This window comes from Protopterus annectens, chromosome 1.part2 (genome assembly GCF_019279795.1).
Source record: "Protopterus annectens isolate FY-2018-M chromosome 1.part2, PAN1.0, whole genome shotgun sequence".
Lineage (NCBI taxonomy): Eukaryota > Metazoa > Chordata > Ceratodontiformes > Protopteridae > Protopterus > Protopterus annectens.
The window spans coordinates 959,844,097-959,916,185 of NC_056727.1; positions in this window are offsets into that span (position 1 = coordinate 959,844,097).

A 72,089-nucleotide genomic window follows, 5' to 3' on the forward strand; every position below is an offset into this window, starting at 1 on the left:
AAAGTATATAGATTTTCTTTGGTCGAAATATTACTAAAAGTAATAGTGTCTATAAGATTAAAATCTGAGATAAGTTCCTCTAGGGCTATAGAAGCTTGGAAGTTATAAGAGGAGGAGTTGCTGGTGCGGTCTAGGCTAGGATCTATTACAGCATTCCAGTCCCCACCTACTATGAATAAGTAATTTGGAAATGAGTTTAGTATATTATAAATTTCTAAAATAAAAGTTTGTTGTTGAGAGCATGGACCATATAGATTCAAGAAAAGAATTGGTTTGGAGGAGTCTGGGAGCGTAGAGATGAAGTAACACCATCTGCCGTTTATATCAGATTTATATTCGTTAATAGCTTCCTGGAATTGTTTCTTAATTATAATGGCCACACCCTTCGAATTTGTGCTATCACCAGCACTTATTATAGACCTAATCCATTTTCTATTTTTTACATTCTCCCACTCATCTTTAGATAGGTGTGTTTCCTGGAGAAAACAGATACTAGCCTGGGATTTAAAAACAAGGTGGAGTAGCAGTTTTTTTTTAGCAGTATTTTGTAAGCCTTTGATATTCCAAGAGTCAACAGACCAACTCATGTATGTTAATACTAAACAGGGTATAAGGAAACATTATATATTTGGAATCTTAATATTAGATATGAATAGATTAATGTGTGTTGAAAAGAGTCTGCATTATACTTGCAATAGACAAAAAAGGAGATGGAGAACCACGTCTGATCTGTGCCAGCAGAAAGTTTGAATGTAGAGGAGAAAGTAGCAAAATACTCCTTCTGACATACCCCGGTGCCTACCCACCCGAACCCCTTAGGTGAAGAAGTACATAAACAAACAAAAAAAAAACCTAACAATTCTATACATATATACAAAGAAAATCTCATCCAAAAGATTATCAAACTAGATCCCTACTACAGTGCACATACAGCATCCATGTATAAATAATACACCTACTAGTATGTCAAATAACTATGGCCTATTGTAAATAAACATACATATGTAAGCCTGATCGCTTAAACTTAATGCATGTGAGAAATGAAGATCTATGAATTCCATATAAAACAGACTTAGTACTAGTAGTAACAATTCTTATGGAATCACAAACATAACAGGTACACTGTAGAATTGGCACACCACTAAAGCTTTATTAAGCTTATCGTATACAAGAACATGTTACTAGTGACTATAACAGTATAATAGAAGTTGTAGATGGTTAAGGAGCTGAACAGTATAAATATTTGTGATATTGTTTGGGCAAAAAGGTATTTACATTGAACAGACTCTGATAATAACAAAACTAATTTAAAACTAAGAGTCTTGTTGTGTTATTGTACCCCTCCCTCCCTCTGTGTTTACCATTTACCAGATTTAAGCACTTCTGATTGAAGTTTAAATGGTCTTTAAAACCCCTTCTTATCTATTTACTGCCTGTTTAGTTAAATCATTAAATTAGTTTTACAGCCTTATGTCTAACTCTGTGGCCACCTTGCCCCTGTTGGCAATTTACACATAAATCTTTCTTTATTTCCCAACTCTGCATATATATTTATATATCTGTAGACTACAGCCAGTTCAATAAAACAGGAAGACAGTGTAGAAATATATGTAAATTCTATCACATAGGTTTCTTTAGAAGTATGTGTCCAAATACTGATTATTTCATATGAACAGGGTTTGCTATATTTATGATTTTATCTAGTTAATTTTACTGTAACATCCTGCTGCAGTTAAACTAAATATCACTTCCTGACATCTGTTATGTTGCTAGGTGGATTGTGTATGCTTAGCGTGTGTTAGTGTAATTATTTATGCATTTACAATACATGCTTTATGCAACATGGGGCAAGGGAAGTCAAACAGACCATAATAGTCCCTGCTTAGCGTAACTAAAGTGCCCCTGAAGTAAAAACAGTTTTTTAAGCTAAACTATGTACGTAGGATCCATAAAAAGTATGCAGGAACATTTTATTACATACAGCGCTGTAAGCGCGATTGATGGAGGTCGAACCTAATGAGCGTGCACTCCAAAGAGTCCCCAGCAATAGATAACCTACTGGAAACCTCGAGTAGAAGATACGTTCCTCGCTTGACACATGGATCTGCCTTAGAAAGGGAAAAAAGACGTTTTAAGCATTTTAAACAGTCTTAAACCTGCTAAGCGAACTTTGTTGAAGCTGGATTAGTGAGCGACGATGTCACTGAAGCCTCCGGTGAGTAAATTGAGCTTATGAGGGGTAAATCTGCTGAAACGCTTGTATTAGAAGTTTATGAGTTTATAAAGGTTCAGGAACCTTGTTAAATACTTTAAGGAAGGTCTCTCTTGCTTCATTTTGGGAGGTTGCAGTATATTTAATGTCATTTTGAAAGAAGATCAATGTGTTTGGAAAACGCATTTGAAATCTGATGTTCCTTTTGATAAGGTCTGAACAAAACGGAGCTAGTTTTTGTCTGTTCTCCTTAATAGAAATGGGTAGATCTTGTGAGAAGGTTAATTTGTGGTTGTTCCACAAGAAGTTTTTATTTTTTTTTGCTGCATATAAAATCTGTTGAGCAGTCTGGAAATTAAGTAGTTTTGTGTATATTTGGCGAGGAGCTAAGGCATCTTGTCTTTTATGAAGCGCACGATGGGCTCTCTCAATTATGACATTTTTTTCACCTTCTGAGTGGAGAAGTGATTCAAATATTTGCTTTGTTATAACAAGTAAGCCTTGACTGTCATAGTTCTCTGGGAGACCTCTTATTAATATATTATTACGTCTGCTTCTAGCTTCTAGATCTGTAAGTTTTGTCTGTAAATCTGATATAAAGGCTGTTTTGGCACGCAAATCATCCGATAAGGACTGTATTTGAAACTCATTAGATTGTACTTTTTGTTCAAGTGTGTCTACTCTGTCCACAATTTGATTGATGGATTTTCCTAAGGTTGAAAGTTGTTCCGAGAAACTTTGTATAGCAGAATGAATGGGCTGAAGGGCCTGTTTCAGCTCATCCATGTGAAAGCTAGAATCTTCTTTGGTGTTAGTATCACTTTTGATAGGCTCCACATTTTGTTTATTTGTTCTCTGTCTTTTTGAAAGAACCTCTTTTTCAGGTGAAAAAATTGCTGAGGATTTGGCTTTTGTTGTTTGTATATCCATTGTAGTAGAGTCATTTGTCGTTTTTATCTGTTTAGCCATGTGGAGTTAGAAGTATTTCAAGTAGAAGCAGGCCTCCCTGGATTTCTTGTGGAAATAACACTGTGGAAGAGACAGAAATGATGAAAGGCTGTTTTGAATTTTGCCCACTGCCAAAGTAATGCAAGTTCCGAAGAGATGGAGGTAAAGTTGCTCTTTTCGAGGTATGTAGAATCCTAGAAAATGTAATTGAGGTGAGGAGCTCTGTGCATAAGCTGTTCACTAGTCGACCACCATTTTGGAATCCACCGGGACATCATCTATTTATAGCATGTAAGATCATGATTCATCCATTTTCTGCACTGTCATGTCAATTTTCTCATTTTTTGTCCCTTGCAGGTTTAAGGACACCAGTTCACCTGGTTGGAAGACAGAGTTTGGCTAGAATTCACTGCAGTGTGAAAGGGCAGCTGTTCTGGGTATATTGTGTTAGGGAGCATGATCAGCACGTGCCAATGCAATGACACAATAGTAGAATACTGGCATTCAGAAATGACTGAAGAGCTTAGTGTGTGTCAATTTAACAGTAGCAAGCCACTTCTTATATTTGTAGCTACAGTTTCAGAGCACAAGAACTTTGTTGATTTTTGTTTTTAGTCTGTAACTTCTCAACTTCAAATTGAGGAAGGGTTCTTTTGAAGGAACGGTACAGGGTGCAACAAAACCCAGTCATGTTTCTAGGTGGAATATCTCCTGTCATACATTCTTTATAGTAATAGCGTTTAACCTCGGTTTGGATTCTAACGTAGATATATTAGCCCTGATTTGTCTACCAAGCATCAGCTGTGTGGGGCTCACTCCACTAACACTCTGCAGCGTAACATGAAAACACATAACAGCTTTTTCAAGATCAGCTTGGTAAAAAATTATTTTGGAAAGATGAACTGCACTTTCAGCAACTGTTTTGGTCTGGGCTAGTGAGAACTGGATGTATTATGGATGAAGCCATAATCCTCAGCAGTTGTTGAACTCTTTGGACTTGGGCAGAGCCTGTAATTGGTCATTATTGATCAGTGCACTAACCCAGTAAAAAAGAAAACTATGCACCATTATGTGTGATTAGGTCAAATGTTAGCTGTTCTGAACCAGACAATAATTTGCTGGCTAGTCATTTTTGTCAGTGCAGAATTTCTATATAGGTTCATAGGTAGGTACTAGGCTATCTGCCCTAGGGCATTTATAAGCCTAGCCAGAATGTGCTGGCTTTCGCCTCCTATTTAGATTTGATTAGATTCCTGAGCCTCTGTCCAGCAGGGCCATAGACGTGATCCCCGGAGTAAATTTACGATTTCCCATCCACTCATTAAGATTTCTCTTGAAGAGGGTCAGTGAGGGGCTCTGCCTAACATGGATTGGGATTTTATTCCAGAGTGAGGGAAGCCTCTGGGATATGAATCTATCCCTCCAGCTCATCCTATTTATTGTTGTGCTGAGGTTTAAATCCCTGGAACGTGTAGCTTTAAGGGATTTGGTTTTCTTGAGGTGGAGCATGTCCATTAGTTCTGAGTTAGACATGGCCCTGTACGTCAGGCAGAGATCACCTCTGAGTAGGCGGTAAGCAACTGAGTAGAGCTGGAGTTTCTTTAGTTGAGCTGCATAGGGCATCTGTTTGAGGCCCATGATCCTCTTGGTGAGGTACTTCTGGGGTCTTTCCAGCTGTTGCAGGTGTCGGGTAAGGTACATCCCAAATGGGGCATTGTACTCTATTATGGGCCTGATAAGGGATGAGTAGAGGGGCACAATGACCTCTCTTGATCTAGATGTGAACCCTTTCCTGATTAGGTGGGCTATATAGAAGGTTTTTCTAACCACTTTGGCAATGTAATTATCAAAGGAGAGGTTGCTGTCTACTTGGGTCCCCAGATCCCTAATTACATCTTCCATACTTAGTGGATTACCACCTATGTGGTAGTTCGTGGGCACTTTCTTTTTCCCAAAGGGGATGACTATGCACTTTTTTGGCATTTAGCTTGAGGCCATGGTTCTGATACCAGGTATAAGTCTCCGTAAGACCCTTCTGGAGGATGTCTGTGTCAGCTGGAGAGTTGATTATGGCTCCCAGTTTGCAATTATCTGCGAACTTGGTCAGCCATAGTCCTCCCATGCTTGTCTGTACCTCAGAAACATATATACCGAACAAGAGGGGTCCCAGGACTGAGCCCTGTGGGACGCCACTTGTAACTGGTTTGGAGTCGGACATGGCACCTGCAACTCTGACCATGTGAGTTCTATCCATGAGCCAGTTTACAACCCATCTCGTGACATAGGGGTTAATGTTCGAGCTGGTGAGCTTATCTATAACGCCAGAGTGGGGTATTGTGTTGAAGGCCTTTGCGAGGTCTAGGTAGGCTGTGTGGACTACCTTTCCCTCGTCTATGGCCTTGGTAACTGTTTCAAAGAAGTCTACTAGGTTTAAGAGGCAAGATCTGCCTTTAAATAAGCCAAATTGGGTAGGGTCCAGTGTCTGGAGGTTCCCAATGTCTTTGTTTATGAGATCCATGATGATGCGCTCCATAGCCTTGCAGACCAGCCTAATCAGGCTTATAGGGTGATAGTTCCCGGGATCCGTTGTGGCGCCACCTTTGTGGAGTGGGATAACTGTTGCTGTACGCCATTCTTTGGGTACATATCCTGTAGTAAGGCTGAGTTTGAATAGTGAATTTATGTGAGGGTTTAGTTCTTTTTGGAGCTCGTGTAAGACGCAGCCTGGGATACCATCCGATCCCATTGATGCTGTGTTTTTGGCTTTGGAGAGGGCTGTTTTCACCTGTGTGTCTGTGATGTCTGGGGTCTACATTCTTCTGGGATGGACGCAGGCCCTTTTGGGGTGAGGGGGGGGGAGTTTGCACTGAACCAGTCAGCCAGGATGTTGGCAATGCCAGTGGGTTCAGTGTATTTTCTGCCATTTTGCACCAGCTCAGAGCAGATCTGAGAGTTGCCACCTAGATTCTTGACATAGCTAAAGAAGGCTTTATGATTATCTTTAGTGTCTTTGGTGATTTTTCTTTCGAAGCTGGCCTTGGATGATTTTATGAGGGATCATAGTTTCTTGCTAATACTGATCAGAGATGCCTTCCCTTTTTGGGATTTTGCTCTATCATGTAGCAGTTTCCTCCTTCTGTTGTATAGCTTATTTATGGCTGGGGTCCACCAGACTGGTCTCCTCTTTTTGGAGCAGTGACTCTTGGTTTTTCTTGGAATGGCTCGATCCATGCATTCCTGAAGGTACTCATAGAATGCATTTGTAAAGGATACGGTGGTTTGGGTAGCATTTTCCATTAGCCTGAGGGCTTTGAAGCATTCCACCTCTGTCTTGAGAAGTGTGAAGTTTGCTTTTGAGAAATTTTTCACAGTGGTTTCCTTAGCTGGGGGTGGGGTCTGGATGTGAATGTCCAATGTGATTAGTTTATGGTCTGATCTTACCGAGGGGTTTACTTCATGTTGGTGCTGACCAGGTCCAATATGTTGTCACCTCTTGTGGGAGTGGTGACCAGTTGTTCCAGGGCATTAGAGTTTATAAATTCCAGGAAACGTTGGGCAAGAGGAGTTGGGACTTGAGTAGTTTTACCAGTCAATGTTTGGGTAGTTGAAATCACCCAATATCATGTTGTTTGGTGAGACCTTCATATTCTCCAATGTTCTCATGAATGCCAAGAAAGAAGTCCTGAGACAAGGTGGGTGATCTGTAGCAAGCTACAAACTGAAAAGCAGTTTTGCCTACTGTTAGTTGCACATGGATGGTCTCCAAGGCCTCGTGCAGAGCCACTAACCTGGAGGTGTTTGTATCCTTGATGAAGATGGATACACCCCCGCCTTTTGTATTTCGGTCAGGGTTCTGGGGTCGAAAGGTATGGTAGGAGTTATAGCCTGGTAGTGCTGGGGTGCTCTCTGGAGCCTTGAACCAGGTTTCTGTTACTACACAGATATCGATTTTCTCCATACTGAGGAATGCCTCGAGTGTGTGCATTTTGAGGTTTAGACTTCTGACATTGAGTAGCATTGCCCTCAGTTTTTTGTTTCTTGTGTTGTCTATGGAGGTGGGTTTGTCTTTTAAGCCTTGCCTAAAAAAGGCACTATGGGAGTGGCAAGAGCCTTAGCCAGTATTTGAAAGCCCAGGGGTGACGGGTGCAAGCCATCTCTAGCGAAGCAACGTGGCTTGTCAAGCATGTCATCCCAGGCTGATAGACACTGGATCCCCTTTGAATGCCACCAATAGTTTAGCCAATTGTTAAAATTGGTCATTTTGTCTTTATACTGTGGCATCATTCTTGGTGAGGGCAAGATGCTACTCACGGTCAGGGTCTTACCGGCCTAGGCTACATGATCAGAGAGCTCCTCTATGTCTCTTTTCATGTAGTCCAGGGAGGTACGTCTCAGGTCATTCACACCAACATGGACAATGACAGAGTCATATTTGTACTTGCTTTGGAGTGACCTGAGTGCTTGTGTTATGTGGCAGATCCTGGCACCCGACAGGCAGCTTACAGTGACCTTCTCCTTGTTCAGTCTGGTGAGTGGGACGTCAGTGTGCCTGACAATAGAGTCTCCTATTACTAGTGTATTTTGTGTGTATTTAGCCTTAATGGCTGTGATTGTGTGGCACACAGACTTTGTGAAGTATGTGATACGTGAATATTGTTTTGGGGTAGCGATTGCTTGGATGTCTGCTTAGGAGGTCTCTGCTGCTTTGACAGGTTCTTATTTAGAGCGTCTGAGTATGTCTTTGTGTGTTTATGTGTCCTGTTTGTTGGTGCAGATACGATTGGTCTATGTGAGACTGGTTGTGTGGTGCGAGTGTTCCCCTCTCCTCCTGACTGGCTGTTCCAGTTTTGGGTTGAGGGAGCTTGCCCTCCAGTTTGGCTGTATAGTTGCATCTCTCACATATATTTGAGTTTGTTGGAAGGAGGAGAGGGTTGTCTGTGTACATAAGGCAATTGTAACATTGCCACAGGATTCCCAGATTCACAAGCTGGACTGGAGTGTAGACCTGAAACTGCCCTTTGGACATGCCTGAATAGTTTAATGAACTGTTGAATTGATTGTCCGGATGAGACAAATAGGGAGCTTTTTACTTCTATATAGTATAAGGGGGATGTAGTGCTAGCGTTTGTTAGTGCTTTACTGTGAAATTTGAGCAAGTGCTGGGCTATAAAAGGAAGGGTGAGTGCTTAATTTGAGAGTTTGACTAGTTCTAAGGGAAAAATTGAAGAGCAGACTTTGTGGAGCCGGGAATAGTTTAAACCTGCATAACCGATGCTGCGTGATGCTGCGCGGTGCGCAAAACCACGCAAATGTGAGTTTTAAAGCAGGGAGCTTGAAAGAGATAGGAATTGGCCCAAAACAGCCAATAAGCTACTAGTTGCTGGGCTGAGACCATTCCTCCAGGGACAGATAAGCTGCTCAAAGCTCCCCACTCTCACTGGTGAACAGAGAAGCTTCCTCCTATCCAAGTAAAGATATGGGCAACTCAGGAACTGTAAAATAGCCCAGAATTCAGCAAAACCTGAAATCTGGACTAATCTAGCTTAGAAAAGACGGGAAACAAGAATTTTTTTTTGTTTTTTGTTTTTGTTTTTTACAGAACCAACAGTAATTTACACAAAAACACTTTAAATGCTAAAAACAGGCTAGCACACTTGAGTGTGTAGCCTACAACAGTTAAACAACACAAAAACGACTAAAAATTACTTTTGGCAGTGCAAACGGTTAGAAAATAGTAAGGTAATCAAAAATATAGCTTTTTTAAATCACAGGTAAGCTAGAAACTCGCTTTTCGATGAGAAAATGCAGTTGCAGGAAGAAATGCAGAAAAAAATACTTAATCAGTTAAAGTCTCTCTTTTTGTCTCTCTGCTGCTTGCAGCACTCTGCAGGACACTGTGAGGAGCTGTGCTGAGTTGTATACAGGTGCAAAACCATGCAAATGTGGGTTTTAAAGCAGGGAGCTTAAAAGAGATAGGAATTGGCCCAAAACGGCCAATAAGCTACCAGTTGCTGGGCTGAGACCACTCCTCCAGGAACAGATAGGCTGCTCAAAGCTCCCCACTCTCACTGGTGAACAGAGAAGCTTCCTCCTATCCAAGTAAGGATATGGACAACTCAGGAACTGTACCACAGCCCAGAATTCTGCAAAACCTGAAATCTGGACTAATCTAGTTTAGAAAAGACGGGAAACAAGAATTTTTATTTTTTGTTTTTTTACAGAACCAACAGTAATTTACACAAAAACACTGTAAATGCTATAAACAGACTAGTGCACTTGAGTGTGTAGCCTACAACAGCTAAATAACACAAAATGTCTAAAAATGACTTTTGGAAGTGCAAACTGTTAGAAAATAGTAAGATAATCAAAAATATAGCTTTTTTAAATCACAGGTAAGCTAGAAACTTGCTTTTCGGTGAGAAAATGCAGTCACAGGAAGAAATGCAGAAAAAACTACTTAATCAGTTAAAGTCTGTCTTTTCGTCTCTCTGCTGCTTGCAACACTCTGCAGGACACCACGAGAAGTTGTGCTGAGTTGCATACAGGCACAAAACTGTGCAAATGCGGGTTTTAAAGCAGGGAGCTTGAAAGAGATAGGAATTGGCCCAAAACGGCCAATAAGCTACTAGTTGCTGGGGTGAGACCACTCCCCCAGGGACAGATAGGCTACTCAAAGCTCCCCACTTTCACTGGTGAACAGAAAAGCTTCCTCCTATACAAGTAAGGATATGGGCAACTCAGGAACTGTACCTTGAGAATACTAGCCCAGTACTACAAGGAAGCTATTTCCTTTGAACTCATGTAGATTTTCATTTATTCTCTGTAGAGACCTTCTGGTAACAGAGTTGGTAGCAGTAGCACTCTCCTCTGGGATGGTTTATGTATTATGCAAAACTGTCAGGATGACATAAGCATTGCAATGGCCATGTTGATATTGGGCCATCATATAGACATCTTTGCTCTTTCACAGCAGTTAGTCAGGCATCACCTTTTGTGTACTTGTTTCAGCACTTCAACATGTTATGAAGAAGTACAGTCATTGTGTCACTGTGTTTAGACAATTGTGCTTTGATGGTAAACTATTTCTACATCAGATGCTTTGTCTGTGTTCAGTGGTAGTTACTGGTTGATTTGCTATGATGCTCTACATATAAACAATAATGTCTTCTTTGATATCAGATAATGTCTGGTCAGGTATTGGGTTTCATAACAACATGTCAGCCACAATCCATTGCTTTCCAGGTATGTGGATTGCTCTGGCATTGAAACATCTCAGTCTGATAAGCAACATCTGTCATCACAGTGGTACTTTGTCCAAATCATTGAAGTAAATTAGTGGAATCAGTGGTTTGCAATCAGTCAGGAGATGGAAGCTGTCTAGCCCTAATAAGTATCCTGAGAACTTCTCACATGCCCAAAACTCACAAGCCATTCTTTATTTGTGAATGTCTTTATTCAATATAAATTAGTATTCCAGAGCAGTAGGTGATAGGTCTTACAACATGCCCATCCATCTGGAGTAAAGCAGCAGCTAGACCATAACTATTAGCATCAGCACTCATAACTGTCGGTTTGGTAACATCATAGAAGATGAGTGCTGGAACAGAATTCAGCATTTGTTTAACTTGCTGAAAGTTTGGGTTTGAACATTTTCCTATGACCAAGGCACAACTTCCTTTAGTAAATCTGTCAGTGGATGTAACACTCTAGACAGAACTGGTATAAACTTGGCCAAAAAATTTATTGTTTAATGTTTGGCATAGCTCAGTGGCATATGTGGTCCTTCTAGCCAAGAATAAGGTTTTGACAATGATAGAATCCACCCTGATTCTTTTAGCACTTATGTTATGACTGAAATAGTATATGCCAGGTTTTCCAACACTACATTTGTCTCTATTAAATTTCAAACCTGAATTTTTAATGATCTGGCACACAGCCTCCATCCTTCTATCTTTTGTCTCTATCTGGACCAAAAACTACCACATCAGCTATGAAAATAACACGCTCATGCCCTTTCAGTTGTTTACTCATTTCACTCTGATTCTGGTGCTGAAATTATACCAGATGGCAGTCTTCTGAAGCAAAACCTTTCAATCAGAGTAATACAATTTGTACAAATGTAGCAAACAGTTGTTACAGTTTATGACCTGCATACATGGAGCACTGCAGTGCTCAGGTTTTAGTTAACAAAGAAAAAAAGATGAAATTTTCTTTTTTTTTGCTTTAAAAATGTAGCAAAATGCTCTCTACATTGTAGCAAGCAGTTGCTACAGTTTACACCACACAGAGTGCTCAGCAGTTATATTTGACCGCCAATGCAATATTGGCTTTTAAAAGCCAGTATTGCATAAAACAGAGATCTAGAACAGCTGATCACCCCCAACACTTTGTGCCCAGGGCAGTTGCCCTTCTTGCCCTGCCCTAGATATGCTACTGATATATAAATACACAAATACACACACACACACACACACACACACACACACACACACACACACACACACACACACACACATCACATAGACAAACACCAACAAATCCAACACTCACACTCATAATTACACCTCCCTACCCTTACCCACGCATACAACATACAAAAACACACACATACACTCACTCACCTTCAATTCCAGGCACCATACCAGCCAAAGACTTCATGTAACGTACCAGAAATGCATAAGTGTGGATTCGAGATATTCGAATTCGCTCTTATGGACTTTTGGTATTCTGAAGTTTCAGCTTCATAGTCTCGAAATGCTGAAATTCAAGATTTCAGCAATTCGAGATTATGAAGTGAAACTATACATATATATATATATATATATATATATATATATATATATATATATATATATATATATATATATATACAAACACATACATACACACACACACATATATATATATACATACATATATACTTTTTTATTTAGCCTTTTAAATAGCATGGACATGGACAGAAGGAACAAGGGTAATATCAACCATGACCTTAAAAAAATATAGCTGTTTGAATGGCATTACCTCAGCTCAGATATGAAAGGTTTACACCATCCTTTAAAAAGAGTATCACAGATACAGTTTATTGAAACAGAAGATACAAACAGAAAGAAAACAAAAGTACTGAGCCCATACATGTCTAGTGTTACATTCATTATTTTACTGTAAAGTATTAATCAAATAAGAAATGATTTTATTCTCTTCAGGAATTCTTCATACTCATATACCAAACATCAAACATGAAAAATGCAAGTCAGTAAGCTGGAAATGCATGACCGGCCTGGTAAGGAATATACAGCATTCACTTCTTCAGATGCAATTGCTCATGCCTGGGTTGACAGCCTATCAGCGCATGTGGAAAAGTGACTTATCAGAGTGGATCAGCGGCTTCAGAATGTCAGTTGCTATGATGACCAAGAAGGCCTAAATTCATGCTTTTGTCCAATCAGAAGCAAAAAAAAAAAAAGAAAAAAAAGTGTACACTTATCCTCAGAATTGCTCTTGAGTATATCAAGAGTCATGCATTCTACAATACTTGGACTTTTGATAGGAGTAATGTCAGCCAGTCTGTAGAACTACAATAAAATCAGGTTAGGATTATTAAATGAAAAGGTGAGGTGTTAAGTCAAAGATGGTAGCTTAATGGATAGAAATATGTAGCCATGGTTAAGCTTTAACAGCAGTGTGTTATTGTAATGGATAAGGGTCTTACCTATGTAAATCACAGACTCTCCTTATCAGTGGTAAAGGTACCAGCTCACAAAAGGACCTGTGGTCTGATAATGAAAACAGGATATGTATGCACGCATGTGTGTGTGTGTGTGTGTGTGTGTGTGTGTGTGTGTGTGTGTGTGTGTGTGCGCATGTGCGCATGTGAGTTTATGTGTGTATACTGGATTATACTGACAGACAGGGGAAATATTGAGGTGAGGGAAGCAACACAGAAGGGAGTATTGCTCCAGGATGATGAAATGACCATGGATTTGAGTACTTACATACCTCTGAATTCTTCAAAATTCAGTTGTGCAGAATTTTGAAGAATGTCCAGATTTTTGCCTCATATTTTTGGCCTGTTTCTCATAAAATGTGTGTTTTTTTTGTCAAATCATTGAGGATTGAAGTCACTAAATAATGAGTTTCAGACTTTTCCTTCTTAAAACGCATGTTAATGCAGAACCAGTTATTTTATCAACATTTTGTTACTTCATAAGAGCAATATTTAAAATCTGTTCCATTTTTGGGCCTTTTTCCCTCCATTAGTTTTGGCTTTGTTCAGATTTATTGCTCTTAGAAGTTGAGAAGTATTGCCAAAAGAGATAAGTTGTACTGGGTGAAGTGTTCTAAACAAGAAAGGTTATTTCAACTTTGGTATTTGAATACTGAAAATGTAAAAACTACAAGGATGACTTAAGGATACATAAATATGTACATGTAAACACTGCTTTTTTCTAAGCTGTCACAAAAATTTTAGCATACTCCTTTTAGGAGTTTATCTTTAACTTCTGTCAGCATATTATTTTTGACAGAATTTAAGTAATGATATAATGATAATAATAATATTAATCATTGACACTATAACCGTTCTGCTAAAAATGTGAAACCAAAAATACTTATATATATTCAAATTAGTGTGCTATAATGCTATAGTCATTCTTATTATTGTAGTGCATGGAGCAACATGATTATACTACCAAATTGGGAAAACGATAATAGAGAGCTATGACTGGTACTCAGATTCTAACTGGATTATTATGTGCTTGAGACTTGGTTGCCAAGAAATGCATTTCAAGAGCAAAGTTCCATGTAAAGAGCACATAACACAGGGTTTTGTTAAGAGACTAACGGTGCTTTATCTGTTCCACCAGTTGGAGAAAAAAAAGAAAAAGTGTAGTGCTTTACTGGCTCCAAAAGCCAGTAAAGCACTTACTGAGGACTATCGCACAGACAGCAGTTCACATATTATGTTATTTTATTAAGAATTCTGGAGGGGGGCAAAGTAAGAAAATCAGGGACAGTTTCTAATTATTGTTCTAATTCACTTAAAAAGATAAAGGGACAACAGATTTTGCCTCATTGTGCATTTTCTGATCAATAAGAAGGATAAAACTTTAATCCTGGTATTTATAACTGACTGTACTCTTCGGATATTTAACAGAATATAAAAAACAAACAAAAAACTTATGAGGGACAGAGCAAAAATATGAGAAAAAAATACTCATGGACAGTTGAGAGGCAAGGAAAGTCTCTAGAGTGAGAACCAATTGTGACAGTGAATGGGGCTGTTACACCCACTAAGAGCTATTACAATCTGGTCTCATGCTAGGGAGGTACTTAACAAGGTTACCTTTTTTCTGATATTGGAATGTAATCAAGACACTCCATGAATTACAAGCATGTTAAGCATTTCCCTAGCATGAGACACATTCTTAACAGCACTTAGGGGTGCTTAACATAGAGGATTATGATTGGGTCCCTGATTACAATCACATTATATTGTGGTTGAGCTATGCATGCCAATAAACTTACCAAGTATGTGAAGCTCAATAGGCAAATCTTAGCATCCATGTTGAGAACACGTAATGGAGGGTTACAATCAGAGACCCGGTCATAATTCTTTGCAGTGCATGAAGCTTTATTCTGTGTACTACCGGTTACAGAAAAAAGAAGCACAAAGTGTTTTATTGGTTTTGAAAGCCAGTAAGGCCCTTAGCAAGTGGTGACCTCACTTAATGCCTCATGCCACACCCAGTATTAACAATGTTAAGCACCTTTCAAAGCTCTGTTAATATCTGGTCTCACACCAGAATAACTCTGAACTAGTCTGTTTTTTTTTCCCTGAAACTGCAGTGTAATCACAGCCTTCTATGTACTAGAAAAGTTTATTATCATACCATAAGTGCTGTTTTAAGATCAGGCCTCAAGGTCTGGAGAATGGAGCTAGCAAACAACAGTGGCAAAAAGTAAAACTGCTTTTAAAACTGTTAGAACTTCTTAATGCTACACTTGCAAACAGAAAGTATAGCAGAATAAAGTGTCAGATATTAAAACATGTTTTACTTGAGAAGTTACAAGAAGCACTTCATTTCTGCCTGCTCCACCTCTCATCTGTCCCTGATTTTGCATAACACCCCTCATTTTGTCTCATTTTAGTCCTGTTTCTCATAAATTTTTGATTTTCTGGTAATTCTCTGAGAATTACAGTCCATCAATCATGCCAGACATTGGACATTCATACTTCTTATTGCTTAGAAAACGGATGTTGATATTTATTTATTTATCTATTACATTTGTTAACCGGGTAGTGTCCGACTGGGCCAGGAGTCCATTTTCAGTGGCGACCCAGGGAGAAAAGCTCCACTATTTAAAACACTAAACAATTCAGTAATGCAGCTTATTACAGGTAAATACAGGCATAGCTAGGAAGCTAGTATACATTTTATTTGTTATATACATTTAAGCATATGATTTTATGTAACAGAAAGACAGCTGCTGTCTTGAGGAGCCAGAGAAGTGACAACAGCCAGTGTTTCATAAAACTTTTATTTTAACTTTATAAGTGAGTTAAAGTTATATATAAAAACTGTCCCTAAGTTTGATCCATTGTCCTGCCATTATTATTGGAGTTGTCCATAATTCTTAAGCAAAGAATTTGATAGCTGTACTGATGTCTTCTGACTTGTTAAGTGTTTTACCAGCTTTCAAAGCTACTATACATTTTTTAAACAAGAAACATCTTTATTGAATTATCACTTATGACACAGGCAGTCATATATTTATATCAATGAAAACAAACCATATTGACATATTTTCAGTTGCAAACATTATACATCAGATATAATCTTCTATACAATCATTGTCAATTGAACATTACATAGCTCATTCAATTCCTGCCTTCCTTTAGATCTCATTCCTCCTCCAAAACATTATTCTGCATGTAAAATTCCCACTATTTCCATTTTTTCTATGTAATTTGCTCCTACCATTTTCTAAAGATCCAACTTCCAATTCTTTTATCTCTGTTACTATATTCGCTACTTCTAGTGTGGTTAGTTTAGACTTTGATTTCCATTTTCTAGTAATCGCTTTTTTGGCAGCCAACAGAATTAAACTCAGCAAGGCCTTACTGTGTCTAGGCAATTCCTATTCTATATCATCATCCTAACCATTTCCTTAGTTACAGCAATTTTCTCACCCGGTATTTCTAATACAGTAGTCTGCAGGGAATTTTTTAAAGTTTCTCAATTCATTACACTCCAAAAATATGTTTCTAATTATCTCTTTCTTCCCCACCACACCTCCAACATTTGCAATCTCCCAGATGAAAAATACTTTGGAGTCTGTTTGGAGTATAAAAATACCTATGCAGACACTTTCAATCAAAAATACTAAATCTTCCAGACTTTGTTGCATATTTAGGAGCCATACATATATCCTTCCATTGTTTCTTTGTGAATTGTTTATCCAGTCTCTGTTCCCAATATGTTCTAATCTTGTCTGAGCGATTCCTACATGCAATATTTTATATGCCTTACTAATTATCCCTTATTAACAGCATTCTATATTCTACTAAAACTCCATCAGTGTTGGTCTTTCACGTAGGATCCCTCTATTCCTTTTTCTTTGCCTATACTCTGATATCAATCCTTGATAGGCAAGACAATCTCTAGAATGCAGTCAAATGGATTCTTGGTCTCTTCCCATTCTATTACCTTTCCCTCTCTAATTATTTGCTTCTAATAACTTGGTTCTTTTGCCAGTTTTCTCCAGTAAATTCCAGTCTCCTCTTGCCTATTCTCAGTACCCCTAATTGCAGTCACCCTATTGGCAGAATCTCCTTTCTCCATTCCTGTGTTGGCTTAGTTCTTACTTAGAATACTTTCTGCATCCAAAATCCCAGTTTCTCCTTATTCCTTGAGCTTCATCCCTATTTCGTCATCATCATAATCATCCCTTTCCACTTTGAATATAGATTTCTGTTTGTGCTATATATATGAGTTTTAACTGTGCAGCTTTGAAATGCCCTTTCAAATCAGGTAATCCCAAACCACCCTTTTCTAATGGTAGGAACAAGTTATCCCACTTGACTGACTCTTGCCCTTTTCCGTTACCATATAAAATTCTTCATCTCTTTATTAATTGCTATCCACAGCTTCTCCTCTGGTTGATAAAAGTATGCCTGACCTGTGCATAGACTAAAAATATTTTCACTGCATGCATCCTGCTATCCATATCCATAAAACAGAGCTTCCAGTTTCTCAGTTTTGTATTATCTTTTGTTTAGTCTTTTCCTGCATACCTTTAGTTGCCATAACATAATCCTTTTTACCCTATACTCCTAAGTACTTCATTTTATCATGCCCCATAAAAACAGTATTGTTGCAGCAATTTGTGTCTTGGTACATAGTTTACAGCTATTGCCTTTGGTTTATCTTCATTCGTTTTATATCTCAAAAAGGGTCTATGTTATATTATCGCAAGCTTGCAAAAGCGAATGATAATTAATCGACCCCATATAAGCGAAAGCTTACAACGTCGAAAACCAAAATAAAAAAAAAACTTTAAAACATTACAAAATGAGGGGGACGAAGCCCCCCACACCCCCCTACTTAAATATACCAACTCGGAGATCGCACTACAGTGCCATAAATGGCAAAGAAATGAAAGCAGCCAAGTGAATTCTTTCCCAGGGAAAGAATTTGCTCAAAAGCCATTTCGCTATTTTGCCGTTTCATTCTTTTAGGTTCGATCAAGACGCATTCGACAAAATGCATCTACGATCACACAATAGAAACCCCTCAAAAAAGACTTGAAACTGTCTCAGAATGTTCCATAACACTGAAATGTACTTTTCTGGTTTTATCAGTTACAAAATATCATCATCTGCATATAAGGCCAATTTTCTTGATTACCAAACCAATTATATCCTTGAATTTCTGAGTCCCTTATTTTCTTTGTCAGTGATTTTAACCCAAATAATAAAGGGGAAAGAGGGCACCCATGCTTGGTTTCTCTGTTCAAACAGAACTTATCAGAGAAGACCCCCTACTTTAGTTTTCTCTTCTAATTTCTCATATATCTGTGTAATTAACCTTATTACTGTGTCAGAGAATGCAAATACTTCTATTGTCCTACTCATAAAATCCCAGCTTACTCTGTCAAATGCTTTTTCTGCATCAAGACCCACTAACAGCACTGGTATTTTCATACATTCTGCTTCCCCCTGGATCATCATCGTTTTATTAATGTTGTCAAATATTTGCCTCCCCTTCACAAAACCACACTGGTCCATATGTAGCAATTTTGGCATCGCCTTTGTCATTCTTTTAGGTGTTATAGATATAAACACTTCATAATCATGGTTTAGAATTGAAATGAGCCTATACAAAGCTGGATCTGATGGATATCTTTAGGTATTACAGCCACTGCAGCTTTCTTCCAGAATGTTAGTGCTTCTTCTTCTTTTAAAATACTGTTAAACAAAACCTTCCAGATATTTATCATTTTTTCCTTCCTAGCTTCCAAACTTCTACAGGAATATCATCTAATCCTGGAGGCTTTCCTGTATATTAGCCAAACAGGAACCACTTATGAATATCCTTGGAATTTATTCAACCAAAAGCAGACAAGCGAAAACCAAATCACAAGGTACAAGGTATTTTTTATTATTTTTACGATAATATTCTGCTGTAAAAGGTTTTAAATGCTGTGATTTGAACTTAATTGCTGTAATTGATTTTAATTATCCAATTTAATAAGGTATAAAAGGACTGGGTAGGCAGAGACTTTTATCTGATGAAGTGCATCTGGTAAACGAAAACGCAGTGGTTTAAGAGCGTTAATGCAGCTTTTCCTGGCGTGTACCTTGTGATTTGGTTTTCGCTTGTCTGCTTTTGGTTGAATAAATTCCAAGGATATTCATAAGTGGTTCCTGTTTGGCTCCTATATTTGAAGATTTATTGGTTTCATTTACTTTTCAATTTTGTTACCTGTATATTAGTTATACGCCACCATTTTTATCTCTTCTCCTCCTATCCTAACTGTTAATAATTAAGCCTCATCTACCTCTAAACTTGACACATTTTGTTTTTCCATAAACATTTCCATTTGTTCTTTTTCTTGGTTTCCACATTTCTCTGCTTTCTAATACCTCTACAGCATCTCTGATTATTTTCCTAGTTGTAGGCTCCCAAAGCTTGGCAACAACACTTTCTACTTTCTGTTGCATGAATCATTGTGCTAAAAGCTTTTGTGCTCTGGAGTTATTTATCAAAAGACAGTTCTTTAACAGCTGTCTTTCTAAACGCATGCATATTATCCGGGTAGTCCCTTATTTTCTGTTTAGTACTCTGCAGTTGCCTCTCTTCTTGCTCTGTGAGGTTTGACGTATTCTGCAATACTTTAACCTTTGTTAGTCCCTCTAAATAATTATTGTTACTTCTTAACCAGATTTCCTTTTCTTTTACTTCTACCATATTTTTAAACCCACTTTCATTTTATCTCACTCTGGCAATATTTCCTAAAAAAATTCTATTCTGCCCAATAATCCCAAATAATTTCTACTACATATTCCTTAAATTCCTCTCTGTTTAACAGATAGGTGGGGAAGTGCCAGTGTCCCATTTGTATTTCATTACTCTGCATTTTTATTTTAGTTATTATCAGTGTATCATCTGAAACAATTATTGGATGCATATCAAAACTTTCAATTAAATGTACATGTTTTTATAAAATATAATTTCTGTCTACTCTAGCCACTTTTTGTACCTTGGGGAGTAATAGGTAAATTCTCTCTGAGCTCCTACTTCTGAAGTCACATCTTCCATACCAAATATTTTCATAAATTTCTGCAAAACCTTCCCTCTTTTGTTATATTTTCCCTTTTAGCCCCCCAGATACACTCTCACTGTTGTGAATCAAATTCCAGTCTCCTGCTATAAGTAATATTCCCTGATGAAAGCTGATAATTTCTCACAGAATTTTGTTAAGCTCCATTATAGCAATTTTAGGTGGAATATAAATAATGCCAGTGTAATCCTCCTCCCTTGCTAGTAGCCCCTTACTACAATAAATCTACTGTTATTATATTTTTCCTCTTCTATCACTATTGGAGCTCCTCTACCAATTAATATAAATACTTTTGTTTCCTTTGTCCCAGATATTCTACTGAATAACCATCCTGAAATCCTTTCTTTATCAAATTCAGATGCTCAGTTTTCTCCAAATGTATCTCTGTAACATAGCTATTTGCACTTCACATTTCTTAATATTGGCCATTACTCCTTTTTTGTACATACCTGTGAGACCATTCACATTCAAAGATAATATGAAAAGTGGTGCCATTATGATAAGAAGTTATTATTACCACCTGTTACATATAACAGCTTTTTGTTTTTAAATCTAGTTTCAGATTTTGTGTTACATGCATACACTGTTTGGTAGGTTGATATTTTATACAGTTGTTTCTTGTGATATCCTTTTGAGCCTATGTCACATCTTATAAGACATTTTGTTTTAATGAAAACCCTCAAAAAATAAATAAAAAAACAAACACCACCCCAGAACACACCAGAACCTATTAACTTAAAAACACACAAAAATATAAACATCTTCAAACAATGAAATTTAACCCTTCTAATAGAAGCAATTACCCTTGACTGACAGCTACACTCACAGGATTTAATTGACCTATAATGAAGATTATCCATGCTAAGACACATGGTACAGCCCGAGCTTCTACTCACACTACGTGCTGTCTGCTTTTATCTTATCTTTATTCTTCTCCTGATGTAGACAACAGCTTGAATGCATTCAGAAAACATTGACCGGGATTCACTAATCCTCCGTGTAAGACTAGATAAGTCTTACTCGGAAACTGCAGTCTAAGAGGATGATGTCAGCGTGGCATGCATATTCATGAGGGCATGCTGACTCAACTCTAAGGCTAACATGAAGCATGCACGAGTGCAGGGGGCGTGTCAGACTGCTGAGCAGTCCAAAAATCCACACCCCTGCAAGTCCCTCAATCTGCAAATGTCAACTGAAATGAGCGAGTCCGCTCAAATGTGTACATACCCAACACTACACTCCCCCACATTCTAAATCTCTGTACAATTCTAAAATGTAAAACTTTCCTTTTTTTTATTATTCCCGATATAGCTACCTGTATTTGCTCGTGTTTGCGCGAGTTTGCCCATTGCTTAGCTACAGGTAGCAGGTTAGACATCGAAGAGGATAATAACAAACTTATATGCAAATTAAGCCAAATAGCAATAGCGCAGTGATAGAGCCTTCGCACAAAGAGGAGGCATTTCCGGTTCAAGTCCCACCACTCCCCTTTCTATTTTCTGTAGGAAACCGGTATAGAAAAATAATTCCTGACATTTATCTTTTATATTTTAGTAAAAGGCATTGAAATGGCCTATGTAGTAGTGAACGATATTTTATATATATATATAAGAAGGTGAATTGGTTATGCATACTGATGAATGCATAAGTAACATATCCTAAGCAATGTGAAGCACTGCTAAGCAAAGTTTACCAGTATTAAGCACATTTAAGTATAAATGCTCATAGCTTAGCACTGCTTTAACTAGTGCAATGGCTTTGTGTGGAGCTGCACATTGCACCAACTAGCGCAAACAAAACATGTTTGCGCATAGCTGCACGCTACACTAACTAGAGCAACGTTGGGCAATGTCGAGCAACGTTTAGCAACGTCGAGCAACATAGAGTAACGTAGAGCAATATTGGGCAAAGTTGAGCAAAGTCAGCTAAACACAGCCACACCCCCTAGCCGGTCTGGCCAGTAGTAAAATAAAAAGCAATAACAGGCCTCGAACCCGGGATACTGTGCACCATAATCACAGTACTGAACCACTAAGCCATGACTGCTTTTGCTATTCATGCACTGTCAACACACATATACATATTAATGAAAGTTTACCCAGTGCTAAGCAGGTGTGCTTTCAGCTGAGAATTTTCAAAACCGGCCAATCACAAATAAGTGTGGGAAATGAGGCATATTTAAGCTCCATAGGTGAGAATACTTGCCATAACTGGTTGTAGCTCCCATCTACAGGCAGCATGGCTAGTGTTGGAGAGGGCTCTCACTTCCGAGCGCAATTGTGGGGCATTGAGGAGTCAAAAGTGATGGTTTGGCTCCTCATCCATAATCATGATGCCAGACAACTGCAGGGCCAGTTCCAGGGCACTGAATACAAAGCAGAAGCCTGGAACCATCTTGCACATGATCTCCCCAGTGCCACAGGCATCCCTCGGACTGGTGAGCAGGTCAGACTCCACTACTCAGACCTGAAGAGACGCAAGGAGGACCAACTGAACCAGTGGATACAGGAGGCCCATGGGATGGAAAATGCCCCACTACTGAGTAGGTAGCCATGGAATTAATTATGTAAGAATTGCTATCGTAGTCCATATTATGGATGGATATGTCTCAATATCACTTCATTTACTTCACAGCTGCAGGTGTCCATGCTGTGAATCAGCAAGCTTATGCAGATAGGCTGCTAAGGCTGTGCCACCAGGCAGGTTAGTAATTATTCTGCATGTATTGTTATATAAAATAAGAGAGAACCTGAAAAAAAGTGTTGTAGCTCAATAATAAAGGTATAATAAGTCTTGAATAACATCTCTGCATGTACTGTTATATAAAATAAGTGAGAGAGCCTGAAAAAGAGTGTTGTAATCCATTAATAAATGTATAATACATCTTGAATGAGTCTTCTGCATGCATTGATATATCAAATAAATGAGAGAGCCTCTAGAAATGTGTGTAATGTAATTAATAAAGGTATAATTCCTGGAGTGTGTCCATGTCACTTACTTCGAAATGTTGTTGCATTCTTGCATTATAGAAATAGTACTGTTGTATTAAGTGCTGTCAACCCACACTTGGGTAGGCCCACAGAAAGTGGATGAAGGGAGTGCCAGTAGCTGTTAAGCATATATACAGTCCTCAACTGTTGGTTCATGGCTGGCATGTATAGGTAAATCTGGCACATGAGTAGCTTGTTATTGTGTTCCCCAGAAATGTCAGTGTGCTGCTAGAAATGTAGGGGGCTGTTAAAATATAACTGATAATGTCACCTGAACACATCCAGATATGTAGATATATAAATATAAATAAAATATATAAATATGTAACAGTAACATCTGCATCCTGGACAGTTTGTATGATAGATACAGATCAGGTATATAAGCAACTAGAAAAACCCATTTCAAAATTTAACGGACATTGCCTAGTGTAATAAGACATGTAGGGGTTATATACCTGCAGTCAATAGGAATGTAGTGTAAACTATAAGTACATATAAGTTATTAATGGAGATATCTTTTTACACCCAACTGTATGTGCATAAACAATGCAATTCCACACCTCAATGGGTATGTCTAACCTCAAAACATTTGTTGGTACATATGTCCTATTGGTTTATAAATATCTGCATTTACTTTGATGCATGTGCCCTGTTCAAATACCACAATCTTAGTGGCCTGTTGCCACCAATCAATCATGCATGCTGTTGGAATGTCCACTGTTGTTCTATATATGCATGTGTTATGCTTGCTGTTCAACTGTTGGAACTGTGGTTTGTTGGGTTAATGGGAAAATTACTGCATGCTGTTACAAATAATTTGGAATGCTGTTGGCTGTTACCAACCCATATTGTCATTAAATCCTCCTAAACATAGAATGTATGGGAAGGCCGGTCCCAGCGGACCCACCTGTCCCACCGCAGCTGGCGATGGCACCTGGCACCAGTAGGTCCGGTGCCCAGCCCGGGACCTCCTCCTCCATTGGCCCTGTGCCACCTTCGGGTGGAAGTGCTGCAGGGGATGGGGCTCATCCCCCCTGCAAGCGTGGCTGGAGGAGGGCCACCTATCACCCTCTGAATGGTCCGGGCTGTGGTGCATAGGGAGATCGAGCATTCAGTCACTGATCCTCTACGGCAGCTTGAGGCACGTGGCGCAACTCACGGGTGAGCCTGCCCCCCCTACGCAGCCCCCAGCACAGCCACCCTCTGGGCTGTAAAGGTGCAGTGGTGACTGCCCATGGGTGGGGATCTCATTTCCACTGTTGCCATCTGTGGGCTCATGGGCTTGTGATTTCCAAACATCCTTCCCCATCAATGTTGTTCACCCACCACATGTGTCATATTCCACCCCTGTATGCATCGTGTTTGTCTTGTCTGTTTACCTCCCCAACCTACCTCCCCAAATATACCTACTTCCCCTACCCCACATTCCACTCTCACCTGAAAAAAAAAAAGGGCAATCTGCTCCCAAAAAAAAATGATGCCTCATACATAGCTGCCCATTTTGCACACATGTCCAATGGACACATAAACTGATATTTAATTGGTAGTACAACATACTTTGTTGTCCTCAACCCCCTCTCTCAGGGGTGTAAGATTTCAAATTTCCCTCCAAATTACTAGCATATGCACAGCTGTTGCTATTAAAGAAATGGGCAGCTATGGACCTTCCCTACACCTGTCCTGCACATCCCGAGCTGTTTTCCCTACTGTCTTTCCCTCTTTGTGCCCCTTTTTCACCACTTTTCTATCTCCCCATTTTCTTTTCTTTCAAAGAAATGAGAGCGAGGTTAGCGGGAGTAAGCACTTTTAAGCAGTAGTTAGTGGGTTTGTGCGAGTGTGCGCTTGTGTGCTCTTAGCTAAGTATTACTAAGCTTCGTGCAAACCTGCGCAAACTCGCTTACAACTGCTTAAAAGTGCCTTAGTCACCCTGCATGTGAGGACCCTTGTTCTGCTCAGCAGCAAAAGAAAACACCACTATCAGTCTCGAACCCCGGACCTTGGACACACTAGACTGCATGAAGTACCACTAAGCCACAGTAGATATACAGCAGGTTGTTGCTGAAATATATATATATCATGCATCAGAATGAGTGAATGTAAAGGAAAGATAGGAATGCCATAACACAAAACCTGTTCTGTGGAACTTTACCAGCAGTTGTTGTGGAATTGCATTACATGGCTGTGATAACAGAACCAGACATTCTAGCAGTAAATAATGTTACAGCAGCACTTTACAACCCCCACACAGTATCACAGCAGGACAATCCCCACCCAAACGTACAAAATACCTGTGTGTTCAGGGTCCAGCAAGGATGTAGGTAGGCATACTCAGTACTGGAATTGTCCAGTTTTCATGAGCATCCTGTGCTAATGTCAACAATAAAAAAGCACAAACTGTGCAGAAGTGAGTACATTAATATTCACAGTATAGCAGTTCACAAACAGTTCATGTACCAAATGAATACATCTCAATAACTACGTATGTATGGCTGCTAAATGTATAAGTAGAAAAGAAACTACATACTCCCATGTATCTTGTGTTAGCATTTGTAGGGGTGAGTACAATTCTACACTGACAACTGTGTACTGGAAGTGGCAACATTCAGGTCTGAGTACAACATTCAAATCACTGGCTACAACCTAGCTTCAGATATAAGACGTATACCAACCTTCTGACTTACACAACAGTATCCACAGCCAACAAGCATGGGCCCCACTTTGGAAAACTTAAAGGGCTACACCTACCTGACCTAGCAATTTATAGCATTCGGTTGCTATGACAGTGAGTACTGCAATTACCACACAGCAGGCTGCTTGCAATTACCAAATAGTGGCCAACAATTGGTGCAGAGGCCATCACATGCACATGCGCAGATACCTATAAAAGCAGGCTGCACTTGCTGTCCACACATGCAATCATTTCATTGCAGCTGCGGAGAGAGAGCGAGAGAGTGTGTGAGCGAGAGAAAGAGAGACACAGACAGACAGACAGACAAACACTGACATCTACAACAAGAGCAACAGCAACAGAAAAAAAAGATATTAAAAAATAATTAATATATTAAAAAAAAATATTAAAAAAATACAAAACACACGGAACTGACAAATACAAACACATACAAAGGAAAGGTATGTGACATATATGTATTTACTGGCATGTAGTAGATGTTTTTGAAGAATACTCTACATACTTTGAATCATCCATATGTGGCAGCAGTACGTATCTATGCACAGATGCCCTCCATAACTACTGCCATGGAGAAATCAGTGTGTAGCTGTGTGCAGTGGGATATGACTGTGACATATGTAGTTCAGCATTAAATGTCAAACATCTGATCCATGTTATCTGTGTTCTGTACAGTAGTGTGTACAATGTCTGTTTGGGGGAGTAGCGCATACAGTTATATAAACATGGATGTGACAGAGCAACAAATGCATGATAGTCATATTAACGTGTAGCTTAGCATTGGCAACAGCTGTACCAGGCTAGTATGATAATCTAGCATTTGCAGCTATATATACACCCTCTAATATTACTGTGTACTCACATGTGACACCTGTTCATGTTGCAGCAAGGCCCAACAGGTCAGCCGTGAAGTCCACGGACTTACAATATTGTGAACCGTGTGTGTGTATGGCACACACATACGGAGAGATCAGTCTGTGTCAGATATATTAGCATCTGTACATGTGCATAGAGCAAGGGACGTACTGCAACTGTTTGTGAAGGGTGGACATATATATGTTGGTGAAGGTTGTTATGTGCATATTTCTATGTAGGTTGTAGTGTGTGGCAAACAAGACAGCATACAGTGCTGGTATATGACATGTGGTGGTTAAACGCTGTGGGTATGATTTGTCAGGTTTGCAGTGTTGCAGCCAGTGAGGCTTGCTAAAGCTACATGGGCTGAGAACACCTTCAATGCATTCCGCACAACACTGTGCAATATTATTACATAACTGTATATCTCACAACCTTCGCATAATTGATATTCCCACCATGAAAGGTGGACTGTATATGTGCCTATATGTATATCTATATGTACACCAATACACCAATGGATGTTAATATGTATGTGTATATATACACACATATATATATATATATATATATAGAGAGAGAGAGAGAGAGAGAGAGAGACAGGGTCATATTTACTGTGACAAATGCCTGGTGACAAAGCCATGGACTCAAGCTCAATGTTGAAACTGCATTGGCATCCCTTCTGGCAAAACCTCCATACCCATGAACTACCACATAGGTGGTAGTCTACTTAACACCGAATGTGCGATAAGAGACCATGGGACACAGGTGGACAGTAGTCTCCCCTTTGATAATCACAGTACCACACTAGTCATGTAATCTGTCTAGGGGGCACACCTCCTCACAAAAGGTGTGTCATCCAGGGAAATATAGGTCAGTGTTCCCCTCTACTCATCACACATAAAACGCATTATAGAGTACAATGCCCCATGTGGTATGTACCTCACAAGACATCTCCAGCAACTGGAAAGGCCACAGACATACCTCACAAAGAGTAATACCGGCCTCAAACAGGTGCCCTATGAAGACCGTCTCACAAAACCACAGCTAGACTGTGTTGCATACCACCTACCCAAAGGTGACCTCTGCCTAACATACAAAGCTATGTCAAACCCAGAGTTGTTGGGCATGCTCAACGTAAACAGATCACAATCCCTACCAGCTACACGCTCTAGGGACCTAAACCTTGTCACCTCAATAGACAGAACATGCTGGAGGGATAGATTCCTATCTCAGAGACATCCCATACTCTGGAACAAACCACCTATCAATAGCAAACCAAGCTCCTCATTAGCAATCGTCATGAATAATCCTGATGATTGGATGGGAGATAGGAAATACACACCGGGAATCACCTCTTTGGCTCTGCTGGACATGGGTACGTGAAATTAGATTACATGTGTGTCAAAGGCCAGGGTAGGGTATGGCTAGGCTTCTATAGGTCCTAGGGCCAATAGCCTATTACATACCTATGAACCGATACACACCCACATGTACTTGTTGCAATAATTGCTATGTGAGGTTGACTGAGTGTGATGGTGAATGTGTTGGTGAATGTGTCGAGGTTCTGTCAATGTGTGATAGCTTAGTGGGGAACTGTTTCCGTCATGCTATTTTGTGTCCTAGCTCTGATCCCAGCAAAAGATGTGTATGCTATTGCTAGGCAGAAAAAGCAGTGTGGCATACGGTCTGACGTAGTCCCTTGGTGTGGACTGGGGTGTGCCATTTTAGGCTAAAGCAGTACATGTATGCTTATTGATTGGTATTGTTGGTGAATCCAAATCCCGTATGAACTGTAGTACTACCTGAAGCTGTATGCCTAAACAGCACAGTATGGTGTATGTCCACATTGCTTGGAAACACTATTATGTGTGTTCCCTGTAGTCCTCACAGATTACATACCTCAGGCATAATGTTTTGTAAGTACTGACACACAGTACCGTATGGTACACAGGTCAAGCTCATCTGGGTTGCCATACCTTTGTGTCTTGTATGTATGTGTGATGTGTGTGTGGGTATGCCTGTAACATGCCCTCGGTCATATGTGTGTTACAGAATATAAGTACATATCTAGCAACATGTATAGTCTAGTACAGCAGTATGCCACCTATACTAATGAATGTGCACATATGTTAGGCAGGGGTTTGCCACCAACAACTGGTGTGGTATACTGGTAATACTGTAACTGGTCTTTACAATCATTGCAATGGATGACATATTTCATTATGCATTAGCTTGATATATACCTCCTGTGGCTAGGTGGTGCATTGTGTCGCATACAGTGTGACATGTACTGTTGTATAGTCTTACATACTGGTTTCTCTTTGTTGCTGTACAGAACATGGTTTGATATATAGAGCATGCCAGGCACTGTCAGGCAGTTGTGGTATGAGCACTGATATGTGGTATTGAAAGTGTGTATCCTCTGACAGCCAATAGGTTGCTATATATGGCAGTTCAGTGATATCTGTACTTTAGAATGTTAAGTGTGCCACATGACTTGCTCACACATATTGTTTCATTGTCTTCCAGGGTCATGGCTCACCATCACAATCCAACATACAGCCCAGCTGAGGATGAGCAGATCACAACCAGCTTGGTTCAGCACTATGTCCTGCTGTTCTCAAGAACCAGCCAGGACCAGCATGAGCGGACTGCACTGTGGCAAGATGTTGTCCGTCGGGTAAATGACATAGGCATGCATAACTGGACATATGAGGAGGTACGCCATCACTGCAGTGATTTACTTAGAAATGTCCGGCAGCATGCGTCTGATGTCTGTAGACAACAGCTTGCCACAGGTGGTGGGGTAGCCATCCATCCCCCCCTCACCAGTGTGGGGGAGCTGCTCCTCAGCCTGGTGGCTCCTGTCCAACAACAACAACAGCAAACATGTATCATCATGGAGGCCGGAGCCACCCAGCGAGTTGACATGGAGCATGCAGGTAACATGGCATATCTGTAGACTACTGTTACCTCTATTGGTAGATCATGCATATGTGAGATGTGTACTGTGTAGTTAAAAGATGTGGAGCCTGATATTGTGCAATACTGATAATTTGGAACATAATCTGTAGGCCTGTGACTGTCAACCGTACTACTGTAAGATTGCAAACCCACAGTAGCAATGCCACAGTTGTTGCCACTGACAAACTGTCTCATATCTTTGTAGGTCCCTCTGGTGTGACAGCAAGGCAGCAGACCCATGCTGGTGAGTGTGTTCTACATTTAATATTGCATGATATATGTGCATGTCATAGGTGAGGTGTAGGACATGTACACGTAACACACCTACGCATAATGCATGCTGTGCATGTTTGCTGTGAGACTATGCACATCCCAGTAATGTGTGTAGCTGCCTCAAACACATGCAATACACAGAGCATCCTACACAATTGTGGCAAAACTGTAGTGGACATTGGATAGGCAGAGTCGATACACATGCACACAACATACACAACATTGTCATACGCAGTACACGTTAATATGCTACACATGGTGTATTCAGACACCCGCTGTAAGGTCACACTCCAGTATCCCAAATGTCATCCACACAGCACACATAATATACCTGAGAGGTAGGGGCCTATCATGGGGCTGTGCGACACTCTGCAACACATAACACATTCATGTTAGGCAATGCTCCCTATTGGGCACCTTACAAACCCATGTAACAACTGGTTGTGAAATGGTGAATGTAGCCATGGTACTGCAGTTCTGGTACAGCATGCTAGGTGCTGGTCTGGCACACATTAGTAGCCCTGAGTGACCACATGATGCTGCATGATTCTGAATCATGAGTACACACCCCATCCAGTTACAGTAACCACAGTATTACACATAGCATTCATTGCTATGCACCTCACTGTTATGTGTGTGCAAACATATGTACCTATACACAATATGCATAGCAATCAGCATTTGTACAAAGTGACACATATATGTCTTGTAATGCTATGGAGTGTATAGGTCACATGACACACATTGGGTATGTGTAATATTTAATGTTGCAGTTGTGTTGTAGCATGCCATGTCATGGCTGGCACTGGCATGTACACAATATGTCCTACACTCACCATAACCACTGTACAATGGCTATGTTGAGCAATGGTATTCCATCAGGTATACATGCACCACTCATCCTGTGTAAATACATAGCATGCATGTGCTAAACCTGTGTCCACAATTATCTGCTAAAGACACAGACGCTCTAATCAGAAATGGATATCTATGTGACACACAGATACACATGCAGCCATGGCATGTATACCTGTGAGTGATGGTGCACAGGACATTGCAGAGCTTTCAATACTTGCACAGCAATGTTGTGTCCATGTACACATTGCGTTCCAGGGTGAGGCCAAGCACTGAACAACAACACACATGCATCAGAGCCATGTATACTGTTATTAGCAAGGGCTGTCTACACCTGCACTGCATGCTGTTGAGCAACACACGTCCTGCATGCTGACACATGTGATATGACTGTTTGGCTTGTGATACTGTACCGCACCATCAACCGCTATTGAGTATGTTCTGGATTGCTGGTGGTGTGTGTGTGTGTGTGTGTGTGTGTGTGTGTGTGTGTGTGTGTGTCTGTTTACGTGAGGAGTGTATTTGTGTGCATGTGTGCATGTGTTCATGTGTGCATGTGTGCATGTGTGCATGTGTTCATGTGTGCATGTGTGCATGTGTACATGTGTGCATGTGTGCATGTGTTCATGTGTTCATCTGTGCATGTGTGCATGTGTGCATGTGTTCCGACATCATGTACAGGTCATAAAGTGTGTTTCCTGTCTTCCTCTCACAGGTGCTGAGGTTGGGCTGGTTCACTGCAGCAGGGAAGCTGATGTCACTGATCAAAATAGTGATGATGAGGATAGGTGTGTTGAGGCACAGGCATGTTTGCCAGGGTCTGTCATTGGGCCACCAATTGACAGAACACAAGTTTCCACCCCATCCATGCACACAGTCATACTGCCAATACATCCATCACCAATGCCCTTAGCTAAGGGACAGTGTATAGTCGGCATTGGCCAGGACAGTGTGGTATCTATGGCACATGCATCCCGGCACAGCAGCCATACCCAGATGTCTGGAAGAGTACCACATAGGCAGATGTCCAGGGGTTCTCGTCGGAGCACTGCTGCTCATCATGCCCCTGGCAGACGTGCCACAGGTCTTACAACCTCATGCATGTTCCAGGCTGTCATGGAGGCACAGGCACATATGGAATGGTACACCAGACAGTGACTAAGGGCACAGAGGGCACATAACACCACTGTAATTGACAGTATCCATGACCTAGCAGGTGCTATCCATAATTACACTGAGGTCACTGCAATGTCATGTCGATGTGTCAGGACAGTGCAGGATGGTTGAGACGTTGATGTGGACGTATGCCAGCAACATCAGCAGCTGACAGTCGCCATGGACATCCCTCAGGCCACAGCCACTCCTGTAGTTCCAGTACCAGTCCCAGCAATGTTGGGGGTGGGCTGTCCATAGACCATCCTAGAAGACCACGTGCACGTGGCTCTGGACAGTCCCAGCAGGGACCTGGGTCCAGTATACATCTGTCCACCTCTGAGGATAGTACCCAGTCTGGCTTAGTACCTGATACTGTCAGTAGCACACCTGCCAGGCACAGATACTGTGTCCGTGGCCAGAGACGGTGATCTGTAAAGCCTGGCAGGTACAGTCTGTGGCTGTCCCACAAATCCCCGTATATGGCCACCACATGGTGGAACTATGTGCATGCAGATACACACACACATAAAACAGACACCTAGGGCTAACACATACCCGCACACATTACATCAACATTGGCCCATAGCAGTACTCTTGGCCCTCACACGCACACACACACACACACACACACACACACACACACACACACACACACACACACACACACACACACACACATGTTGATTGTATGGCTCAATGTAGGCCTCTGGAAAACCAACAACACACCCTGTGCATATGATGAAACCTGTGCCACCTCCTGTCATCTGTAACATTGATGCAGGAACAGGCTACCATGGTGCTGATGCACAGGGTGACTTTACAGCAGTATAGCAATGTTAGCATGTTGTCAGCAGTAGAGTGTAATGATATCCTTGAAGGTGTAGCTGAGCAGGCATGATGCATTAAAGCTATGATTGTCAATGTAGTATTGTTTACACCAGTGTTAGTTCCAATAGTGTATTGTCCACCCACGTGCCACTTGGCTGATGTGTGTAGTATTGGCAGCATGTGTTAGAGAGTGGACAGTACGTGTGGGATGTGTGTAGCACAGATTTGCAGGTGTACATTTGTAAAGATGGTGGAGGTGCACTGTCTGCATGTACGTGCATAGTGGACACATGGGCAGGGTGACATGTCCTGTGTTACACAGTAACACTCCATAGTTTCTATTGGTGGCCAGTATGCATTGTACTACACACATTTTGGAACTTGAGTACACATGTGTGTATGACCATGGTTTGACACTGTGCTGTGGGTGATACTGTTACTATCTGTCATTGCTTTGCATTCTGGCAGTATACATAACCTCAACAGACTGACCATAAACAATCGTTAGATGATGTCTTGACAACTGACACAAAGATGTAGGACACACAGTAACATTTGGATCCTTCAGGTACTATACTATGCCAGTAACCAGTGATATTCACCTGCACCCATTCCTGAGATCACTCCTGTTTGCCATATAGCTCTCTTAGGTACAAGCAATCACAGTAGGGATATGTCCGTCCACATCTGGAAATGCATACTGTGGCCTATAATGCATTCGCCAGATGACACACACATCCTCCACAAGGGTATCATACAGACAGATACCTGTTGTCAAACCCATCCTGTAAAGCTATAAGCCAACCAGAGCATAGTCATCCACCTTTACGAAACATAGTATCCCCACAGTACCACATAGGTAGTAGCCACCAACATGTTGAACAGGTACCGATGTGTACATGCAACCAAGTGTTACGTCATCTCTACTTTGGTAATCACATTTCCAAAGGTATTTAGAAATCCCTCGCTGGATCACATAAGCAATAAGGGGTCTGCATGCATATCCACAAAGGTTGTTGTACACCTATAATGAATAGCTATCATTGACAGACTTTGCTGCATTTGAACATGTCTGTAATATACCTCAGCCATAAACCCTCACTCACACAATTCAATAGAAACCATAATTGAGTGTGTGTGACATGGATGACCTAGGCCAGGGATTACTGCAGTGGCTGGCCTTGTCACAAGCATACAGATGTGACCTAAGGTCTGGAAAGCAGAAGCACACTCTGGCAAAGATGACAGATGTGTTCATGGAGAAAGCAGGGTTCCCACCTATGAAATAATTGAGGTCACATGTACGTATATGTATTTACCACACAGCTACCTGACATGCAATGCACATACTGCTGTCATACAGTAGTAAAAGCAAAACCCACAACACATTGACCAACAATTTCACACACACTCACCAAGTGCAGGCTTCAAACCCCTACCTAAATACTTCATGATACCAGAGAAGTACACATTAACACAATGCGCTATACACATTACTGGGAATTCTTTTTTCCACAGGTATATTTGTAGGATGGTGACATCATCAGACTTGACAAAGATTTGTATACCACTTTTAAGGTGTTTTACCTCTCCAAAAAGATTGCTCCTCTCCAAGGAGATCACACACGAACACACACACTTGTCAAGTGCAGGATTCAAACCCCTACCTAAATACTTCATGATACTACAGGAGTACGCATTTACATGACGCACTATACACATTACTGTGAGGTCTACTCTCCACAGGTATATTTGTAGGATGGTGACATCATTAGACTAGACAAAGTGGGTTACATTAGGTGGGCAACATAGAAGGAATGTCTAAACACTTTGGCCATGTGATCATCAAAGGAGAATTTACTATCTACCTGTGTCACCAGGGCCATAATGACTTTCTCTGTACATACCGGATTATCTATGTGGTAACTTGTGTGCATTTTGTTTTATCCAAAGGGAATGACTATGCATTCTTTGGCATTCTGCTTGAGGTCATTGTTTTGACACAGGTATCTGTCTCTGTAAGACCCTTCTGGAGGATGTCTGTGTCAGCCGTAGAGTCGATTATGGACCACAGTTAGCAGTCATCTGCAAACCTGTTCAGCCATACTCCTCCCATGCTTGCCTGTACCTCTGAGCAGTATCTACTGAACAGGTGGGGTCCCAGGACCAAGACCTGTGTGATGCCATTTGTGACTGGTTTAGAGTCGGACATGGCACCCACAACCCTGAACATGTGTGTTTGATCTGTGAGCCACTTGGCCACCCATCCTGTGACATAGCTGTTAATGTTCAAGCTGGTAAGCTTGTCCATGATGATAGAGTGGGGAATGGTGTAGAAAGTCCTTAGAGAGGTCCAGGTGGGCTGTGTGGACTACTTTCACCTCCATCTATGTCCTTGGTAACTGTTTCAAATAAGTCAACTAGGTATAGGAGGCAGGATCTGACTTTAACAAGGCCATGTTGGGTAGAGTCCAGTCTCTGGAGGTCCCCAATGTCTCTGTTTATTGGTTCCATGATAATTTGCTCCATAGCTTTGCAGACCAGGCTGAGTAGACCTAACAATGGTTTTCAGGTTCTGTTGTGGCACCCCTTTTGTGGAGCTGGATGACTATTGGTGTATGCCATTCTTTGGGTACATAGCCTGTGGTATGATTGAGTCTGGACAGTGAATGTAGGTGAGGGTGTAGTTCCTTTTGGGGCTGGTGTAAGATGCAGCCTGGGACACCATCCAGTTCCATTGATGCTGTGTTCTTAGCTTTGGAGAGGGCTGTCTTTACCTGCATGTCCATGAAGTCTGGGGCTCTGCATTCTTCTGGGATGGACAAAGGCCCTTTTGGGGGTGATAGGGGGAGTTTGCACTGAACCTGTCCCCCACGATGTGGGCAATGTAAGTTGATTCAGTGTATTTCTTGCCATTTTTCAGTAGCTGATAGCATATTTGGAAGTTGCCACCTACATGTTTGGTATAGCTAACGAAGGCTTTGTGGTTGTTATTCTTACATTCCTAGGCAATTTGTCTTTAGAAACTGGCCTTAGATTATTTTATGAGCGATCATTGTTTCTTACTAATAATGATCAGTGATGCCTTTCCTTTTGTGAAGTTTGCTCTATCATGTGTTCATTTCCTCCTGCTGTTGTCTAGCTTATTTATGGGCGACAACCACCAGATTGGTTTCTTATTTTTGGAGGAGTGCATCTTGGTTTTATTTTGGATGTCTCGATCAATGCATCACTGTAGATACTCATAGGATGCACTTGTAAATTATTCGGCAGATTGTATGGCATTATCCTATAGCAAGGGGGCTTTGGAAATTTCCACTTTGGTCTTGTGAAGTGTGCAGTTTGCTTTTGAAAATGTCTTCACAGTGGTTTCATTGACTGGGGGGGGGTGGGATGTGGATGTCCAGTGTGATTACTTTATGATCTAATATTGCCAGCAAGGGGGTTATCTCTGTTGTGGTACACTGGTACCCCATGTTGGTGATGATCAGGTGCAGTATGTTCTCATCTCTAGTGGGCATGGTGACCAGGTGTTCCAGGCTGTTAGAGTTTTTAAACTCTAAGAAACATTGGGCAAAGGACGTTGTACATGAGTAATTCTCCCACTCAATGTTTGGGTAGTTGTAATCTCCTCATATAATGGTGTTTGATAGGACCTTTGTATTTTCCACTGTTCTCAGGACTACTGAGTGAGGTTTCTGAGACAAGGTATGTGATCTGTAGCAGGTTACAATCTGATAAGCAGCTTTGCCCAATTTTAGTTGCACTTGCATGGTCTCCAAGGCCTCATGCTGTGCCACTAACCTGTAGGTGTGGGTATCCATAAGGTAAATGGATACACCCCTTCCTTTGGTATTTCACTCGTGGTTTTGGGTCCGAAGATCAGAGGGAATGTGAGTGTTTTACATAGAGCATGTCCAACAGCTCTGTGTTTCATAGGTTCATACTAGGCTATCTGCCCTGGGGCATTTATAAGCCTAGCCTGATTGTGTTTGGCTTACGCCACCCCTTGATTTGAGTATACTGTGCCCTTTTTAAAGTTTAGTTTACTGGGCCTCTGTCTAATAGTGACACGGAAGTAATCCCTGGGACAAACCTACGATCCCCCATCCACTCATCAAGATTCTTCTTGAAGAGAGTCAGTGAGGTGCTCTGCCTAACATGAATTGGAATTCTATTCCAGAGCGAAGGGAGCCTCTGGGTAATGAATCTGTCCCTCCAGCATGCTCTATTTATTTCTGTGCTGAGGTTCAAGTCCCTCGAGCGTGTGGCTCTAAGGGATTTAGATTTACTGAGGTGGAGCATGTCCATTAATTCTGGGTTGGACATAGCTTTATATGTCAGGCATAGATCACCTCGAAGTAGGCGGTATGCAACTGAGTAGAGCTGGAGTTTTTTTAACCGAGCAGCATATGGCATCTGTTTGAGTCCCTTGATCCTCCTGGTGAGGTACTTTTGGGGTCTTTCTAATTGCTGCAGGTGTCGGGTAAGGTACATCCCAAAGGGGGCATTGTATTCTATGATGGGCCTGATGAGGAATGAATAAAGGGGCACGATTACCTCTCTTGATCTGAATCCTTTCATGATGAAGTGGGCTATGTAGAAGGTCTTTCTGACCACTTTGGCAATGTGGTTGTCAAAGGAGAGATTGCTATCAACTTGGGTCCCCAGATCCCTAATTACTTTGTCTGTACTTAATGGGTTACCACCTATGTGGTAATTTGTGGGCACATTGTTTTTGCCAAAGGGTATGACTATACACTTTTTGGCACTTAGCTTTAGACCATGGCTCTGGCACCAGTTATCCGTCTCTGCGAGACCTTTTTGAAGGATGTTTGTGTCAGCTGGAGAGTCGATTATGGCACCCAGTTTGCAGTCATCTGCGAACTTGGTGAGCCATAGTCCTCCCACATTGGCCTGTACCTCAGAAAAGTAAATACTGAACAAGAGCGGTCCCAGGATAGAACCTTGTGGGATGCCACTTGTGACCGGTTTTGAGTCTGACATGGCTCCAGCAACTCTGACTCTGTGGGTTCTGTCTTTGAGCCAGTTTGCGACCCATCTTATGACATAGGGGTTTATATTTAGGCTGGATAGCTTATCTATGATGCCCAAGTGGGGTATTGTGTCAAATGCCTTTGCGAGGTCCAGATAGGCTGTGTGGACTACCTTCCCTTTATCTATGGCCTTGGTGACTGTTTCGAAGAAGTCGACCAGGTTCAAAAGGCAGGATCTGCCCTTGACGAAGCCAAATTGGGTAGGATCTAGTGTCTGTAGGTCCCCAATGTCTTTGTTTATGAGTTCCATGATGATCCTCTCCATAGCCTTGCAGACTAGGCTAGTCAGGCTTATGGGGCGATAGTTTCCAGGGTCCGCAGAGGTGCCACCTTTGTGGAGTGGGACCACTGTTGCTGTACGCCATTCTTTGGGCACATATCCTGTAGTGAGGCTGAGATTGTACAGCAGTTTTACTTGAGGGATTAGTTCTTCTTGGAGTTCATGTAGGATGCAACCCGGGATGCCATCTGGTCCCATGGAAGCAGTGTTTTTTGCTTTGGAGAGGGCGGCCTTCACCTGAGCATCAGAGATGTTTGGGAGGCTGCACTCTACTGGGATAGATACTTGCTCTTTTGGGGGGGAGGGGGTGGAGAAGTTTGCACTGAACCGGTCTGCCAGGATAATGGCGATGTCTGTGGGTTCAGTGTATTTTTTTGTCATTTAGAATCAACTCAGAACAAGTCTGGGAGTTGCATCCCAGGTTCCTAACATAACTGAAAAAAGCCTTATGATTGTCTTTAGTGTCCTGTGCAATTTTTCTCTCGAAGTTGGCCTTGGAAGATTTTATGAGGGATCTTAATTTTTTGCTAGTACTGATCAGAGATGCCTTCCCTTTTAGGGATTTTGCTCTATCATGTAGTAGCTTCCTCCTTCTGTTGTACAGTTTATTTATGACTGGGGTCCACCAGACTGGACACCTGCCTTTGGATGATTGGGTCTTGATTTTGTTTGGGATAGCATGATCCATGCATTCCTGGAGATGTCCGTAGAATGCGTTTATATAGGATTTTGCAGTTTGGGCCGTAGTTTCCACTGGCTCTGGGGCCTTGAAGGATTCCACTTCAGTTTTGAGAAGTGTGAAGTTCGCTTTTGAGAAGTTTTTCACTGTGGTTTTCTGGGCTGGGGGTGGGGTCGGGATGTGGATATCCAGTGAAATTAATTTATGGTCTGATCTTACCAATGAGGGATATACTTCTGGTATGGAGCATAGAGTCCCCATGTTGGTAATGATCAGGTCTAGTATGTTTTCCCCTCTTGTGGGAGTGGTGACTAGTTGTTCCATAGCATTTGAGTTTATAAATTCCAGGAACCTTTGGGCTAAGGTGCTGGGGCTTGAGTAATGCTCCCAGTCTATGTTTGGGTAGTTGAAGTCACCCAATATAATGGTGTTCGGAGAGATCTTCATGTTCTCCAATGTTTTCAGGAAAGCCGAGTGGGATTCCTGACTATGAGAGGGTGGTCTGTAGGATGCTATAAACTGAAAAGCAGTCTTGCCCACTGTCAGTTGCACATGGATGGTCTCCGATACTTCTTGCAATGCCACTAACCTGGAGGTGTGGATATCCTTGATAAATATGGAAACTCCCCCTCCTTTTGTGGTTCGGTCCGGGTTTTGGGGCCGAAAAACATGATATGAGGTATAACCTGGTAGTGCTGGGGTGCTCTCTGGAGCCTTGAACCAGGTTTTTGTCACTGCACAGATATCAATGTTCTCCATACTGAGGAGAGCTTCGAGTGCATGCATCTTGAGGTTAAGACTTCTGGCATTTAGCAGCATTACCCTTAGTTTCTTGTTCCTTGTGCAGTCTATGGAGGTGAGTTTGACTTTTGAGCCTTGTCTAAAAAAGGCACTATGGGGGTGGCAAGAGCCTTTGCCAGTATCCGGAAGCCCAGGGGTGACAGGTGCAAGCCGTCCCTAGCGAAGCAACGTGGCTTGTCGAGCTTGTCATCCCAGGCTGACAGACACTGGATCCCCTTTGAATGACACCAAAATTTTTGCCAATTGTTAAAATTGATCATTTTGTCTTTATACTGTGGCATCATTCTAGGTGAGGGTAAGATGCTGCTCAAGGTCAGGGTCATACCGGCCTGGGCTACATGATCAGAGCGCTCCTCTATGTCTCTTTTCATGTAGTGGAGGGAAGTACGTCTCAGGTCATTCATGCCAGCATGTACAATGACCGAGTCATATTTGTATTTGCTTTGGAGTGACCTGAGTATGTTAGGCAGAGAACACCTCTGAGTAGGCAATATGCAAGGGAGTACGGCTGGAGCATTTTGAGATGGTCTATGTATAGCATGTATTTCAGGCAGCTAATGCTCTTTGTGAGGTATTGCTGCAGGCTTTCCAGTTGTTGTAGTTGTCTTGTGAGGTACATAGCAAAAGGGGCATTGTACTCTATTATGGTTCTAGTGAGTGATGAGTAGAGGGGAACAATGTCCTCTTCTATTCTGCATGAGACATCTTTTGTGATGAGGTGTGCCACAGAGGAGGATTTCCTGACTACTGTAGGGATGTGATTATCACAGTTGTGTCCACTGTCCACCTGTGACCCAAGGTCTGTTGTCACACTTTCAGTGTTAAGTATACTACCGCCTATGTTGTAGTTCATGGCTACAGAGTTTTTAACAAAGGGGATTATAATGCACATTTTGGCATTGAGCTTGAGCCCATGGCTTTGACAACAGCCTTCTGTCTCAGTGAGGCCCTTTTGTAGGATGTCCACATCTTTAGTTTTTACAATTATGGCTCCTAGTTTGCAGTCATCTGGAAACTTCAGTAGCCACAGACCTTCCATGTTAAAGTTTACTTCAGGGAAGTAGATACTAAACAGGACAAGACCCAGGACTGGACCCTGTGGTACTGCACTCGTCACTGGTCCAAAGTCATACTTGGAGTCTGCTACTTTAACAGTGTGTGTTCTGTCAGTAAGCCTGTTGGCAACCCATCTTGTGACATAGCTAGCAATTTATACCTCATTTAGTGGGTTTATCTGTATTTACAGAGTGTGGGGTGGTGTTGTAAGCCATGGCAGGATCTACATAGGCTGTGTGAACCACCATACCCTTGTCTACGGTTCTGGTGACTGCTTCAATGTCATCTATCAGGTTTAGGAGACATGATCTGCATTTTACAAACCCAACATGGTTGTGGTCCAGGGTTTGGGAATTACAACTGTATTTTTTATAAGTTGTATGATGATACATTCCATGGCCTTGAAGGGCAGGCTCATCAGGCTAATGGGGTGCTAGTTCCTGGGGTCCATGGTGTCTCCACCCTTGTGTAGTGGGATAACTGTCACTGTGCACCATTCAGCTGGCACAAAGCCTGAGGTGTGGCTATGACTGAACATGGTACATCAGTGTGGTGCCTGTTCGTTCTGTGGTTTGTGTAGAACACAGCCTGGGAGGTTATCTGGTCCCATGGCTGCTGTGATACTGGCTTTGGAGAGTGTTTTTTTACCTGTGCAGCCGTGATGACAGCAACTTTGCAGTTTTCCATTATAGTGATGTGCTCTTTCATGGATGAGAGGGGGGTAAAGTTAACACTGATCCTATCTGCCAGGATGTTGGCAAAATCAGTTGGGTCTGTATATTTAATGCCATTGAGCTGTAACTCAGAACAAATCTGAGTGTTGCCATGACATGGACCTGTCTGTTGTGCAGAGATCTCCTGAGTAGACAGTATGCAACAGAATACAGATTGGGTTAAATTCAGTCTTGTTGCATGAGGCAACTGTTTGAGGCCAGTAATCCTCTTGTTGAGGTACTTCAGTGGTCTTTCCAGCTGCTGACGGTGCCTAGTCGGATTCATAGCAAGTGAGTTGTGGTACTCTCTGACGGGTCTGATGACTGATGAGTAGAGGGAACCTCCTTTGACCTACATGCACAGATATTGGCAGGGTGTGTGAACACATAGCATGATTTTCTGAGCACTTTGAGAATGTGTTTCTGGAAGTAGAGATGACTAACCACATTTGTCCATAGATCCCTTATTATCACCTCCATATTTAGCTTGTGTGAGCATGCCCAGTATGACCTTTCAGTATGTTGTTGCCTGACATTTGCTTCATTTATTTAAGTGTGTGAGCATGCCCAGTATGACCTTTCAGTGTGATGCTGAATGAAATCCACTACATTTGTTGGAGTGTGTGAGCACGGCCACTATAGACATTTATACTATATGTGTGTGGAAAATCAAGTTGTATTTTTACAGCAGGGCTCACCTTTGTGTCATAAATCAACAGGGATCATGCTGTGCCTGTAGGGCTTCCATGAGACACTTTGCATAGACTTATCAACATTTCTACATACAGGGGGGACAGCTATTCTTTGTACATTTCTACCCGGGGGCACACCTGATTGTTACTGTGGGTGTACATAGGATGAGGGGTTCACCTGCCACTTATACACATTTGCTAGGCCTGCACTGCTATGTAACGTACTCCATTTCAGTCTGTTCTGTTGCCTATCATACTGGCTTGAGGCATACTACTGTACTACAGATCTTAGCGTCCACTGTCACGTATATTAGATTGCGACTTCATAGCCTAGCCAACCCACATCACACCACCTGGCCTGCTGTTCTCTGTCTGCATAGGCCTGTGGGAGAGGTTACCCATATGCCTCTTTAGGGGCATGCTGCAGCATTTCTTTGTGTTTGCATTAGTGTACAATTGTCCTGCTGTGGCTGTGCCAGTGAAATGCTGTCATGGCTTGGTGGTTCAGTACTGTGGCTATAGTGCACAGTATCCTGGGTTCGAGCCCTGTCACTGCTTTTTATTTTCATGCTGGGCAGACCAGACTGCTTAAAGAACAGTAAAGCAGATATGACCATGTTTACCTGACTTTGCTCAACTTTGCCCAACTTTGTCCGACCTTTCCCAACGTTGCCCGACGTTGAGCTAGTTAGCGCGGACAATTTTGTTTACATATACTAAATAGTGGTAAAAGCTGCTTAGCACTGCTTTATATTGCTTAAAACATGGCAATCATGCCTCAGGTGGTGCTGCAGGGCTGCCTATGTCAGATGCACATAGTACACTCCCTATACATGTATGGAAACAGGTAGTGTCAAGTTAGGCATCCCTTTTATTTTATGTGCGAGTCAGAGAGAGGTATCATTTCCAGGGTTCCTACTGAGCCAGTGTATGTGCTATGCATTGCCTCTTTGCCAAGGCCAAGGCATACTGGGCACGCCTCCTTCTGCCTACTGGGGCAGGCTCAAGTTGCTCCTCTTCCAAGTCACACTGTGCCTGTGCAGGTCTTGGCAATGGTGGGGGGCTGTTTGGCCCTGCCCCATGCTGTTCCTGCTGCAGCTGTTTTCACAGGATCATATTGTGTAGCATGGCACATACCATGACAATTTGGGTACATGTAGTTGGTGAGTACTGCAAGGCTCCACCAGATGTGTCCAGGCACCGGAACCATGACTTGAGCATCCCAAACACACGCTCGATTACATTTCGTGTTTGTGCGTGTGCCTCATTATGGAGTTCTTGTTCAGGTGTGTGTGCATTTCTGATGGGTGTCATTAGCCACGGCTCCAGTGCATATCCATCACCCCCCACTAGGTGACCGTCAGGGATGTCCCCATTGGCAAATGTCTGGTACAGCTGCGTCAGATGCCAGATATGGGAATTTTGGTAGCTTTCAGGGCAGCCAGCACACACATTCAGTATTATGCCCTGGGCATCGCACATGACCTGGCAGTTGATGGAGTGGAAGCCCTTGCGGTTGATGTAGGCCCTAGCCCACTCACCAGCTGGTGCTTTGATGTGTATGTGCGTGCAGTCAATTGCACCCACTACTTCAGGGTATTCCACTATTTGCTGGAAGAGACGCATATTGCTGGCCAATACCTCACGGGAATTGGGGAAATATACATGATCACCGACATGTGCTGACATGGCATTCAGGAACTGGTGCAGTACCCTGGATGCTGATGCCTGTGAAATCCCCATCATATCACCAGTTGGTCTCTGGAAGGTACCTGTTGCTAGTATTCTTAGGCCAACACATACCTTGGTTTCCACTGGGATGGGTTCCCCTCTGTTGGTTTTGTGTGTGAGGCGTGGCCTGCACAGCTTAACAATTTGCTGCAGGAGGTCTCTGTCCACTCTATAGTGCTCCACTATCTCCAGCTCATGTAGCCCCTGGTAGGTTACCCTGGGTCTGTACACTCTTCTCCGTCTCCTCACTGTGGGTTGCTCAGCAGCATTCGCAATGGCACCACTCTCAGCATCTTGCACATGTTGCCTTATAATAGCAATGGCAGCCCCTAACATTTTTTGTCTCAATTAAGCTTTTTAAGTTTTCACTTCCCTTTGTAGACTGCAGTGTTGCAGTGTTTCTGAGAAAAACATGGGGGAATGTTGTTTGCAGAGTTTTATGTGCTGGGCTGGGCTAGTGTACTGCCTGTGTAGTTGGCTGATTCTGATTGATTTCACCTGGCAGCTCTGCTAGTTCTCCTTGGTTAACTTCCTACTACTTCTTTTCCCTTTCTGTTTCCACAGGCGGCAGTGTCATGCAAACAAGCACAAACACGTGCACACGAGCGCAAGCGCAAGCACACAGGCTTACGCAGGCTTAGGTGGGTGCACATGCATGCACACAGGCTTAGAGAGCCTTACACAAGCATACACGGGTGCACACACGCACACACAGACTTAGACGGGTTTACAGGCACGCACACGTGCGCACACAGTGTAAGCATCTTTGCAAGAAACTTTAGTGATATCCACGGCGTACACCTTTGATTTCTGTGTTTCAGTTAAGACAGCTGTAGACACGCCTCTTCCAGTCCTGAGTAACTCACAGCAAACACATGCCACTCTGCTCCAATAAGCTTACAGTCTTTGATACATACCCCATCATGATGTCACCTATCTTCTACTCTACTACTACCCTAATCCTACACTTACATTCTAGGGACACGGTTCACATGGCAGGGAAAATTGGGATTCACTATCCTTATCCTCATTTGCATAGGATTGCCTACTAACGCTTGGTTACATCTCTCAAACTGAGCTTCCCCCCTTAGCAACCACTACTCAGTAGCTATGTTGTCTTCAGCCTGCCATTCACCTGCATGGCAGAGGAATATTTTTAATAAAATGCCTATTTTTGGCTTTTTTGTTTTTATTTTCTGTTTTTTATAGCGCTGCACATTTGTGCAGCACTGCGCTACGCTTAAACATCGGAGATCGGGGAAAAAAATTATTTTTAATATTTTGCAACAGATTAAAATGCCAATGGCCTTATATTTGGCCATTGGCATGCTTCCTCAACTGGATGCATCCTTTATTTGTAGCTGTCATAGCTCCGTTTTGCTATTTGCAGAATGGTACTCCGTTACCAACGGAGTACAATTCTGCAAATAACTCTACTCCTACTCGGACAGGTTAGTGTTTCCTGGATCGCAAATTTACCTCATTTGCATAGCTTTCAGCAGCAAATGAGGTAATTTGCATAACATAACACTGTCCGTGCAAGAGTAGTTTTAGGAGCTCTCATGCACGCCCCTGCCAGCTGTTGCTGGATCGCTCGGCAGACATATTGGATGTCTGGAGTCTTACTCTACTCTTAAACTCCATGCAAGCCTTTGTGAATCCAACCCACAGTCTTTTAGCCATTGAAAGAAAAAAGTATTCTGTTTTTATTGCCCTCTTATCAGCTTGTCTATAGAAACACGAGAAGCAGATACACAGTTGCCTTCAGCTACAAGCTTCTCATGTTGTACAGTGAATATTTATTTGCTAAAGAAAACTTTACATTACATTTAATGTTATTTTATTTACTTTCTTACACTTAAAACATTTTGTTAGATTGAGCCAAGGGCCTTAATCCAGTCATTTGCCTGCGTAAAAGTAAGAAAAAGTATATCAGTTTTACTTATATCATGCTCTGTGTATTTTTGCAACCAGTCCGTCACATCAACACCAAAGATTATAGCCTATTATCTTAAACGCGTTTTTGTTCAGGCTTTCTTCTCTTTTTACATGGCAGTGGCTACATTTCTTATAATTGAACAACAAGAAAGAAAAAGAAAGAAAGAAAGAAAGAAAGAAGAAGGAAAAGGGGCACATGTTTACTTTAGTATCCATATAACACACAAAAATAAATGAAAATGCTTTGCTATATAACATGTATATGTCATATTTTATAAAATACTAAGAACAAAAATTGTTTTACTTACAGTTACCTCTTTCCTTCCTCATTCTCTCTCTTGTTTTTTGGCTTTTCCTGGTTAGGGGTCGCCACAGCAGAACTCCGGTCCGCTAATGATTGGCAGTGGATTTTTATGGTGCCGAGTTGCCAGCCTGATGCCCAACCTTTAAAGAAGGCATACCCATACCAGCACACACCTATCTGCATGTCTTTAGATGCCACTCAACTGTGGGGAGGACATGCAGACTCCACACAGAAGGCGCTCCAGATGAGAATTGAACAGGAGAACCTCTTGCTTTGAGGTGACAATGCTAACCGCTGCACCACCATGGCCATAATCGCTGCACTACAGCAGCCATAATTCTTTCCTTCCTCTTCCCCTCTCCTTAATTAATTACATGAAGTAGGGTATATACTTTGGAACCCCCTACAAGTTTTACAAAGTCAAAAAAAGTCCATGAAGTAGGGTATATACTTTGGAATTCCCTACAAGTTTAACAAAGTCAAAAAAAAGTCCAATGTTTACAGGTTTTCTTGTTCCACCTACTTTTCAAATGTGATTGATGCTTTGTAATTCCTCATTTATTAATTTCCGTGTTACTAGTTTTGATCTCTATCTCTCAGTTTTAGTCTCTGGTTCATTTCCAATGTACTCCCAGTTCTTCTAGTCAACTTTTGTGCTTTCCTCTGTCTCTGAGGCATTTTCATCTGGAACATTGGAAAAAGTTTCACTGGCATAGTTTCTCTAAGAGCTTATTATTATAACCAGAAGAATAAGAAGCAGAGTTCCCTTTTGTTTGATAGCTCACTTTTTGCTGGAGCCTATCTTCATGGGCTTGCTGATTAATAGCCCAGACACCTGCAGCTGTGAAGTAAATGCAGTGATAAAGAGACATACCTATCCATAGTATAGACAAGAATAGCAATTCTTAAATACTTAATACAATGGCTACTTATTCAGTACTGGGGCATTTGCCATCCCACGGGCCTCCTGGATCCACTGGTCCAGTTGATCCTCCTTACGTCGCTTCAGGTCAGAGTAATGGTGCCTGACCTGCTCAGCAGTCCGAGGAACGCCAGTGGAACTGGTGAGATCACGAGCTAGACAGTTTATATTTCCTCCTTACCATGTTCAGGAAAAAATATTCTGAAGATAGCTGGATACAGCAGCTTGAATCTCACACCTGCTTCTCAACATTCCCTGATTGCTGGACTAAATTTACTCCTCTTCTGCCTAGTATACAGTGACTAATCATTTTCCACAAACATGCTATTGTTTCTAGCTTTTAGTACTTTGTGCTTCTGCAACTCTTTTGCCAGAATCAACTCTTCCTCCTGGTGGTATTGCATCTTTAGTATTAGAGGTCTTTTCTGGTTTCTGCTGGCCAAATTTGGAGCATACACACAATGTGCCCTTTTAATTGGACTTTCAAGATGGCTGCACATTGATTTATTTATTATTTATATTTATTTATTGTCATTTGTTGACCGGGTTGATCCAACTGAGCTAAAGGCTCATTTTCAGTGGAGACCTGAGGAGAAAAGCTCCAATTACAATTACAGACATGTCAAAAAACAGTAATTAATAAACAGACTAAACATTACAACAGTAATATTGACAAGAAACATTTACATAAAATAAAATCAACAAAGGCAATATATTTATATATAAATTTCAAAAAATCCAATACAATAGCGGCAGGATAATTCCCAAGTAGGAATATTTACAAAAACCTGATTGTAGATATACTGTAAAGAAGACCAAGAAAGAAAGGCAGATAGAGAGAAAAACTTAGAGTAATCAAAAGTAGCATTTAGGAAAAAATCAGTTAGAGATCAGATCAGAGCTTGGCAAGGGCAGGACCAGGTCTTAAGAAGGTAGCGTTTGAGTTGTAGTTTGAAAGGGAACTTATGGGGGATACTTCTTATTTTAAGTGGAAGGGAGTTCCAGGTGTGAGCAACAGAGTATTTATATAGGGCTTTACCGATATTTTTGATGGTTTGTAAATATCAAGAAGATGTTTGTCAGATGTACGAAGTTGACGTCAGGGGTTATATAGAGATACAATATTAGAGATGGAGGGACAGGAAGTGGGATTATAAAGAAATGAGTGTGTAATATGCAGTTGAGAAAGAAACAATTGTTTAGGGAATTCATGCCATTGTAATGATTTAAGGGTAAGGCAGTGGTGGGATTTGTAAGGGAGATTAGAGGTGAATCTAGCTATTTTATTGTATGTTTGCTCTAGTTTAGAGAGAAGTGAAGACTGAAGGTTAGTAAAAACTGGAGCTGCATACAAAAGACAGGGTAATAGGAGAGACAGTGCCAAGGAGGGTTTGGTAGAGGGCGAAAGCAGTCTGTGGTTACGGTACAGGAGACCAAGTTTCTGGTGTTTTTTTTTTATGCAGTGATGGATATGTATGTTGAATTTTAATCCATCGTGAATTATAATACCGAGTAATTTAATATGGGGTTCTGGTCTGATAGTGGTATTGTTGAGGGTAGTAATAGAGAAAGTGGATTTGTGTGTTGCCAGTGTTTTAGGAAGGAAAAGTAGAAGTTTAGATTTTTTTTGGATTTAGAATTAGTTGATTATCAGTGAGTCAGGTTTTGATGGATGTATAAGTGTCTTGGGTAAGAGCAAGGAGTTTGGGGATGCTGTGGGCAGTGGTAATAAGGGTTGAGTAATCAGCATATTGTAAAAGTGTGCAGAGGTTGGTAGCAGAGCATAAACTGTTAGTAAAAATAATTTAACAGGAGAGGACTCAATATAGAACCTTGGGGGGGACACCGGTGTTAACAGGAAGAAATGGGGCGGTAACAGTTTTCCAGCATATAGATTGTTTTCTACTAGATAAGTAGCTAGAAAACCAGCTTAAAGAGGGAGTGGAGAGATGAAGATCAGATAGCTTAGTTATCAGTTTAGAGTGGGAGACAGTATCAAATGCTTTGGAGAGGTCAAGGAATAAGCAGGAAACTAGTAGGTTGTTGTCACGGGCTTCTGCTACTGTTTGAGTGAATGAGAGTAGAGCTGTTGATGTATTGTGGTGAGGTCTGAAGCCATGTTGGGTGGGAGTAAGAAGCTTATTAGATAGCAGGTGTTTAAGTAGCTGTGTATGCACACACTTTTCTAGAATTTTGGAAAGGGGGATAGTATAGCAATGGGACGATAGTTGGATAGCTCAGTGGAGTTTCCTCCTTTGTGAAGAGTGATTGTGTAGAAGGATTTTCATACATCTGGGACAAGAGATTCAGTAGCAGAATGATGAATAAGGATAGAGACAGGGTAAGCGATAGCATTGGTAGCAATTTTAAGAAAGTAGGAAGGTAGATTGTCAACAGAGGTAGAGCAAGGCTTAAGTTTATTTATTTGGGATTTGATGAAGGCAATGGGAGCTGGTTGTAGGTAGAATGTATTGGAGGAAAGAGGACTGGGATGTAAAGGTATAGAGGATGCAGTAGAGCTATTTGGAGTTAGTTTTTGGATTGTTTCAACAATCCAGACTTATTGTAACAACTTAATTCTAGCTCTCCCAGTGTGAAAACAGAGATTCAGTGGAGAAGGCCAGTATATGTTTGTGTTTATGGGGATGTAAAACAACTGCACACAGACCTGGTTAAAATAAATGAAACACTGATGGAGTATATCAGCACAAACAACAAAAGGCTGGAAAAAATGGAAGAACCTTTAAACAGATATTCAGATGACATGATAAAGCTGCAAAAATCAGAGCTTGAAATGAAGAAAAGACTGGCTGAATATGAGACTGCTCAGGAAGAAATACTTAAAAAAATAATAGAATTACAGGACAGAGCACGCAGGGAAAACCTGAGATTTTCAGCTATACCAGAGAAGCTGGAAGGGATAGACTGCATTAATTTTATGAAAGCACAAATAAGCAAGTTGACTGGTATTCCACAGCAGGAGTTGTTAGTTGAAAGTCACATCATATGTATGCTCCAAACCTGGCTATGAGAAAACAACCTAGACCTTTAATGGTAAAGATGCAATCATTCCAGCAGAAGGAGTTGATTCTGACAAAACTGTGGCAGAAGGACAAAGTACTAAAAATGGGAGACAGCAAAATGTTTGTGCAGAATGATTACTCATTGTACACCAGGCAGAAGAGAAGTACATTTATTCCATTATTTAGGGAATGTTGAGATGCAGGTGTGAAATTCAAACTGATGTACCCAGCTGTCTTCAAGGTATTGTTCTCTGGAAGGACAAAATCATTTTTTGATGAAGTATATACTAAAGAGGAAATACAAAAGCTTGTCGAACAAAAAGTGAGCTGTTAAAACAGAAGTAGATCCTGCCTCTTGTTCCTCTGGTAATAAAGACAACATAGAGATTGTATCTGTGAAACCTTTCCCAATGTTTAAAAGGAAAATATTGGAGTGAAGGAAGGGAGCATGAGAGCTGACTAGAAGAATTAGGAGTATGTTGGAAATGAAGCAGAGACAGGATTTGGGAGATGGAGATGAACTGTAATAAAATAAGTAACTTAATGTGGTACTACACTGCAATCATTATATTTGTGAAATATGATAGAACAAGAAAATATGGAAGTATTGTACTTTTTAAGAATTTGTTGGACTTGTGGGGGACTCTAAAGCATATGCCCTACTTCATGCCATTAATGTTCAGAAAAAATGTTTTGGGGAGGGAAGAGAGGGGAGAAAGTTAACTATAAGTAAAGAATTTTTTCTTAATGATACTATTTTTGTGGTGTATGGTTTTCTTTGTAACATAAAGTTTTCTCAGTTATTTTTAAGCATAATGGGGATTGTAAACAGGTGGTGCTGTTTTTCTTTTTTCTCTATTTTCTTCTCTATTTCTTCTTGTTCAGTTTTAATAAATGTAGGCACTGTAATGCAAAAATAAATCCTGGTTAAAACAGCATGACAAAAGAAAAATTAATGTGCTTCTTTCTCAGTCTTGCATGAGGGAATAACTGGATTAAGGATCTTAGACTGATTTAATAACAATTTTTTAAGAAAAAGCAAATAAATGAAAAAGAATATTGAATATTATGAGTTTTTCTAGCAACTGAATGCATGCTTAGTAGCAATTCTGCATCTGGTCCTCATGTCTTCATGGAAACAATCTGATAAAGAGGAATTAACTGCCTGGTTCTCATATTTCCATGGAGACAATCTAATAATGAAAAATTCATTGTCTGGTTCTCATGTCTCCATGGAGACAATCTGATAAAGAGAAATTGGGTAAAGTCTAGGGGAGAGTGATTGGCTGAGGGGAAAGAGAAACTGACTAGGAGAAAATGTTCTCTCAAAGTATTCTGGGGTATCCAACTGGGGCAGCTTTAAGGTTTAGACAAAACCAGTTAGCAGTAAGTAGAAGCACAAGCTTCACCATGTCTTAGCATGGATAACCTTTCTTTTAGGTTAACTCAAGTCTCTGAGTGTGGCTGTCAGTTTGGGACATTTGTTCCGATTAGGATGGTAAAACTTCAATATTTGAAGATGTACATAGTTTTGTGTGTTAATATTAAGTTAATAGGCTTTAGGGTTTTTTTTTGTTTGAGGGTTTTCAATAAAACAAAAAGTTTTATAAGATGTCACATAGGCTCAAGCTGATATTACAAGAAACAACTGTATAAAAATTCAACCTGCCAAACAGTGTATGCATGTAACACAAAAGCTGGAACTAGAAATTTAACAAAAAAGGTGTTATACATAAAAGGGGGGGAATAATAACTTTTTAAAATAATGATGCTTTCTGTAATGTCTTTAAATGTCAATAGCCTCACAGATAAATATAAAAAAGAAAGAGTAGTGAAGTATATTAAACTGTAGAGTACAAATAGCAATGTTACAGGAGACATACTTGGAAAGAACTTAACGTGAATTTGATAAAGAAAGGTTGGGACAAAGGAAAACAGGAGTACTTATATTAATTGCAAGAGGAGCTCCAATAGTGATATACAAGGATAAAGAAGATAATAATGGCGGGTTTGTAGTGCTAAGGGACTACTGGCAAGGGAGGAGGATTACACTGGCATGTATTTATATTCCACCTTAAACTGCTATAATGGAGCTTAAGAAAATTCTGGGAGAAATAATCAGTTTTCTGCAAGGAATATTACTTATAGATGGGAGAATAGAATTTGAATTGCAGCAGTGAAGATGTGCTTTGGGGGCCTGGAAGGGAAAGTTTAACAAATAAGGGTATAATTTTGAAGAAATTTATGAAAATATTTGGCATGGAAGATGTGAATTTAGTAATAGGAGTTCAGAGTGACTTTACATATTACTCCCTAAGATATAAAAACTGGGCTAGGTTAGACAGAATTTACATTTCACAGGAACAGGTGCATTTAATTGAAGGCCTTGATATGCACCCAATAACTATTTCAGATCATGCATCAGTAATATATAAAATAAAAACACAGGGTAATGAAATAAAAATGAGACACTGGCACTTACTCACTTATCTGTTGAAAAGAGAGGAATTTAAGGAATGGGTAGTGCAGATTATACAGGAACTATTCAAGAGGATAGACATTTTTTTCTGAAATTATAGTTAGGGAGTGGGATAAAATTAAGACGGAGTTTAAAAATAGGATGGAAATAAAAGAAGGGGAGTTATGGTTAAGAAGTAACAAGAATTATTTAGAGGGACTGACAAATGTTAAAGTATTGCAGAATAGGGTGAATCCCACATAACAAGAAGAGGATCAATTACAGAATGCTAAGCAGAAAATAAGGGATTACCTTGATAATATATGTGGTGATGTGAGGTAGTGCCAGCTATGCTAGAAGGAGAGTAGGGCAGTACATGTATAACATATGCCAGCATAACTAGCTAGAGTTTTGTAAAGAATTTTATGTCATTTGAATATTAAACCGATGTGTACAGATGATTGTGTTAAAATGTATTTGTAAAGTTGCTTGTATTAAAAATGTATCAACAGTGGGTCTTGCTAGACAGAAAATAAATATACATGTATGTCAGACTGTGTTGCTGTTAACTGTTGAAGTGTATATATTTTAACAGTGGATACTGGAAGGGAAGGGGTTAAGCTCATCCCAGCTAAACTTAATAAAATAGCTTGAAATTAAATGACTTGGTTTAGCCATAAAGACGTTATCTCACAGGCCTGAATGCAGACAGAGATGCAGTTTCTGGGCTGGGATCCTGCTCTTATTGTCCCTAGTGGTGAACCAATTGCTACCCTGGGTGCCGTAGAATGGCTTATTAGTCTCTGCAGGAAGGATGGGAGTACTGGAATTGTTTTACAGTCACAAAATGCTGGAATAAATATTAGTAAAGCTCCATGTGTGAATTGTGACACATTCATGCCAGATCCTGGCTCAAGTTTCTACTAAGGGGGTAATATGGGAATCACAGAGTCAGGTGACCAGATGTGATGTCATTTTGTAGTCAGCACTGGAACTGTATTTAGATACTAGTAAGAGATGTGACAGTAACACTCAGCACTCTGTTTTGAAACTGACAAGACCACTCACCCACTTCATCTTGCCTTGCTTTAGTAAGTAACTTAACTAGGGAACAGTAATTCTTCAGTTAGGAAAATATAGTGAGATTAGCTGAAAATATTCTTTTTCTATATCTGAGTCTTTCCATCTGTGTTATTTTTTATATTTCCTGTGAATTGAAACTCTGGTGTTTATGGTAAACAGGTATTCAGTATTTTCACATTTTTTGTTTTATTATTTATTATTAAATATGTTTATACCTTTCATTGTGGCTGGTCTTTTACAAAATATTTTAAACTTTGAGAGTAATTGCATTTATTTGGTGGCACTGTGGTTTCATGCTCCTGGAAGTCTTGCTGCTTAGATTGTTTAACACTACCATTTGTATATGTATTAATTTTACTAATAATAATTGAGTACCCTGGTAAGAGCCTTAAAGTAGCTGGCTGATGACAGTGAATCTACCTTATAGTTTGGGTGAAGGTGGCATAGCGGGTAAATCTGTGCCAGCCTTTCACAGGTGTGTGTGTGTGTGTGTGTGTGTGTGTGTGTGTGTGTGTGTGTGTGTGTGTGTGTGTGTGTGTGTGTGTGTGAAAATTAAAACTTCAAAGATTGTGTATGTCAGCTACATGGAAGGGGGATACAGAACACTGATTTATGCAGAGAGAAATGTGGAGTCTTATATGGGGCCTGGAGAGGAAATCCAGCCCCAGGGCTGGAGTGTGCTCCCTGTGTGCTCTTAAGCAAAATTATGCTTGGTACAGAGAGCTGCATCTGAAAATAATGTGTGTATTTATTTTCTTTCTCAGTGAATGTTCCCCACTGGTGTCAGTGGTGAGGATTGAGGCTCCTTAATTACTGGCCCAGAGGAGGGATGGCACATATTGGTGAGTAGTGGTGTGTATATTAATTGAACTTCTGTAGCCTGTAAGCAGTTGTCACTAAAGGTGTGTATGCACTCTCAGCAGCCACAAGATAAGCATACAGAGTTTCATGTTTCACAACATTTTTACTTATTTTTGTTAGTTTAGTTTAGTCAGAGAAAGCAGGCAAAGAGGTCAGCAGAGGATTATGGCAAGCTGACAGTAAACCAGTTGGCTAAGGTGTGCAAATCCAAAGGGCTGGTGCATGCCAACCTGACTAAAGAGGAGACGATTTCAGCCTTAGTTGCAGCTGCAGCACAGAATAGCAACCAGGAGGACAACCAGTCTGACAATGGGAATGTCCAGCCCCCAGATACAGGACCGTTCACCTTTTCCTCAGAGGATTTAAAAACCTGTTGGAGTTAAAGAGACTTGAACTGGATACAAAAAGCATGTAATTAGATTTGGCAGAGAGATTGCGTCACTTGGAGGTTGAGGAAAATGAGAGATTGTGGCATTTGGAGGCTGAAGAAAATGAGAAGCAGCTCCAAAATGAGAGGGACATCCCGACTCTTTGACAGGGAAATGGAGGTAATGGGGAAGGAAATAACCAAATCCCAGCAGCAACAAAGGTCAGTAAATTTCTTCCACAGCATAAAGAAGGTGATAATTTTGATAGTTTTATTCATATATTTGAAAGAGTATGTAGACAATATGATGCTGAACAAGGGCTCTGGGTATGTTTCCTGACCTCTTTACTCCATGGTAAAGCTGTAACTGCTGTTTTAAATTGTCTGGTACTGATTGTTTAAATTATGACAAGGTTAAACAATGTTTATTGGAATGCTATAAGTTAACACCTAAAGCTTACAGAAAAAAGTTTCTTGAGCATAGACATAAGGCAGATAAAAGTGTATGTGATTGTATTGCTGAGCTAATGTCACTACTTTTGAAAGGCTGGCATACCTTTTAGTGAGGGAACAAGCCCTTAGCTCTTTGCCTGAGGACATGAGAATCTGGTTGGCAGACTGGGAGTGTAACTCCACAGATGAGCTGGGGAGAAATGGGATCTCTACTTAGCAAGTAGGGCACCACTGCACAAGAAGGGGATACCCAGTGCTGCACATAGATATAAGGAAACCCATGGTGGGCAGCCTAAACCACCCCAACAGAGTCCACCAGTAACAGGAGAAGCCACTAGCTCAGGTACACAGCCAGAATCAAGGTTTAGATGTTTTAAATGTAACCAGATTGGCCATGTAGCATACATATATCTACTGAAGCAAGGTGGGAACAAAAGGTAGGGGAGTCAACAAGTGGGAATAACAGTATGCCAGTGGTAAGTTGTCTGGCGACAACATGGATACTAAACTATCACCGGAGTTTGTATCCCATCTTAGTAGATGGAAAACAGGCCACCGCTAAGAGACACACAGACTCTGACATAACAATTGTGAAGCCTGCAATTATTAAAGAGGAGCAGTACTTGCTTGGAAGTCCACTCCAGTCAGAGCTTTAAGAGGGACCCCATTCCAAATACCTTTGGCCAGGGTAGTACACCTTGACTGAGAGGGAGGAAAAGGAAGTAAGCAAGTAGGTGTGTTTGAGGATATCCCTGCAGATGCCTTGAGAGGTAATGACTTTGACAATGCAGTACCTTGTGTGAATGCAGTTACATGCAGTCAAGCTTGGAGACAGGCAAGTGGGTCTGGTAGCTTGGAAAAAAGCCAGACAGACCCCACACTTGAAGCTGGGGCTGGTGATGTGGCTATTTCAGGGATGGAGTCACTCTGTAGAAGTGAGCCTGAAAGTGAGTCACAGATGCTGGTAGGTACTGATCTTCCTGTGGACTAGGTGATTGCAAGGACAGAGGTGAGTGGTAGTTCCCAGGCTGACAGGGAGGCACAGCTGTCAGAAGAGACCAGGCTTCTGGTGTGTAGGGAGCTGGGAAAGGTCACAAAGGTAGAGTTGAAATGGACTCAGCTTTTGGAACCTATCTTATGAGGCTTGAGGGAGGTAGCTAAGAAGACAGCTGATTCTGAAGGAAAATGGGAGTCTGTATAGTGGAACAAAGGCTTACTGTATAGAAAGTGGACCCCTGAGGGAGGGCTAGAGACTGAGGTAATACAGCAGTTAGTACTGCCCAGAACCTACCATCTGGCAGTTCTAGCCATAGTCCATGACATTTCTTTTGCAGGTCACATGGGCACAAAGCATATCAAAAGACTTATTATATAGAACTTTTATTGGTCTGGGATTGCAAGGGATGTAACAGGGTACTGCAGGAGCTGTGAGCACTGCCAAAAGGTAGGGAAGGCAGGAGACAAGATCAAGACTCCTTTGATGTCTTTGTCTATGATTGAGGAGCCATTTCAGAGGGTAGCTATGAACATTGTGGGGCCTCTGAGTACCCCACATTCCACAGGGAAGAAGTATATTGTGGTGGTAGTAGATTATGCTGCTAGATGCCCTGAGGTGGTAGCTATGCCCTGGTGCAGAGTATTTGCAGTGGCTGGCAGGATGAGTCTGAGGGGGATCTGGTAATCACAGACCTGATGAGGAAAAACAGGCCAGATAAGGTAGTGTGGACCCCAGCCTGGGAGCAGACATTCCAAAAGCTTAAAGGGGTTTGGGAGGACCCCTGTGTTAGCCAGTCCAGATTACAGCAAAAAAGTTGTTGTGCAGGTGGATGCTTCAAATCATGGGGTGGGGGCTATACTTAGCCATGTTTCCTAAGATAGAGAAGAGCACCCAGGTGTATCTCAGCCATAGACTCCAACCCAGGGAGGAATGTTATGCAGCTGTAGAAAACAAATGTCTAGCCATAGTATGGGCACTGCAGAAACTTCACTCCTATCTGTATGGAAGGAAATTCACTGTAGTTACAGACTGCACTCCCTTAACATGGCTACATGGAGCCAGCCAGCAAAATGCCAAGTTATTAGGGTGGAGCTTGGGGTTGCAGGCATATATGACAGTTCAGTACTGTAGTGGGGTCACCATTGCCAATGCAGATGGGCTGTCAAGACAGGGTATAGGTTAATGTGTTCCCAGAGAAGCCCATTTCTCTCAAGTGATGTTTTCCAGGGTCACTTGAAAAAGTAGCTTGAGTTGTCAAAGGGGGGGGGTATGATGTTATGAGGTAGTTCAATCTGTGACAGGGAGAGTAGGGCAGTACATATGTCAGCATAGCTAGCTGGAGTTTTGTAAAGAATTTTATGTTATTTGACTATCACACTGATTTATACAAATGGTTGAGCTCAAAATATATTTGCAAAGTTGCCTGTGTTAAATATGCATCAACAGTGTGCCCAGCTGGACAGAAAAGAGATATACGTGTATGTCAGCCAGTATTATTATAACTGGTAAAATGTATATGTTTTAACAGAGAACCCTGGAAGGGCGGAAAGTTTGAAACTGTGTTATAGCTTTCAGATACTGCCACAGATCTTAGCAAAGCTCTTTGTGTGTATTGTACCAGAGTCAGGTGACCAGAGGTGATATCATCCTCTACCCAGCATCTGGTTTCTTTGAAAATCTCACAGCAGCACTTTGGAACCTGACAGGAAAGATTTCCGACAGGATGTATATCTCACACATCCACACAGACAGAGAGAGACATCATCTGACTTTTGCTGTGGTAAGACACTCAGCACACATCAGCCTGCCTTGCTTTAGTAAGTAGTTAGGGAACAGTTTGCTGCTTTGGTCACACCCTATCTTTTGTATTAGTATTAATTTTACACAGTATAATTGGATACCCTTTGAAAGGACCTTAGGGTAGATGATGACTGGTGGCAGCATGATTACCTCAGAGTATGGGCAGAATGGGGCACAGCTAGTAAATCTGTGCAAGTTTTTTCCAGGTGTGTGTGTGTGTGTGTGTGTGTGTGTGTGTGTGTGTGTGTGTGTGTGTGTGTGTGTGTCAGCTACTGGGAACAGGGACACAGAGCTCCAAAGTGGTCAGTGTGGAGTTTTGTGTGGGTTTGGAGAGAGAGAAAGAGAGTCCAGCCCCAGGTCTCAAATGTGCTCCCTGTGTGCTCTTAAGGGAAATTCACTTGGTGTAGGGAGCTGCATCTGAAAATACTGTGTGACTCTTTCTTTGCTCCTAATGACTGTCCCTCCCTGGAGTCAGTGGTGAGGATTGAGTCTCCTTGATTGCTGGCCCAGAGTAAGGGACCCATCACAGGAAGCCTCCATGAAATGGATAGCTAGCCAATTCTTACTTTCAAAAAAGTTTTGCATGTTATTAGATTGATAAGTGTGCAATGTGTAGTATTTGATGGTTGTTTTCCAATGTGCAGGTATACTTTACCAACTTTGCAAACTATATGCAAACAGGTGTCCACATTACTACAAGTATTGAACAAATAAAAATTGGAATGTGTATTATCATTATAAAGATGTGCATTGCATATAAGACATTTGTTATTTATTTCTATAGTGTATTTGATATATTTGTGTGTGTGCATGACAAAGACACATTTCTACTGCTTTCTCTGTTTGCTCATAGTTAAGCAATGCACTTTCATCCCTCTATGGGGACCTCATCAGAATCAGATTCTGATGAAGTCCCCATAGAGGGATGAAATCACTCAGTTTCCATTAAATGTTATTGTTTTATCCATTGTTGGATCCTCAGTGGTGTTATTCTTATACAAACAAGATATGACACAAGGATGGTGAGAGATGCAAAAGGTTGGGAGACACCATGATTGGGGTGAGATTATGCCCATCAAACATGGGGACAGTGAGAATCTAGTCCTCACCCACAGGACTGTTATCACCAATCACCATTCCCTTACTCCACTGTCTGCTGGAGTGCTTGATGCCTTATTCTCCTGCAGAACATGAAGGAGAGGAGCCACTCCAGCCTGCGTAGGAGTACACGAATGGTGCAGTACATGACCCTATACACTGACCATGGTATTTCCTGGTGGGTAACGAAATCCCCACCTCTGCCAGTATTCCCAGAGGATTCCACAGCACCAGCTGCCACAGTAGTGCTACCTGAGGGTAAAGGTAGTGCAGGGGCAGCAGAGGTAGTACTGCCAGGTTGGGTCCCAGATGTGCCGGGTGTCAGTGCCGGAGTGGGGGCAGGCTGAGCCACTGGGGTTGGCCTACCTCCCTGTGCTGTGCTGTGAAGCATTTATGCATTTGTTACACAGGGATGACATGGAGACATTCTGATGACACATAACAGAAAATAAAAAAAGAGATAAGGGTTGGGGTTTGAGAAAGAAAATATCAAATTAGTACTATCATATGTGACATACAATGCATTATCACAATAATACAACTATTTTATTTGAAGTTTTACATTTAAGTATACTTTCTAACAACTACAAGCTATAATTATAGATTGCTCAAAGTAATCCTTGCAATGTGCAGATACTGCACATATGCTTGGTCCAATTATACAGATGAAAGTTAACTGCAGGGCATTTATGCTACTTGTGTAGAAGTTAATTTGTGTAGTATTATTAAAGATTTGGCAGTATTTTATACTTGTTACTTATGGCATTTTAACCCACAACCTCTGACTACAGTCTTACGCCTGACTCCTAAAGTTGGTTTGTGCTACAGACTGATGCATGCATACCTACTTTTACAGTTAGGAGATGCATGCTTACTTTGTTACTATTATATAGAAATGAAAATATTTTCTTTACATTTTAAAGCTACAATAATACTTCTCTTGTGCTGCTTACATACCACTTGCATCCCTCAGTCTCTTGAGATGATCAGCATTGGCTCGCCTATTTGCATCTATCTCAGAAGTAGCTGTGAAAAGGCAAGAAAAGAACAGAAGAGAATTATGCATACCAGTCTTGCTTATATTTAGTTTTATATGTATTATAAATTCTGTTTATTATCGTGCTATCAGAACTGTGGGATGCTGCCAGTTCAAAACTCATCCAACTACTGGGTGAGTGTATCCCTCTTGCACCTTTTTAGGTTGTTAAAGTGGTGTCTATACTGTTCTCCAGCATATGAGATGCCAGTTGCACTGGATACAGCCTTGGGCAGATTATTTCAAGCCTCATACTTGTACTGTAAGCTGGTATAGTCCCCCTGCAAAAGTTTTTGGCTGTGGAGCTTTACCAGGAGTCCAATAAAGATTCTGGACTCCTGCGCACCCCACCTCTGTGCCCTAAATTGGGCACATTCCCCTCTAATACTAGACATGTCTACTCCAAAAGCAGTGCAATTGCAAATAATGATTTCCTGCCAATTTCTGTTACTGGTAGTGCATAAACCCAAGCAATGATGCTAACCGCATTTGTGCAATGTTAAGAGGAGAGCAACAATGTCAAACACACAGGAAAGCAGTTTTGGAAATTGGAAGGTTAATCTGCCACTTGACATTAGTTTGAGGGGTGTGTGCTGCTGTAACTGTTAGGTGATTTAACTTTGCAGACATGCACTGGAGGCATAAATTTCATGACCTGACACATGTTAGCTTTGACTTTATACACTGATAAAATTGATTTTTACAGTGTAGGATTCAAACCTATGCATAAGGGACAAAACATCTTCAGCAGTGGTGATTTTCCATCTTTGCCACAGAAGAACTGCTTCTCAGACATAAGCATGAATTATTTATAAATACAGATAACAGACAGAGGTGTTAACTATATGTGTGTGACCTGATAATTTATTTATTTATTTATTGCATTTGTTTTCCGGGAAGGTCCACTGGGCCTGAATGAGCTCATTTTCAGTGGAAGCCCAAGGAGAAAAGAGCCATATTAATTACATATAAAGACATCCTTGTATATACATTCTTTTATGTATATGTTTTATTTAAGAGTGAAGGCTATCCAAGTCCAAACAGCAGAATTATACTTACAGAAACATAGTAGGCAGTATATCCTCAGTCATACATCTGAACCTTCAAAACACAGTAAGGGTATCTTATCCCTCATACATATAATTCATATCAACTCCACTATTTATAATTATGTATACATCATTATAAGTGATATTTAATATAATGTGAAATGGGAACAACAGTAAAAATGTCTGGCATTTCCTATATTAAATCCCAGGACCATGTGTATGGCAGCCCTACACTTACACCATTTGCCACAAAAATATTGAAATAACATGTGGATATTTTCCTATTCATTACTATAATCCGAACTGTCACAACAGTAAAAATATGCTGCATTTCCTGTATTAGAACACAGGACCATCTGCATTACATCCATATACTTACACCTACTGCCACAGGAATAGTTAAATGACAGTTGCATATTTCCATATTCATTATTAACTTCTGTATGTTAACTGAAGCACAACACCACTTACCATGGTTGCTCTGTGCCTAACACAAAGTTAATACAATATATCCAGTTTGAAACTGTCTACTGTTTGCTTCTTCTTTGCAGGTGTTCAATTACTGCAGGTGTTGTGGAAGCTTGTTAACCACCACACAACATTGATTAGCAGTGTTGTGTGATGGAAAGCAAAAAATGCAACAATGTACCTTTTTGACATTTAGAATATCTATGCCCTGTCTGCAGGTGTTCTGTCTGCTTCCTGTGTGGGCCAGTAGTCCAAGTTCGCATGATGGTAAGTGTTGCTCCAATGAAATAAGCACAGCTAAACTTGTTTTAATCTTGTGATCTGTGTTTATTATGTTTCTCCATTTCCCCTGTTTGAGCTAAGCCATGCACCACACAAATACTGGCCATAAAAATAAAAAAAGGAAAATTAGGAGAAAGGAAGAAAAAAAATCTATTAAATGAACAACACTGCAAAATTTAAGTTGGCACACATGAAATATTTTTTACACAGGTTTGGATTTAAACTCTCACTCCAATATGAACCTTCAAAACATAGTAAGGGTGTCTTATCCCTCTTCACCACAGAAACAGCTTTGCAGGAGAGAATGAAAATCATTGTGCATACAAGCAACTGCACCAATATCCACAATATTAACAAAACATATGATAGTTGAACACGTCTGAGTTGTTTTTACGTTTATTATTTTCAGATGTAGTGCACTGAGTGACCACACAACCATGTATGACTATTGCTTGCAGAAATGCAGCTCTGTCTTATCTCTCTGTTGCTCATTATTCTCTTATCTGAGCTGTAATCTGAAACATGCAGTCTGTAAGGCATTCTGTATCATTGTCCTTAAATATGGGTGAGGGTATTAAATGGCAATAATATGCAGTTGTCAACAAATGAAGGGGAGGTTGGATGTTACTGAACAGAGACTGTGAAATGCCTGCTGCGTACTTACATTTAAAACATTGATACAATTAAATTTTATACTTTGTAAGTCTAACCTGGCTGACACCCATTGGAGGTAAGGGAGTCTGAATTGCTGTTGTGTTTTCCCTCTCCCTTCCAGTAATTATACACAGTTGCAAACCATTAGCAAAAATCACTGAGGGAATGCCTGCACTATGTTTACATTTGATACACTGAGCCAAGATTTTGGAATTCAATTCTAATGAGTGCTCACCACATTTGCATATTCACTGTGCTGATTCTACACTATAAAAAAGGAACCATGTAGCTAGGGAACCTGAAGGTAGGAGACTTGTTTATGCTGGTAACACAGAAGGAGGTATTACTTTGGAATTTATCTGCACAGAAGACTACTGATCTTGATAATGTATGATAGTATTTTTCAGTTATATACTGTATATGCTCACATATCACTAAGAAAAATAGTCCAGCTGGTGAATCTGGGAATCTTGAGGCAATGTTACAACTGCCTTATGTACACAGACCAAACTCTCCTCCTCCCAACAAGCTCAAATATATGTGAGAGATGCAACTATATAGCCAAACTGGAGGCTGAGCTCTCTCTATCCAATACTGGTGCAGTCAATCAGGAGGAGAAGGTAACCACATACACCACAAATCCAGTCTCACATAGACCTATCGCAACAGAAAACCAAACACATAAACACACAAAAACATACTCGGAGGCTCTAAATAAAAATCTGCCCAAGCAGCAGAGACCTCCAAAGCAGACATCCAAGCAACCACTACCCCACAACAATACCCACGTACCACATAGTTCACAAAGTCAGTGTGCTACACAGTCACAGCCCTTAAGGCTAAACAACACACCTAATACACTTGTAATAGGTGACTGTATTGTCAGACACACTGACATCCCACTCACCAGGCTGAACAAGGAGAAGGTCACTGTAAGCTGCCTGTCAGGTGCCAGGATCCACCACATAACACAAGCACTCAGGTCACTCCAAAGTAAGTACAAATATGACTCCATCATTGTCCATGCTGGTGTGAATGACCTGAGACGTACCTCCCTGGACTACATGAAAAGAGACATAGAGGAGCTCTCTGATCATGTAGCCCAGGCCGGTATGACCCTGACCTTGAGTAGCATCTTAACCTCACCAAGAATGATGCCGCGGTATAAAGACACAATGATCAATTTTAACAATTGGCTAAAGTATTGGTGTCATTCAAAGGGGATCCAGTGTCTGTCAGCCTGGGATGACATGCTCGACAAGCCACATTGCTTCACTAGGGATGGCTTGCACCTGTCACCCCTGGGCTTTCGAATACTGGCTAAGGCTCTTGCCACCCCCATAGTGCCTTTTTTAGGCAAGGCTCAAAAGACAAACCCACCTCCATAGACAACACAAAGACAAAGAAACTAAGGGTAATGCTGCTCAATGCCAGAAGTCTAAACCTCAAGATGCACACACTTGAGGCTCTCCTCAGTATGGAGAATATTGATATCTGTGCAGTAACAGAAACCTGGTTCAAGGCTCCCGAGAGCACCTCAGCACTACCAGGTTATACCTCATACCATGCTTTTCGGCCCCAAAACTCGGACCGAACCACAAAAGGAGAGGGAGTATCCATATTCATCAAAGATACCCACACCTCCAGGTTAGTGGCACTGCATGAAGCATCGGAGACCATCCATGTGCAACTAACAGTGGGTAAAACTGCCTTTCAGTTTGTAGCCTGCTACAGACCACCCTTCCAAACTCAGGAATCCCAGTCAGCTTTCCTGAGAACACTGGAGAATATGAAGGTCTCTCCAAACACCATTATATTGGGTGACTTCAACTACCCAAACATAGACTGGGAGCACTACTCAAGCCCCAACACCCTCGCCCAACGGTTCCTAGAATTTATAAACTCAAATGCTATGGAACAACTGGTCACCACTCTCACAAAAGGGGAAAACATATTGGACCTGCTCATCACCAACATGGGGACTCTATGTTCCATACCAGAGGTATACCCTCATTGGTAAGATCTGACCATAAATTAATCTCACTGGACATCCATATCCCATCCCCACCCCTAGCCAAGGAAACCACAGTGAAGAACTTCTCAAAAGCAAACTTCACACTTCTCAAAACCGAGGTGAAATCCTTCAAAGCCCCCGGGCCAGTGGAAAATACGGCCCAAACCGCAGAATCCTTTACAAATGCTTTCTATGGACACCTACAGGAATGCTTGGATCGTGCTATCTCAAATAAAACCAAGACTCATTCCTCAAAAGGCAGGAGACCTGTCTGGTGGACCCCAGCCATAAATAAGCTATACAACAGAAGGAGGAAGCTACTACATGATTGAGCAAAATCCCAAAAAGGGAAGGCATCTTTGATCAGTACTAGCAAGAAACTACGATCCCTCATAAAATTATCTAAGGCCAGCTTCGAAAGAAAAATTGCACAAGATGCTAAAGATAATCACAAGGCCTTCTTTAGTTATGTCAGGAACCTGGGTGGCAACTCGCAGATATGCTCTGAGTTAGTTCAAAATGACAAAAAATACACTGAACCCACAGACATTGCCAACACCCTGGCAGACAGGTTCAGTGCAAACTTCTCCCCCCTTCCCCCCAAAAGAGCAAATGTCTATCCCAACAGAGTGTAGCCTCCCTGACACCACAGATGCACAGGTGAGAGCTGCCCTCTCCAAAGCAAAATACACAGCATCGATGGGACTGGACGGTGTCCCGGGCTGCGTCTTACACAAACTCCAAGAAGAACTGAACCCTCACATAAAGTCACTGTTCAATCTCAGCCTTACTACAAGATATGTACCCAAGGAATGGTGTACAGCAACAGTGGTCCCACTCCACAAAGGTGGTGCCACAACGGACCCCGGAAACTATCACCCTATAAGCCTGACTAGCCTGGTCTGCAAAGCTATGGAGCGTATCATCATGAAACTCATAAACAAAGACATTGGGAACCTCCAAACACTGGATCCTACCCAATTTGGCTTTGTTAAGGGCAGATCTTGCCTCTTGAACCTGGTCGACTTCTTTGAAACAGTCACCAAGGCCATAGATGAAGAGAAGGTAGTCCACACAGCCTACCTGGACCTCGCAAAAGCCTTCGACACAATACCCCACTCGGGCATCATAAATAAGCTCACCAGCTTAAATATCAACCCCTATGTCACAAGATGGGTTGCAAACTGGCTCAGGGATAGAACCCACATGGTCAGAATTGCAGGTGCCATGTCAGACTCTAAACCAGTTACAAGTAGAATCCCACAAGGCTCAATCCTGGGACCTCTCTTGTTCGGTATATATTTCTCTGAGGTACAGGCTAACATGGGAGGACTATGGCTGACCAAGTTCACAGATGACTGCAAACTGGGTGCCATAATCGACTCACCGACTGACACAAGCATCCTCCAAAAGGGTCTCACAGAGACGGATAACTGGTGCCAGAGCCATGGCCTAAAGCTAAATGCCAAAAAGTGCATAGTCATCCCCTTTGGGAAAGACAAAGTGCCCACAAATTACCACATAGGTGGTAATCCATTAAGTACGGAAGAAGTAATTAGGGATTTGGGGACCCAAGTAGATTGAAATCTCTCCTTTGACAATCATGTTGCCAAAGTGGTTAGAAAGACCTTCTATATAGCCCACCTTATCATGAAAGGGTTCACATCTAGATCAAGAGAGGTCATTGTGCCCCTCTACTCATCACTCATCAGGCCCATAATTGAATACAATGCCCCATTTGGGATGTACCTTACCTGACACCTGCAGCAACTGGAAAGACCCCAAAAGTACCTCACCAAGAGGATCAACGGACTCAAACAGATGCCCTATGCAGTTAGGCTAAAGAAACTCCAGCTCTACTCAGTTGCTTACCACCTACTCAGAGGCGATCTGTGCCTGACGTATAAAGCCATGTCCAACCCAGAATTAATGGACATGCTCCACCTCAGGAAATCCAAACCCCTTACAGCTACACGCTCCAGGGATTTAAACCTCAGCACAGAAATAAATAGGACATGCTGGAGGGACAGATTCATATCCCAGAGGCTCCCCTCACTCTGGAACAAAATCCCAATCCATGTTAGGCAGAGTCCCTCAATGACCCTCTTCAAGAGAAATCTTGAAGACTGGATGGGAGATCGTAAGTTTACCCCTGGGATCTCTTCTGTGTCCCTACTAGACAGAGGCACAGTAAACTAAGCTCAAAAGGGCTATCTTCTGTGACCTACTATACAGAGGCACAGTCAACTAATCTAAAAGGGTGGCGAAAGCCATACACACTCTGGCTAGGCTTATAAATGCCCTAGGGCAGATAGCCTAGTATCAACCTATGAACCTATGAACCTATATGCATTAGCATGTGCTACTTCTTAGAAGTTTACTGATGGCATGGGCAGTTTTGTCAAAGCATTTTACTTTCTAAGATGCACAGCCTTATTAACTGCCATCACAACTGCTAATGTTACAACTGTTTTTTTCTCTTTACACTCTTCTATTTTTATTTCAGTGAAATGTAAATGTCATATATTGTCATTGACACAGGGGTGTTAGCCCTCTGGGATGGCCTATAAACACATCTAGTGGAGTACTGGCCACAGGTAGAGGTAACTGACAATTGCATAAAATGGAATGTTCTGTGATAAATGTGTAGACATTTTTGGGGCAGTTTATTTGATAGCACTTTTAGCAGTTCACTTATGGTTTGTTATCAAAAAAGATGAAGGAGCTAAGTTCCATTTTTGTGTTGGCACAAACAAAATTGTGTGTACAGAGGTTTGTTTTGCTATTGTTACTCTCCTTGTTTTGGATCCAACCTTGCTTTGTGTATGACTGTAATATGTTACAACCACGTACATCCTATTTTATATTTGAATATCTATGTTTTTTGTTTCTCCAGTAGGTAATGTTGAAAACTACCTTTTATGTGTTATATCTAAGCAGGACTTTGCTTTATGTGATACTTATATGTATTATACTTCTTTTGTGTTTTATGTCACCTAGAACTATGGCACCCTAGTGTCTCAATAACTGCAAAGTCTCCTTAAGTGACCCTGAAAATGAAGTGATACTAGAAGCATTTAGCTGACATGGTTCCTTTCTGCTTGAAAGAAGAAGTGAGGATATGTCTGGCAGAATGCAAATTTAGCAGCAGATAGTGGCTAATGTAAACACAGTAGGTGGCCAGAACAGGACATATGATCAGGTGCATCATAGGACCCCTGAAATGATTTGATCAGTCCAGAGGACAACAGCTGCAGTGGCCCATGAACGGATGGCTGCCAGGGGGTGGCCTGCCACAAAGCGACCACTAACATCAAATGAAGAGTTCCTGTCCACTGTCAGGGATTCAGACAGCTCAGTGGAAAGTGCACAGCAGCATGTCATTGATGTTGGTGTTGCTGTTTCAGGGAGGACAAGTATGTCCCAGGAAGAGATTCCCAGTGGGGTTACCTATCTCAATTGTTAAATACGTCTTGTATAGTAGAATATTGAAAGAATACTTAAATTCTGTTCAACTTAAGATTTTTTTGGGGGGACTAGCTGTAGATTAATACAGTTAACAACACATTCTGATTGACCGCGCATGGGCTTGGGGTGGATGTGTCATCCCAGTTTTTGTTAAAAGTATCATTAATGGACATATAAAGGGCAAAAAGTTTTAACCCCCTGCATTACTGTTAATAATGATGATGGTGCCATTACCTTTTGCTTAATGTCTTCCAGGATCATCATCCAGAGGAAGCATAGTATCATCTGCATATGGTAAGCCAAACCTTTTTTATGTCAGTACTGATGAGCAGTTCAAAGAAATATTCATTTTATCCACATGTGTGATGTGGGTGTCAGGACTGTTGTGTGTATTGCTGTACTGTCTGTAATAGTGGTACCACTGTTATTTTGTTAGCATATATTGGACTATAGTAGTGCAGGTATTAATTTCTTTCCTGTGTTTGTTGCTTATTATCACAGGTGATCCTGACAGTAGAGGTGTAGGACTCTTACCACCCGATGTCAAAGTATTGGCAGAGTCTGATGATGATGGTGGCCAAACAGAGGCACAGTTGGGGGGTGCAAAGGTTGAATCTGACACTGAGGTTGACATTCAACCATCCCCTGTAATTCCATCAGAGACAGCCAGTAGGCCTATGGTAACCCATTCCAGTGAGCCCTCAGATATTGGACAGATGGAGGGTGGGACAATCAATCAGGGAAGTGTGGTTACTGCAGCTTTGGTGCCTGTTGACTCTGATGATAGCCAAAGTGTGGGTGAGGTGCCACACAGGAGAGTTGTTAGGGGTACTTGGAGGAGGCCTGCTGTCCATCCTCCTTCTGATCCAGGTGTGTCTTCCCATGTTACTTGATGTATGTTTAGAGCCATCATGGAGGCACAGGCACATTCCAATAGGTCATCCAGAGAAATGATTAGGGTAGTAGATATGGCACAGATTGACATGTTTGATTGCCTCCACCATGTTTCTGATTCACTGAATCTGATTAATGACATGTTGGAATGGGTGGTATTTGTGATGGAATGTCTGCTGGGAGGGGGATGGCATCTACATGGCCATAGGTCAGCCACATGATATGATGTTAGCCGATGTGGCCATGCCCGATCATGCTCCCATAATGGCTCTACTTTCACTGCTCTGTCAGTGGTTGAGGTGTCCACACCCAGATGTGGCAGGCCATGGGGTCCTGGTCCTGGTCATACTCATGAGGATAGCTCATCCAGCAGACATCAGTCATATTCAGGTAGCAGGAGTGCATTTGACCATGGTCATGGATGTGCCAGTGCTACGCCTGGCAGAACCAGTTCTTGTGGTCAGGTGTGACAACGATGAACACTTCTACCATGCATGGCTCACACCTGTCTGACATACCAAGACATAGAGCTAGCACAGCACTTAGCTGTGTTCTTGCAGACACATACTCACCAATTTCATCTGGAGGGGCCATACAGACACACACACAACAATTACATGGTTCAGCCATGATACTTAGAGCTCATTCTGTCTGTGTCATTTGTTACTTTATGCAAATGTCTGCCTGTTTCTCTTTCTTACTCACATGCACTCACTTACCTTTTGTGTTAGCTTAGGCTTCCTGCCCCCCCCCCCCAACACTTATGCAAGTGATGATAACTGTGCCATATCCTTGTTTTCTATCTTTTGGATTCAGGGATACATAAGCTTTGTGTTTGATGCTCAGGGTACATAGCTGACTTAGTGCTTACTGTATCTGTGTTTGTGATGTTATTTTGCTAATTGTACTTTTTACATATTTTGGTCTTACAAAGTTAAACAGTTGATAGAATCAAAACAGTTTTTGTATCAATATTTTTAAGAATCGTCTGATGGTTATGAAGTCTGAAACTGAAATGTGTCTCATTAATTTTTAACTTCTCTCTTTAATGATTTGCCAGTATAAAAGTATGAGGCCAAACTGAGGACATTCGGTGATCATCAGTACTTTTGAGCGGTATTGATTTGTGACTCTTTGATGCCTGAGGCTTATTACTTGATAGATGACACATGTATTCACATAAGTCTCTGCGGTCACTTGTTGAAGTCACCCATTTTTACTTACTTACATTACTAAGTAACCACATGCAAGGATATGCCATTCACTTGTATTATTACACAATTTTGTTTTAATACTACTGGTTCAACACTTACCTTGTAAACCCATCAGTTGCTACAGTTTTAGATCAGGGCTGAGTCTGTCTGATGCTAGGAGCACACAGCCATTGCAAGGGTAGGTAAAGGTTTGAGCATTGCCTGGCATCAATGTTACTATATGTATGCATGTAGGATGAAGGTTTTAGCTCCTTAGGTGGTGAGTGATGTGCTGTGCATTGCCTCTTAGCCAATGCAGGGGCATATTGAGCACATCTGCCTCTGTCTACACCCACAGCAACAGCTGTTTTCCCTGTCTGACTGTCTGACTCCTCACCTGTGTGTGGCTGTGCTGACCTTGCCATTGGTGTTGGAATGTATGCCCATCACCTTGCTGATCCTTCTGAAGCTGTCTTCTCATGATGATATTGTGAAGCATTGAACAAATGGTGAAGATTTCAGTACATGCACATGGACTGTACTGCAGGGCTCCCCCAGATGTATCTAGGCACTGAACCAATGACTTCAACAACCAAACACATGCTCTATGATATTTATGGTTTGAGCATGTGCCTGTGCCTCATTATGGCATTTTTAAGCAGGTATGTGTGCATTTCTGATGGGTGTCATCAGCCACAGTTCCAGTACATAACCTGTATCACCCAGTAAATGATCCTGTGGATATCATTCTTAGTAAACATCTGTGACAGCTTGGAGGAGTAACACCCTTTATAAGCTTTCCCTCACTTGTCTTGCATTTACAAAGTTTTCTTTTGGAATTTTGGACAAAGTCAATTTGAACCCTAGAGGGGGGGGGGGGGATTGGAAGAATATGTTAAAAAAGAAAGAAACTGTTTGGCAGCTGAAGCTAGCAGCTATGTTCCCGCCAGGGCTGAATGAAACAGTATCCATAACACCCATGTTGGTAGAAAGGGCCAGTAGTATAACTTACATTGTTAACTATTTTAAGATGTTTTTAAAACATATTAAAACATGTATATTTATGATTAGAAAGGATTGAAATACATAGGCTAATTTACTTTATTTTATATATACTGTTCATAAAGTGTTTTATGATGACTTGGTAAAGGTGTCTTTTTAAATGTTAATGATTAACATATGCCAAATGGAATTTGATTGGTGGCACAATCAATGAGTTAATTCACACGTTTGTATAAAAATGGTAGAGGCAATGGTAAGAATTGTATTCTGATGAAGTCTCCTTCGCAGAGATGAAAGCGCTTAATACGTTATTTTTAATTATTTTTGTATGTCAATAAATTTTATTCAGACGTGGATCGGACCATTTTTATAGTTTTTTTTCTTTTAGTACTATATATTTCATTTGTTTTCAACAGCTTGGAGGTGTGCCAGATGTGTGAGTCATGGTAACTGCCTGGGTTGCCAGCACACACATTCAAGATGATTCTGTTAACATTACACATGACTTGGCATTTAATGGAGTGGAAGCCTTTTCTATTTATGTAGACCTTTCCCTGTTCCCCAGGCATACCTCTCTTCTTCTTAGCACAAGAAATCTGGACAAAGCCTGAAATAATGGGGGGACAAAGGCCCCAAAATAGGGACTCATTTTAAATATTGCTCTTATAAACTTAGAAAGTTGCTAAAGTAACAACATTTGTGTTAGAATGTATTTTCTGAAGGATTTGAAGTCTGGAACTCAAATACAAGTCATTATTTAGTGACTTTAATCCTTAGATCATCCCACTGATTTGTAAAAAAACACATTTTTTATGAGGAACAGTCCAAAAATACGAGGCAAAAATCTGAACATTCTGCGATAATCTGTACAGTTCAGAGGTACATCCCCAGGTGGTGCCTTGATTTCTATATGTGTACAATCTATGGTACCCAGTACTTCAGGGTAGTGTGCTACAAGGTAGAACTCCTGTATATTTTTGGCCCTGTCCTCAGGAGTACGGGGAAAGCATATGTGGTCACTGACATGTTGGAGCATAGCATTCAGGAAGTGATGGAGGATCCTGGATGCTGATGACTGTGACACCCCAGCATATCCCCTGTTGTT